The 72,089-nt window shown below is 43.6% G+C and overlaps 3 protein-coding genes across 3 annotated transcripts in view; 1 reads left to right on the top strand and 2 right to left on the bottom strand.

Annotated features, from left to right (window-relative positions):
- The window catches only part of MUS81 (MUS81 structure-specific endonuclease subunit), a 163,014-nt gene extending 153,780 nt beyond the window's left edge, over nt 1-9,234 (bottom strand). Inside the window, exon 1 of the mRNA XM_040328899.1 lies at nt 9,142-9,234. The gene's annotated coding sequence lies outside the window, so the exon portion shown is untranslated. The remainder of the gene's footprint in view (nt 1-9,141) is intronic.
- CFL1 (cofilin 1) lies at nt 8,731-22,635 on the top strand. Its single transcript, XM_040328901.1, has 4 exons — nt 8,731-8,900; nt 16,358-16,656; nt 21,492-21,568; nt 21,665-22,635. The coding sequence occupies exons 1-4, from the start codon at nt 8,898-8,900 to the stop codon at nt 21,781-21,783; spliced, it is 498 nt and encodes a 165-aa protein (XP_040184835.1). The 5' UTR covers nt 8,731-8,897; the 3' UTR covers nt 21,784-22,635.
- Nucleotides 22,636-31,730: 9,095 nt separating this feature from the next.
- Nucleotides 31,731-63,207, bottom strand: OVOL1 (ovo like transcriptional repressor 1). Its single transcript, XM_040328897.1, has 4 exons — nt 62,208-63,207; nt 49,538-49,710; nt 47,541-47,718; nt 31,731-33,000 (listed from the first exon to the last, which is right to left on the bottom strand). The coding sequence occupies exons 1-4, from the start codon at nt 62,305-62,307 to the stop codon at nt 32,705-32,707; spliced, it is 747 nt and encodes a 248-aa protein (XP_040184831.1). The 5' UTR covers nt 62,308-63,207; the 3' UTR covers nt 31,731-32,704.
- Nucleotides 63,208-72,089: the final 8,882 nt, after the last annotated feature.

Below are 72,089 nucleotides of genomic sequence, written 5' to 3'. Positions count from 1 at the left end.
CACAATACAATCCCATACACCCAACTCCATACCCACGCTGGTAAACTCGAGTTCAGAGGCATTTGGGCATTTTAATGTTATCCTATGTGTCCATGCACACATTCACGTTTTTTTTGCGTGTTAAAGCAGTTGGGTTTAGGCTCGTTTTTTCAGAAGCAAAATTTTGGGTTCAGACGCAAAAGTTTTTGCGTTTCAAAGCTTTGGGAGGGTCTACAATGTCTTTGTTGTAAAAGCTGATAGCCGCAAACGCGGTAAAACGCGGCAAAATTCGTGGCAAAAACTGGCATTTTAAACGCCGGTTTTTGCCTTTGAAAACTTGAGTTTACATGTGTTTGCATTTGCTTCTCGTGTGCATGGGGCCTTATACATGGCCCCAGTTATTAAAAAATCCCAGGATGGTGTGACTTTTTTCTTTGCAATAAATGTAGTAAAAAAGGGGGGAAAGTTGGGACTTTAAATGAGAAGGAGGCCTGTGGTAGTTCTATCATATGCCTCATACAAAGTCCCACCCCCATTTCCCCCCCTTTTTATGCAATAAATGTAGTATGCACTCTTATTATTATTTTTATACACGATTTATATAGCGCCAACAGTTTACGCAGCACTTTACAATGTATAGGGAGCACAGCACAATTACAGTACAGTTCAATACAGAAGGTGCAGGAGGGCCCGGCTCATAGAGCTTACATTCTAAAGGAAGGGGGTGGTGGTACAAAAGGTAATAGCTGCAGAGAATTATTTGATGGGGGTGGCTCGGAGACAGTTGTTAGGTGTGTGAGGGATAGGCTTCCCTGAATAAATTTGTTTTCAGGGATCTCCTAAAGGTAGAGAGGTTAGGGGCTAATCGGACATACCAGGTCAGGGGGTTCCAGAGGATGGGAGAGGCTCTGGAGAAGTCCTGAAGGCGAGCATGGGAGGAGGTAACAAGGGAGCTAGAGAGCAGGGGGTCCTGGGAGGAGTGGAGGGGACGATTTGGGCGATATCTGCACATGAGGTTGGTGATGTAGATGGGGGCGATGTTGTGGATGGCCTTGCATGTTATGTTAGCATTTTGAATTTTACACGGTGGGGTAGGGGAAGGCAGTGAAGGGATTGGCAGAGAAGAGCAGCAGTCACGGATCGGTTAGTGGGGTGTATTAGTCTAGCAGCAGAATTCATAATGGACTGAAGGGGGGATAGCCTGCTTAAGGGTAGGCCATTAAGGAGAGAGTTGCAATAGTCAAGACTGGAAATAATCTAGGAGTGAACAAGTTGCTTTGTGGTGTCATTAGTCTGGAAGGGTCAAATTCTTCATATTGTGGCTAATTTGTATTTCTGTAATATTAAAGTGGTAGTAAAGTTATTTTATTTACTTTTACCTACAGGTAAGCCTATAATAAGGCTTACCTGTAGGTAAAAAAAGATCTCCTAAACCTTTACGGTTTAGGAGATATTCCCCTCGCAATGAGCCACTGAATGCAGCGGCGCATGCACACAGGGGATCCTCGGCTTAAGGCCCGGCAGACGTCGGACCTTCCTGGAAAGAAATCTCCGGCGCACATGCGCGGGAGTGACGACATTGCGGCTCCAGCCACTCACAGCGCTGGAGCCGCGATACCGAGGAAGACACGTTGAGGCGAAATGTCAGCTGCCTCGGTGTGAACCGGGAGGGACACCGACGCCTCATTCTAAGGAAAGTATTTCATAATGAGCTAGTATGTGGTGCATACTATCTCATTATGCGTTTTCCCTTACAGGTGTAAAGAAAAAAAAAACGGGTTTACTACTGCTTTACGTATAAGACCCCTTTCACACAGACAGACCGTTTAGGTCCGCCTATCAGTTTTGACGTCGGACCTGAATGGCCGCTCCATGCATCTCTATGGAGCGTCGGATGTCAGCAGAGACATGTCCACTGACATCCGACCCGATCCGATCCGCTAAAAACAGACATATGGGAATACGTCCCCATCCGTCCATGCAGATCGGATCGGGTAAGATCTGATGAATACGGACATGCTGTCCGTTTTCATCAGATCGCTCCATAGGAGACAGCGGCGCCCGACAAGCCCCTCCCCACTCATTGAGCAGAGAGGAGCTTGTCATCCGTCGGCTCAGCGAAGATCTGCGGATAGATCTCCCGCTGAGCTGGCGGGAGCAGGCGGACTCCGTAGCGACAGAGTCCGCCTATTGTGAAAGGAGCCTTATACTTGTATAGCTTGTTTTAACGATTATGTGCCTTCAATAAATATTTTAGGTAGTGGAAATGCTTGTTGTAAAATAAGTGCACATTATTGCTTAGTATGTGCTTCTCCTTTTTAACTTTCATATATTTTAATTCAAATGCACAATTAAACTCTGATAGCAAACCTTTTCTAAGTTGCACTTTGGAGCGGTGCTTTGTCGGACCTCACACTCAATGAACGAAAAAGTGAACCAAGGTACAAAAATGGCCAAACCTCTGAGGAGAAAAGCTCCCTAACCCACATGTCGGTAACAGCCCATGCAATCCATACATACAAAGTATAGTAATGAGTAATAAAATGGAATGACACAGGGAAAAAGTATTGAACATGCTAACTGAAATGTATTTAATACTTCGTACAAAATCCTTTGTTGGTAATGACATCTTCAAAACGCCACCTGTATGGAGAAACTAGTCACATACAGACCAACAGTCTTCAAATCTTGAAGGTTCCGTGGGCCTCTTCTATGAACTCTGAACTCCATAGATTTTCTATAGATTCTCCAATTTTCTATTGGAGTTTGAATTCAAGTCAGGTGATTGGCTGGGCAATCCTAAGGCTGCATTCACACCTTAACGTAGTGTTTTGCGGCGTTTTTATTACCGGGATTTGCCGCGACAAAATGCTGTGTTTTTTACCGCGATTTTCCGCGACAAAACGCTGCGTTTTTTACCGCGATTTTTTACAGGTCTGGGGTCACCAATGTAAAACGCCCAAACGCCCAAATTCGAGCGACAAAAAAGGGTCCAGAACTTGTTTGGGCTTCAGGCGTTCGGCGTCAGGCGTTTTGTAGTGGAGAAGTGAACCATCTCCATAGAGAATAATGTCTTTTTTCCCCTCTAGCGTTTTGGGGCGTTGCGCTTCAGGCGACAAAACGCTCAGGTGTGAATGCAGCCTAACAGCTTTATTTTCTTTCTTTGAAACCAACTGAGAGTTTCCTTGGCCTTTTATCTAGAATTTTATCAAGTACATTTTTCCATTCATCCTTCCTTCAATGATATGAAGTTTGCCAGTACCATATGCTGAAAAACAGCCTCACGCCATCATGTTCCTACCTCCAAACTTTACTGTTGGTATGGGGGTGTTTTGGGGTGATGTGCAGTGCCATTTGACCTCCAAACTTGGTGTGCATTATGGCATCCAGAGAGTTACATTTTGGTCCCATCTGACCAGACTATATTCCCAGTATTTCACAGGCTTGTGTAAATGTTGTGCAGCAAACTTTAAACAAGTTTCAACATGCTTTTTTTCAGCAATGGAGTCTTGAGTGGTGAGCATACATACAGACCATAGTGGTTCAGTGCATTACTTATTGTTTTCTTTGAAACAAATGTACCTGCTAATTGCAGGTCTTTCTGAAGCTCTCCACAAGTGGTCATTGGCTCTTGGGCAACTCTTCTGATAATTCTTTTCACTCCTCTGTCAGAAATCTTACAAAGGAGCAACTGGTTGTGGCCGGTTTATGGTGAATATATGTTCTTTCCACTTCTGGATTATGGCCCCAACAGTGCTCACTGGAACATTAAGAAGTTTAGAAATCCTTTGGTATCCAATGCCATCAGTATGTTTTGCAACAATAAGGTCTTGAAAGAGCTCTTTGGTTTTACCCATCATGAGATGTTTCTTGTATGACACCTTGGTAATGAGACTCCTTTTTATAGACCATCAGTTGAGACTGAACAAGCTGATATTTATATGCACTGACAGGGGGCGGGATTGCTTTTCTAATTACTGATAGATTTCAGCTGGTGTCTTGGATTTCCATGCCTCTTTGCACCTCCCTTTCTTCATGTGTCATTCCATTTTATTACACCTAACTTAATTTCTGAATGTATTTGTTTTGGTTTCTTTGTATGTATGGATTACATGGGTTGTTATCGACATGTGGTGAAAATTTGGTGCCGTGTTCAATACTTATTTTACTGCTGTATGACAACTCTTTCAATCACACATCACAGCTCTTTCGCTGCATGCTACTTCTAGAAGTGATGTCCCGCACAGTAAAGCTTAGCCAGCATTGTACATACCTTTCTCATGATAGCAGTTGGCTACTAGAGATGGGCTTGGGCATGTTCGGGTTCCTAGTCTCAACCCATCAGCCTGAAACCTTGCCAGGAAGCCGACACTGCACACCGCTAACCACAGGCAGTGAGACATTTTCCAGTCTGCAGCGGCACAGTCCGGGAAATGTCTCACTGCCTGTGGTTAGCGGTGTGCAGTGTCGGCTTTCTGTCAGGATTGGGCAGGTGGGTTGGGAATAGGAACCCGAACACGCCTGAGGCCCATCTCTATTGGCTACATAGACTCAGCAGACTAAGATAATCAGACCAGGGAATGGCCATACTGAACACTAGTAATGTCACTTGTTAACAGTAACCAAATACCTCCAATTAATGCAATCGTCACATTTTTGCACTAGATAACTAAAATAAAAAGGGTTCACCTAACAGTGTGAACTAGTGTATCATTTTCACATTAGAGTGTCACATATTCAGCGAGTGATCTAGTAATAATAATCCATATCTTGCTGTTCTGCTAACAGAACTGAACAGTGTTCAGTGGCACATGCCGTCAAGTTGTAGAAAGCTGATTACTCTTTGATATTTGTATACAGGCTGCTTTGCTTTACTTCCTATATTGCAAACAGTTACGAAATAATGAAAGGTCAGATTAGAAGGAGAACTCTGCTCAGACCATATTAGGAAATACACAAAGAATTTCATGCATAAAGTGTAAGCGCATGAACAGCTTGAAAAAATATGCACAAGACTTGCAGGTATCCTTCCACTTCTAGAAGACTAACTATAGAGAAAAAAACCTGTTCTATTCTTACAACATGATCACAACGTAAGCAAAACTGAGCCATCAAGTTCCATATTGTTATATTGTCATAGTAAATGAATGAACAAGCAGAAAAGAGAACTGCTGTCTTCTTAAAGTGGACCTCTTACTAACTTTTACAATGGTGCACTCTTGGTGATAACGGTAAGCAGGACAAATAGAGGGAGTAAAATCTCCCCAACGGGGGCACAGATGGCAGGTGACAGGTGTCCTAATCCCTCTCCACTTTTTAGAGGGTTCCATCTCCCACTTCCTCCTGGGGGGAACGCGGCGCCAGAAGGAAGTTCACCTCTCCCCCCTCCCTCTCAGGAATCATCTGGGACCTATCACAGGTCCCAGATGATTGCCCAGCCAATCACGGTGTGCAGCTCGCGCATGCGCAGTGCGTGTGTATCCTGATACCTATAGGGGGGCTGTTTCTGCTAAAAAAAATCTTCCCTGCTGTACTACCTCAGAGCCACCAGATACTGTCTTAGCTGCTTGCCGACCGCCTCCTGCACATATACGACGGCAGAATGGCATGGCTGCGCAAAGCTGCTTTCAATTTGCAGGCGGCACACACAAGCCCCTGCCACAAGCTCTGTGCCCATAGACTTTCCCTGTTCTGCCTAGAGACAGGACATTGATCTACTGCTCCCTGTCATCGGGAGCAGTGATCAATGTTGTGTCACTGGTAGCCCAGCCCCCACGCAGTTAGAATCACTCCCTAGGACACACTAAAAGCCCGTTCACACTGGAAACGCCTATAGCGGAGCGTTAGAATAGCGGTAAAACACTGCTATTTTACCGCAATTTTACCACGTTTTTACAGCGTTTTCAATTCATTTCAATGGAGGGGCATTTTTGGAGCGTTTTATGAGCGTTTTAATAGCGATATTTTTACCGCAAAAACGCACCAGTGTGAAAGGGCTCTTATTCCCTTCCTCGTTCCCTAGTGGTTAACCCCTTCACTGCCAGTGTCATTTACACAGTAATCAGTGCATTTTTATAGCTGTATAAATGACAATGGTCCCAAAATAGCGTCAAAAGTGTCCAAAGTGTCCTCCATAATGTCCCAGTCATGATAAAAAAAATAAGAAAAAAAATATATAAAAATGCCATAAAACAATCCCCTATTTTGTAGACGCTATAACTTTTGCGCAAACCAATCAATATACACTTATTGCAATATTTTTACCAAAAATATGTAGAAGAATACATATTGGCCTAAACTGAGAAATAAATTTGTTTTTTTTATATATATATTTTTTGGGGGATATTTATTATAGCAAAAAGTAAAAAATATTGCTTTTAAAAAATAAAAACTACAGAGGTGATCAAATAGCACCAAAAGAAAGCTCCATTTGTGTGGAAAAAAAAGGACGTCAATTTTGTTTGTGAGCCACGTCACACGACTTGCGCAATTGTCAGTTAAAGCGATGCAGTGCTGAATCACAAAAAATGGCCCGGTCATTGGGCAGCCAAATCCTCTGGGGCTGAAGTGGTTAAGCAGCTGTCTTTCGGTGCTGTAAAAGTTGATAGCAGCTACTGCTACTGAGAAAAGTTGAGCCACTTGCCCGCCTCCTTCTATCCTCTCTGCCATTCACCGAATTCCTACAATTACTGTTCCACACTGCATTGTGTTCTGTCAATGGAAGTGGATAATTTGCATGACAGAATCCCCTCTGCCTATTCACACAATGTGATTTATAGCAGATCTCCAACTTTCTATTCCTGTAAGGTGTGCCAGGGAGGCTTTTTAGCAGAAGCAGCCCCCTGCAGGTAATAGAATACACACCATTACACATAACTAGTATGTATGGCCCTGGTGCCCAACCTCTGGCTGTTGGACACCTTTTGTGTGGCCCTTCAGACACTGATCTGTGTTTCCCTATTGCCCTGTTATAGCAGTGATTTCTGGTAGTGTCATTTAATTTGTCTCCAGTGTATGACCTTCTCCTGAGTCATGTCCACCACTCTCCAACACCTACTACAGCATGCTCACAGTCTCTGACCATCTCTTGTATCATGTCCTCAGTCTCTGACCATCTCTTGCATCATGTCCGCAGTCTCTGACCATCTCTTGTATCATGTCCGCCGTCTCTGACCATCTTTTGTATCATGTCCTCAGTCTCTGACCATGTCCGCAGTCTCTGACCATCTCTTGCATCATGTCCTCCGTCTCTGACCATCTCTTGCATCATGTCCTCCGTCTCTGACCATCTCTTGCATCATGTCCTCCGTCTCTGACCATCTCTTGCATCATGTCCTCCGTCTCTGACCATCTCTTAAATCATGTCCTCCGTCTCTGACCATCTCTTAAATCATGTCCTCAGTCTCTGACCATCTCTTAAATCATGTCCTCAGTCTCTGACCATCTCTTGTATCATGTCCGCAGTCTCTGACCATCTCTTGTATCCTGTCCTCAGTCTCTGACCATCTTTTGTATGTCCGCAGTCCCTGACTATCTTTTCTACTATCTCTGCAGTCTCTGACAATCTCCTGTATCATGTCTTCAGTCTCTGACCATCTCGTGTTTCATGTCTGCAGTCTTTGACGATCTTATCTACTATGTCTGCAGTGTCTGACCATCTTTTGTATCATGTATGCAGTCTCTGACCATCTCTTGTATCATGTAAGTAGTCTCTGATCATCTCTTGTATCATGTCCTGAGTCTCTGACCAGAGCCTGTATCATGTCTGCAGTCTTTGACCATCTTCTCTACTATGTCTGCAGTCTCTAACCATCTTTTGTATCAAGTCTGCAGTCTCTGACCATCTCTTGTATCATGTCTGCAGTATTTGACCATCTCCTGTATCATGTCTGCAGACTCTGACCATCTCTTGTATTATGTATGCAGCTGCTGACCATCTCTTGTAGGATGTCCTCAGTCTCTGACCATCTCCTGTATTACGTTTGCAGTCTCTGACCATCTCTTGTATCATGTCCTCGGTCTCTGACCATCTCCTGTATTATGTTTGCAGTCTCTGACCATCTCTTGTATCATGTCCTCGGTCTCTGACCATCTCCTGTATTATGTTTGCAGTCTCTGACCATCTCTTGTATCATGTCCTCGGTCTCTGACCATCTCTTGTATCATGTCTGCAGTTTCTGACCATATTCTGTATCATGTCTGCAGTCTCTAAACCATCTCCTGTATCTTGCCCATTGTCTTTTACTACATCCTGTTATGTGTTTGCTGAGTCTGATCATGAATAATCACTAATGTGGCCATGTGGTAATGTCAGGGTCTCTGGACTGAGGCCCCCATATTAGGAAAGTTGCCCACCACTGCTATAGGTTTCTGTATCCCTGAAAAGAATCTTTCTTCAGCTGTCATTATTGTAGGGTCCCCACAAGCCCTCCAGCACAGCACACTATATTGTTTTAGGTATGAGCTCACTCTGCACAAAGGCATTAGCACCTTCTGTCTCCCATCTGATTGGTTACTGTGGCCAACACAGTGAGAGCTCATCTAGCACCTATCAGCACAGACCTACACTCCCCTCCCACTACCTCTTGTACTCTGCCACCATACACGGAGCTGTCCGGGTGTCACGTCCGCTGACCACGCTCACAGCAGGGAATGACGTCAGGTATAGCCCCCGCCCCGAGCTCTCCCATCCAACTACAACTCCCGGCAGGCTGTGCGAGGGCAGACCGGAAGTAGGCCCCTCCCTTCTCATTGTGCGGCGCTTAAAGAAAGCGGAAAGAGGAGAGCAGGAGGCTTCATTTTGGTGTGCGTCTGTCAGGCAGCTGCACGGCCTTTCTCAGTGGGAACATCAGCTGTCTTTTCTTCTCATCTCCTATTCCCTCTACGCTTCATCCAGCCACCTCTACCCCGAGTGAAAGATGGTGAGTAGCCTGGACTAAGCCCGGGGCTGGCCGCTATAATGCGGCGGGTCTACGCCCTGCTCCCTCGTGCCGCCATTTTCTGCGCCCCCCACCGTCAGTGAGGGATTGGTGAGGCGCGAATACTGAACACCGGGCCTGTCCCGGCCCCTGTATGCTGTGTGTGGACTTTTGGGGAGAAGGCCGGCTGTAACCATGGAGCGGGTGTATTGGGGGGGGGGGGACATGGCGGAGGATTTCTTACCTCTGAGCCTATAACCGGCTTTCTGTCAGTACCGAATACGGGCTGGGCGCGCCTGGTCACGTGGTGCTGATTGCGGGGCGCCCGGGAGATGGAAGGGCGGGAACCGTACGCGCCGGCTACTGGGCGTGGCCTGGTTGCCACTAAAGCGCTGTCTATGGGGAGGGGCTTTGTGGTTTTTCTGAGGGCGCTGTCGCTATAATTGGCCTCATACTGATTTTCTAATGGTGCTTATTGATTTACATGGCTACCTTTATTTCTATAGAGACTTTGAATAAGAGCAGTGGGAGGGGCTCGGGTTATCCTGCGCGCGGTCGGGGATGTGTGCGCGTGACACTGCCTGGCCCGCTTTGGCGAGTCGTGCTTGTTGCCGCCCACTGGTGCGATGAGTTACTGCACAGTATCGGCCTGGGGTTCTTCCGTCAATCTGGACCACTCCTCTTGTGTTTTCTAAAGGTGTGCCATCCAGAGGCATGGCAGTGTACAGCAGGGCATAGCCAATAACCCACCAGACAGTGACAAGGTGTTTATAGCTAGATTGTGTGAGGACCTCATCATTTTTTAAGTATGACAGCTCTCTATTTCAGGGCAGTCAAATATCCTTTTCACCCAGGCAGAAACAAGCTGCTGCTACATATCTAAATGCAGCACTTTAGTACTGGGCTCATACACAGCTTAGGTCATATGAACATGTGTGCAACTGCAGGACGTTCATTTTGGTACATGAGTTCTTATGCATGATCTTCTAGGCCTGTCATACAGAACCTACCATGCAGAAAGTGTGTGCGCTCTTGGGCCTCCAATGGATATGCCAGGTGATCAATTCTTGGAAAAGCAAGTCCTCTCTTGTACTGCAAGGTTTAACTAGTGTGTCTGTTACAGGTAAAGCGGTTCCACTTGCCTGATCCTCTGCCTGCAGACTGGTCCCTACTTGTCCAGGCCCTGAGCAAGCATGAACCAGTCTGCAGGCAGAGGATCAGACAAGTGGAGCCGCTTTACCTGTAACACACACTAGTTAAAGCGGGAGTTCACCCATTTAAATGTTTTTTCAAACAATCCCCTTAGATTCATGCTCGTTTTGTCTAGGGGAATCGGCTAGTTTTAAAATATGATCCGTACTTACCGTTTTCGAGATGCATCTTCTCCGTCGCTTCCGGGTATGGGTCTTCGGGAGCGGGCGTTCCTTCTTGATTGACAGTCTTCAGAGAGGCTTCCGACGGTCGCATCCATCGCGTCACTAGTAGCCGAAAGTCGGTGCGGCTCTATACTGCGCACCGACGTTCGGCTTCTTTCGGAAAATCGTGACGCGATGGATGCAACCGTCGGAAGACTGTCAATCAAAATAGGAACGCCCAGTCCCGCAGCCCATACCCGGAAGCGGTGAAGATGCATCTCGTAAACGGTAAGTACGGATCATATTTTAAAACAACTAGCCGATTCCCCTAGACAAAACGAGCAGGAATCTAAGGGGAACATTTTATGTGCGGGTGAACCCCCGCTTTAAACCTTGCAGTAAGGGGAGGACTTTTCCGAGAATTGGTCTTTAACAGGCCAGTGGAACCTTGCATATCCAATGGAGGCCGAAAAGCGCATGCATGCATTTTCTGCATGACAGATTCTTTATTGCAGAACTAGATCATGCATAACTCATGTACCAAAAAAGTGTGCCCCTGACAACATGGCCCTGCATTGGTTGTGGGGATGCCAATGGACAGTGAAGGATCCTGTACCTAAAACTGCTTTTACCATCCCCTAAATAGAAAGATGCAGTTAACACTTGCAGTACTGGTACAGCTCAATTTTCAAGGGAGTACCTATACTTTTTGCTGGAGTTAGGCTTTAAAGAAACTTCCCTAGTTTGTGGTAGAAGCGGCCATGGCATTACAAAAGCTGTAAAAGTTAAACATTTTGAAGAGAAGATGGGGGTACAAGGCATGTTTCTGTTTAACAATCTCACCTAGGTGAGGATGTTGTCACTGGGTTCTGGGGAGAGAAAATATTGCAAGAATGCAGCTCTTGGATGAGACCCTGAGCTTTTCCCAGAGTGGGGCCTGCCGACCTCACCAGCACTGCACAAAGTGGAGATGTGAGGTTGGCATGTTGTGACATTGTGTCATCGCTTTCAGTGTGAAGTTTTTGGGAGGGGTGGACTACATGATGGGCAGCCCTTACGTTTCATGTTTACACTCAAGGCTTCAAAGTACAGGTTGGTAAGCTGCTTATTGACTTGGGTTACTTGGATACCTCTTCTGCTGAGACAATCATCCCCCTCACCTTTATTACAAACATTTTCAGTGTAGCTTTCATTCTAGGATGGCTTGGAATGCAGTAGTGTTGGTGACTGTCTCCCTTTGTTAGGTGGGGGTGACCCCCCCCCCCCCCCCCTCTAGGTGATTAAAACACGAGTCCGAATTGAATAAATCTTTCAGTTTTAGCAGCTTTTCTGTTATGAGGAAATGGCTGTTTAACCTTATCCTCCCCTATTTCTACATGAGGACCTGTCTTCATTTGTAACCTTCAGGGAAAATCTATGGTCTGTTTTGTAAAGCTACATTGTCTGAATCCATTGAGGGTCCATTTATTTGAAGATTACTGGTGTATTTGGTAGGGCATTTAAATAGGCTGCCTTAAAGCCTAACTCTAGGAATTTCTCTTGCATTGGGGGTCCATTGCCCTTTGCCTATAGGGTATGAGGAATGGAGTGTAATGCGTGCCTTATTTCTCAATCCAACACACTTCCTCCCTAGCCTCTTTTCTAAGACTGGACTGCTTGTGGTTGCACAGTAGGATCAGCAGCTCTTGTATTTGGAGATGGCAAACTACCACACGCTACCCAGAGCTGGGGAGAGCACCGGAATAAAGTGTTCAGGCGTATGGCTCACCCCCCCCCCCCCCCCAGAATTAAGAATTTAACCCTTGGAGCACAGGAGGGACACTGCTGGATTTGGGCTTTGCAATGGGCCCTTGGACAGCTGTGTTGTGCATCTTGCCAAAAACAAACTTATTGCAGGGAATAGCTAAAACTTACTTTTATAGCCCAAGCATCTGAGCAGCAGCTTGTCAATTGCACAAGTAGAACATGAGATTTCTGGTTGTGATTTGTAAACCCAATGCTGTGAGGAATGCTCATAGGTTGCCATATTGCAAGATGGAGACATTTGAGTTTGATGGTTTTGGGGCCCATTCATGTGGTGTAATGGTGTTAAAGCTGTGCTCTGTAATGAAGTATCCTATGACTAGAATGCAATTATGTACAACTTTCCTGGCATATATTGCATCTGGTGCCGAGTTGGTTATGGTTGGAATAGTCACCTCGGGGGTTGCTAGCACTCAATTCCTTTGGCAAACCTCTCATTTCAATGATTGCATGGTGCACTGTGATTGCAAGAGGGAAGATTGAGTCTGCTCCTGCAATCAGGAGTGCCTTGCATTCATCTAGCGCTGATTGCACTGTTGACTGGATGCATGGGACACCTAGTGTGGATTTATTTTTACAGTGCACATGTAACCTATTTTGGCTAGAGATCAGCTGTAAGGAAGCCCAGTGAAGTTATTGGGAATTGTACAACATTTGATGTTTACCCTACACCACTTTTTCACAAGATCTTCCTGTGCGGGATTTCATGTCCTGCACAAGGGCAGGATCAGAGTACTGTCATGGGCCCTCAGGGGCTTCCCCTAGTGATGAGGGGAGCCTGCTAGGGTTACGGCCTGAGGGAGAACAGGAGTCTGTGGCTTCATAGAGTAGGTGAAGTCAATGCCTGCTCTTAAGCTGGCCATACATGATACAGTTTTATTGCTCAATTTCCTTTAGATTTAACCTTCAACTATGTAGTGCAATGGCCTACCTGATTGCATACACATTGAAAGTTTAGGTTTGACCTCCATTATATGGTTTTGGTAAAAAATTCTCATAAATTGTATCATGTATGGCCTTGTGCACAAGTTCCCGCAGGTGACTGGCAGTCCTAGTCTTTTCCTTCATGCGGGAGTTAAAAGGTAACTCCGCCTTCATCAAAGGAAAATTTAGTGCATATAATAGAATGTTAATGTTCTCTTCATTCTGCAGTCAATGTAATTCTGAGTATACATTACAAAATGGAGTGTACTGACCACGCCCCAGAAACATAATTTCCTGCATGTGATTGGCTCACCAATTTTCCCAGAAGTCTGCCTAAGATAAGTCAGATTTTAGGCATTCCCTGCACACTAGATCTCCTCCTAAGAGAATGCATTAAGGTGAAAAAACAGCAGGGTTTACAACCCCTTTAGTGTTTGGTCCCTCTCCATCCTCAAGCTTAGTAGGGAGGCTAAACCCTACAGTGCCAGTGTACATCTAGAGAATTCCTCATTTTCCATGACCAGTGCTACACAAAGCACTTCATTAATTTACTTCACTTTTTCTTTTCTTTTTTCTCTGCCTTCAAGTGATTGTTTTGCTTTGGGGGCTTCACTTGCCTGCCTTTTGGCATGGGCTGGATAAGGGGAAATGTCAAAGGAGGCAGGAAGTTGCTCTGGGGATTTGGGTTCTGGGGGCAATCCAATGCCTCTATGGGTAGTAATCTTAGTCATGTGTAACGGCAATTGGTGGTTTGCAAGACAGGTTGGGAGCTGGCTCAAGATGACCTATGCTGCTTGACATGCAAAGCGGATGCATAGGGAGTAACAGTCATTACAGTGGAACCTTGGATTACGAGCATAATCCGTTCCAGGAGAATGCTTGTAATCCAAAGCACTCGCCTATCAATAGCAAGTTTTCCCATATTTCAATGTAAATGAAAATATTCTTTCTGCATTGACTTCAATGGCATGCAATACTGCATGCGACCAGAGGTGGTGGGTGGTGGAGAGCATTGGAAAGTCCTGAGGAAAGCTCGGCTGACCTCAAAGGCTCAATCACCCGGGAACAGTATTTCCGATCGGCTCAGTGCCTTGCACCTCAGGTCAATGCGATACTACACACCCCATTGGCTTGAGTTCTGCTAGTTTTGCAAGACACTTGCAACCAGACTTGGAATTTTAAAAAAGTTGCTCATCTTTCAAAATGCTTGTTAGCCGCGTTGCTCATAATGCAAGGTTCCGCTGTACTCTGCACATTGTAAATGTCTGCAATGCTTTCATCCTTGTACTTCTACATTTAGGAAGAGTGTTTTGACATGCCTCCCAGCTTGATGCCCTTCTGACACTGTTTGCACTTCTGCTATGGCAGGGATATCCCAACACAATCATAAACTACTTTATTTTTTTATTTTTTTGGCACTTTGTAACGTGTTTATGCTTTGCAAACACATGTGGCTGAAGCAAAATTATACTAAGTTTTATCTGCCCAAAGAAAAATATCCCACTCTTCACAATCGATCCTTATTTAAGTCCTCTGTTATTGGCAGCACCTATTTAAATAACTATTCAAGGATGAAGCGTATGAAGAGGAAAATTGGAACAAATATCTGAATACATTCGGAATTCATTCAGAATTGCCACTACATTCATTGAATTGTATATTAAAGCATTTATTTATCAATTGTGTCAAATATCACACTAGCCTACATCTAGAATACAAAATGTGTTTTGTTACTCGGGCATCAAGCCGATCGATGTAATGAGCAGACTTTTTGCTCGTCGGCTATTAGTGTCTTGTGTGGGGCTCAAGACCATTCCTCTTCCAATGTGGACCAGGAAGGTGTGCAGCACCATGATGGGCCAACATGGCAGCTTCCTTGCCTGATAATAGGTGGGTTTTGCTCTGTTTAACCACTTAAGGACCCCTTCACCCCGATTTACGTCGGCAAAATGGCACGGCTGGGCACATCAATGTACCTGTACGTTGCCCTTTAAGCCCATCCATGGGGTCCAGCGGGTGCGTGCACACGACCCAGTCCGAAGCTCCGTGACCACGGACCTGATCACCACTGGAGTCCTGCGATCGGTCCCCGGAGCTGAAGAACAGGGAGAGCTGTGTAAACGGTTTCCCCAATCTTCACTGTGGCGCCGTGATCGATCATGTTCCCTTATATAGGGAATCACAATCGATGATGTCACACCTACAGTTGGAAACACACATGAGGTCACACATAACCCCATCAGCGCCACCTTGTGGCTAACTCCCAAACTGCAATTGTCATTTTCACAGTAAACAATGCATTTTAAATGCATTGTTTCCTGTGAAAATGACAATGGTCCCAAAAATGTGTCATGGCATACTAGCTCATTATAATTTGCTTACCTGAGCTTTAAGTTCTGTTCTGCAAATATTTTCTAAACCGTGTAGGTTTAGGAGACTTTTCTTGCACCTACACGTAAGCCTTAATCTAGGCTTACCTGTATGAAAGTGGTTGTAAACCCTTACAGACCACTTACCGACTCCAATAAATCCTCAAATGTACTGAAGATGTCAAAGCAAACAAAATGCAGTACTTTTACTTTGCTATGTTACTCCATGTAAGGTTCCTTCAAATGCTACAGGATCTTGGGCCATTCTGACACTGAAAGCTCCCAGCACATCCTGCTGAAGCTGGTCTGTCCTTGGCCTGCCTTCTGTACATTCCTAATGGTTTGGTTTTCTCAGACAGGTTTGGGTTTTGGTGGATATTGGAAGCTGTGGCGAGTACAAGTAGAAAACTCCAGGTGCCTGCACCTATACAGCAGCAGTGTTTGGATGGTAATGAGTTGGATGCAGATTTCCCTGCAGGATTTTTTTTTTTTTTTTCCCTGAACAGGAAATTGTAATGGTCGGAGTTTAAGGTGATAAAGTTGGGAGTGGTTTTGCACAGAACAGCCCAGAGCCTCTTCTCTGGTCCTTCTGCAATCATGGTCCCTCTTTTGCTGAGTGCCCCCACAGCAAGCAGCTTGCTATGGGAGCAGCCAAGCCACAGCTCCATGTGGCCATTCAGACATGGAGCTGCAGCTAGGTCCAGCCCCTCTCCTCATTCAGTTTGACAGTGGGAGCCAATGGTGCCTCGCTGCTTTCTCAACCAATCTAGAGGGTGTCTCATGCAACATCACTGGATCAAGATGGGGCTTGGGTAAGTACTGGATGAGCTGCTGCACACAGGTTTTTATTTTGATGCATTAAGATAAAGTCTGCTTTTACAAACACTTTAAGTACAATTGGGATGTTCTAAAAGTTAAAACCTCAACATTGCATAAAGTGTGGTCTTGGGTGTATTGCATATACTTTTATGTAAACATATATTTTTTTTTTTTTTATTTTTTTTTTCAGGCCTCAGGTGTGACGGTATCCGACCTTGTCATTACAATATTCAATGCTATGAAGCTGCACAAATGTTTAGAAGATAAAAGTAAGCGTATCAAGGCAGTCCTATTTTGCTTAAGTGATGACAAGAAAACAATCATCCCAGAAAACGGCAAGGAGATCTTGGTTGGAGATGTTTCTGAGACTGCTGACCCTTACAAGTGCTTTGTAGAAATGCTACCACCAGATGACTGCCGATACGCCCTCTATGACTGCTGCTATGAGACAAAGGAAAGCAAGAAAGAGGAGCTAATCTTTATATTCTGGTGAGTTCATGTAGCAAAGTTTGTTCTCATAAAACGGGTTTAGTCACATTTCATAACTTTTTGTACTTTGTAAAAGAGGGAGATTTGCTAAGGCTAACAATCTGCTTCTAGCTTTCATTTTTGAAGCATTAAAAATTAGATTTGGATGAGCTGATCAGAACATAGGATAGTTTTGGTTTTTCTCTACAAAGCAGAATATTGTAAAGCCATTATGTGGGCTTTGTCTAGCATTGGTTATACAATGCCATTTAGAACATTGACACATGTGAGTACCACAATATGACTATAGATGCTGTATTCTTATGGTTCTGTACTTTTCGTACTGCACTTGTACAGGCATACAAGTTTCTGTTGCTTCTAATATAGTTGTGCTGGTCGCATGTTTCCTGGAAGTATAGTTCCTCTGGGCAGGTCCCCGGTGTAGTAGGCAGAGTAGGCCCAAGAAGACAACAGATGACCTGCTTCCCAGTGAGCATGATTTGCACTTCCACCTGCCCACTTAAAGCGGTTGTAAACCGCATATATAATTTTTTTTTTTTTTTTTTACCTGCAAGGCAAAATGCATAATCAGCTAGTATGCACCGCATAATAGCCGATTATGAAATACTTGCCTCAAAACGAGGTGAACAACACTAACCTGGTTCACGCCGAGCGAGATGTCATCTTGCTCCGGCGTGTCTTCCGGGTATCGCCGCTCCAGCGCTGCGATTGGCTGGAGCGGCGATGACGTCACTCCCGCGCGTGCGCGCGGGAGATTTAAAATCGGCAAGGTCCCGCGCCTGCCGGATCTTTCGCCGTGGATCCCCCCTGCGCATGCGCCGCCCGCATTGCGAGGGGAATATCTCCTAAACCGTACAGGTTTAGGAGATATTCTTTTTACCTACAGGTAAGCCTTGTTATAGGCTTACCTGTAGGTAAAAGTGAAAAATTAAGGTTTACAACCGCTTTAATTTCTTTTGCATAGAGTAAGGATTGGGAAGGTGCAGATACAATCGTTCCCATTGGTGACATTTCCCTTTCCTACTTCATAGCAGAAAATGGGTCGGGGGGGGGGGGGGGAATCCTGATCAAGCACATTAGTGATAAGATGTAGTGTTTATATATTCCCTCTGTTCTTGCCTGCTCTGTGCAGTAGTTTTGCAAGGCCGCGGCCTCAATTTACGGCCGGCACGATCGCGGCATGCCTGCGCCTGCCGGTAATTGAGGCCGCGGCTTTGCGGCCTTCACAGAAGGAAGCTAAGCCGACAGAAGGCCGCATCAATTACTGTCTGGTAATTGAGGTCGTGGCTTTGCGGCCTTCACAGAAGGAAGCTGAGGCCTGCAGAAAATCTAGGAGTGGCCATTGGCATTACAGGTTACAATACAAGTAGAATAAAACGGCAGTTCTAATGTTTTTTTTTTTTTTTTTTTTACTGCCATCTCCTTCCCTCTAATTAGAACACCCAAACATTATATATTTTTTTTTTATTCTAACACCCTAGATAATAAAATAGCAGTTGTTGCAATACTTTCTGTTACACCGTATGGGGGAAAAAAATTCACTTTTTTTTTTTTTTAATAAAAAAAATAAACATCAGTAAAGTTGGCCCTATTTTTTTATATTGTGAAAGATGTTACGCCGAGTAAATTGATACCCAACATGTCACGCTTCAAAATTGCGTCCGCTCGTAGAATGGCGACAAACTTTTACCCTTTAAAATCTCCATAGGCGACGTTAAAAAATTCTAAAGGTTGCATGTTTTGAGTTGGAGGTCTAGGGCTAGAATTATTGCTCTTGCGCTACCAATCATGGCAATGCCTCACATGTGTGGTTTGAATACCGTTTACATATGCGGGCGCTGCTCACGTATGCATTTGCTTCTGCACACAAGCTTGGCAGGGCGGGGTGTTTTTTGGCTCCTAACTTTTTTAGCTGGCTCCTAGATTCCAAGCAAATTTGTTAAACCCTGATATATGCAATTTGCACAGTTACTATCTTTAAAACAAGATCACAAGCCTTTAACGCTCCAATCACCTAAACTGCCAACGATCAGATTTTCCCTTTCTTCTGCTATCGAATGACCAGATTCTCAGCAAAACGCGTGATTACTATTGACCTCTCAAGTCTTGTAGAACACGAAGGGGGCACACAATATAGAAATGGGTTTTCCCCCAAAGTCATGTATAGTGGGTTTTTGACATTAGTATTTTATACTGTGCTCATTTACCACATTAAGCATTACTTCAGTTATGCAATTGGTGAAACCAAGGAATTGCCTTAGGGTTCCTGTGCTGTTAAAGGTTCACTTTTCATAAAATTGTACACCCCAAATATGGGTTTGACATGTTATGAATGCATCTGCACCTTCCCAATCCCTAGTAGCTGGCAGATTTAGATCCCCCCCCCCCCCCCCCCCCCCCCCCCCCCAACTGGCTGTGCGTGACTCCAGCCGCATCACTCATTCACAGTGCTCTGAATGGTAAACTACAATATCTGGCAGCTGTTGGCTTGTAGTTTTTCAATGAGCTACCACAGTGCTGTAGTTCATTCATCCTGTTGGTGTAAAAGGAAGCTGATACAGGCCTGCAGGAGACCTGCATGGCATCACCTATCTGCTGGTGTAATGGTTTATAGGCTCCTGCAACAAATGCACTTTTTACCTGCAAAATTAATTTTGTTCTAAAAGTGAACTCCTTTAAGCCCTTATCTAGATTGTCAGTTCTAAAACTGGGACCTCTGATTCCTCCTGTTTTGTAACTGTGCTGTCTGCCCTTGTGTTAAGCACTGTGCAAACTGTTGGCACCAGTGGCGGCTGGTGCTCAAAACTTTTGGGGGGGTGCAAACGAAAAAAGAGAACGCAGTTCCTGTGCCATGCCAGAGAACGCAGTCACTGTGCCATGCCAGAGAACGCACTTGCCTTACTCCCACGTCCCTCAATGTCTTCTCCCGCCTTGGTGACGCTTCAGTCAATCAGGTTACCGATAACCAGAATCGGTAAACCTGATTGGCTGAGACGGCTGTCAGCCTTATCCAAGGGACGCACCCCCCGTGCGTTCCGAGGCTAAGACATCCAGGAGCCGAGGGCTGTACTCGGAAAGCCTATCAGAGCAGCTGGCTCTGATAGGCACTTCTGCACAGCCAACCAGCTGCCGTTAAGGTGGCCGGCGCTCAATTTCTGGCCATCTCTGAATAGACCAGTGGCAGCTGGCAACTATAGCATACATTAATGCAATGCATGAATGTATGTTATTAGACTCCGTGGCGGGCGAGATCCAGAGGGGGCGGCGCTCCAGCACCCTCTAAGGACTAACCGCCACTGGTTGGCACTATATAAATCCTGTATAATAAAGTGCAGCACCTGTTGGTGCTGTATAATCGGGGGGGTGGCGGTCGGTTATCCTTTCTCTTGCCTTTTCAAGCATATAAGGATCTGCCTTTCCTTGTAGCTTGGTATAGTCTGTGCATACAGTGGAACCTTGGATTTGTGAGTAATGTTACCAAGCAATATGGCCACTAATTAAAAAAATCCTGACTGAGTCTCGCAGGATTCAAGCCAAAGCGGGTTGCGCCAGAGCTGTTCGCAAATACTCTGTTCCTGAGCCTTTCCCGGTTCAGCAGAGCTGTCTGGTGTTTCCGAGGCTCTCTGGCACCCCCACCTCTGGCCACAAATGGTATTGCATGTCAATGCGGAACAAATTATTTTCATTTGCATTGACTTCTATGGTGAAACTTGCTTTGAATTGCAAGCATTCTCACATTCCGTATTATGCTCGTAATCTGAGGTTCCACTGTACATTGTTTAATGGCAGTAGGTCCCCATGTTGTAGGCTTAACATTTGTCAGCCTGCCTCTTGAGTTCTAATTTGTAAATGTCCCATGGGTCTCCTTCCTTTTTCTAAGTTTAAGTGATGTCCTGCCATTATTTTACTTACAGGTGGCTCTATAAACCCACAAGTCGCAATCTCATTATTGCTTTACACATGCCACATCCAGTCCTCAAAATGTAACAAATTGAGGGTTAACTAGGCTATTTAAGCTTTCATGATTCCAGAGCTTAGTGGGCACAAGTACTATTAATCCCACACATGCTATGGGCCGACTGCACTTGGCTTGTACACATATTGGTGGCGTGCTGCAGGTCTAAAAGCTGATCTTGAGGGCAAAATTTCAAATGGAACTAGAATTCTTAACTCCTAGGGTAAATTTATTTTTTGGTTAGAATAAGGGAGGCTTAAAAGCACTCAAGCTTTGCATCACTTCTCATAGAAAAAAAGTGAAGGAATCTGCAGATTGCGATTATACCTTGGCAAGCCCCAGAACTGTCCGAGTTCCTTTTCTGGGGGCAACCCAAAATTTGGGATTTTATTTTTCTTGCATTCAGTAATGGTAAATGTGACAAATGGTTTCTAACAGATGGATTAGGGTTTTACTGCTGTCTGTGCACCAGTTAATGGGTCCCCCCCCCATCTCTCAAGCTGCATTTTGTAGCATGAAGCTCAAATGCTGGAGGGGAGAAAAATCAATGATTCTCTATGGAGATGGTTGACAGCTCCCCTCAAACACCAGGAGTTTAAAGTGTCTAAAGTGTCCTGCTTTTTACGTTGCCTTTTGACCTGTGCAAAATGCAGCAATCGTGACTTTCAGCCTGAAAACCATATGCTTGGGTGTAAATGCAGCCTCAGGTTTTGTGTTCAGTTAATGTGGCATTAGAATTTTGCCACTCTACATATGTTGCAAGTTGTTGGGCATGGGAAGCGTATATCAGACTCTGAATGGAGTTGAGTCAAAGATTAATGTGTGCATTTTTCAAGTGACAAGTTTTTGTTTAGTCAAACTGTTGGTCCTATTTTTACAGGGCACCTGACTCTGCTCCATTGAAAAGCAAAATGATATATGCCAGTTCTAAAGATGCAATCAAGAAGAAATTAACAGGTAAGAACTATATATATACTATTGGATATGGTGACTGTGCATAACTACTTGGCAACACCATGTATCAAGTTTAATAATCTGACTTTTTGTTCCTAGGCATTAAACATGAATATCAGGTAAACTGCCTTGCTGAAATAAAGGATCGTAGTTGCCTTGCTGAAAGACTTGGCGGTAGCAACATCTCTGTAATCTCTGTGGAAGGATTGCCCTTGTGAAGACCTCATTGCCTCCTCTCCCAGTGTCTGTGCCACTTCATAAAGGGGCTTCCATGTAACCATAATCCCCCGACAGTGTCTCCTGTTCCCAGTCCCTGAAAGCCTTCTTGAAGAGGAGAAAACGTTCATTCTACAGGCAGCCTTCTAGAAGCCATTTACCTGCATACATGAATCCAGTATATTTTTTGAAAGTTATTTAATTTTGATTTACAGAGGTAGCTTTCTTTCTAGACACACTTTCTGTCCCTATTTTCTGTGCTTGTCGAGTTATTTTGCCAAATGCAGCCTGGCGTTTATTCCACATTCCTGTATCTACAAGACAATTTGGCTTTGACCTAGATGACCAAAAAGATTTGGATCAAACTGCTGCCCGTTTGTGGCTGATCATTATAGTTTTACCTTCATGTAGAGATGGCTTCATTGTGCTGTCGTGTAAATTGAGTGCACCTGAATATTCCACTTTTTCAACATTCCTTATTTTATCTGGCATCTGCAAGGTAAATTAGTATTTTTTTTTCTGAATAATGTAACTTAAGACTATAAATTTTTTATTAACTTGTAATCATAGCACACCTGTTTGCCCCTGACCCAGCATTCCATAATTCATTTCTAAAATGGATGGCCACATTTAGTATATTTTGCCAATTTCCCTTAATGATGCTGTGACCCTTATCTGTTTTTGGGGTCTTATGGACGAGTTGTAGACATTCAGGTGGCTGAAGCCTTTCTCTTCACCTCTACAGTCCTTCCCATCAAAATTTCATGTTCATTGCAGTCTCAACTTCCTTTTGTTTTGCGTTACTAATATGGAAGTCATATTGGCAGATAAGCATTAATAAAATAACAAAAGTATGTGTGCTGTTTGGTTGCTTCTTTCTGTTTTTCATAATCTGTCACTTCGAAATAAGGTGTTAAAGTGGTTCTAAAGGAAATGTTAAACTTGCCAATGGTTTTGCACAGAGCAGCCTCAATCCTCCTTGGTACGGGCACTGCTTCCTATAGGGGCATTTGTGCAGGCTTGACGCACAGGGCAGAAGTCAATGTCTCCTGCTGCTGTTTCTAAGCCTGACAGCAGGAAGAGCCAGTGCTCTCATGCTGTGCTAGATTGAGAAAGGGAGTCACTGCTCAGGGTAGGTGTAACTGATTAACCTCTTCACTGAATCCAAAGCCACAGGTGCTGGCAATGCATGTGGTGAAGCAAAAATGAAGGGGAAAGGTCTGGACAGCCGCACTCCAAAGAATGTTCCTTTTATTGTAAATAAAATTCACAGCATACATGCCACTTAATCAGCTATGATTAAGCACTAAGTTTTAGTGTGAAACGCATCAGCTTGTACATGGTTTGCTGTGATATTTTTACAATAAAAGGAACATTCTTTGGAGTGCGGCTGTCCAGACTTTTACCTTTTTTGCATCGGTGCTAGATTGAGATGGGGCTCAGGCAAGTATCTGGGGGGGGGGGGTGTCTAGGAGGGAGGAGCTTCCTGCAGAAGACTTTTTTTATTTGCATATCAAGATTTAAAAAAACATAGAACTACTTCAATGCTGGGCACTTTTACCCCTTTCCTACCCAGGGAAATTTTCAGCTATTAAGTGATTGTAAAAGTTTGTTTATCATGTTGTACTTGCCGCCTGTGCAGTTTTGCACAGATCGGCCCAGATCCTCCCTTTCATGGGTCCCTCTTTTGAGCTCATGCCTCCTAAGCCCACAACTTGCTACAGGGAGCACCAGAGTCAGAGCTCCATGTATCCATTCAGACACAGCAATGCCCCACTTTCTCCTGATTGGCTGACTGATTTTGATTGACTGCTGTGGGAGTTAATGGCACTGCTGTCTCAGCCAATCGGGAGTGTCTGGGATAGCTAAGGCACTTGTGGAAAGCAGAGAAGGGTTTCAGGTAAGCAATTAGTCGGCTGCTGCTACACAGGCATTTTTATCTTGATGCATAGAATGCATTAAAAAGCATTCTGCCTTTACAGCTCCCTTCAGTGCCATTGCACATTAAATGACAACTGCAGTTGTGCAACACTATGCCCAAACTAAATCCTTTTCACACGACTAGAGCTTTCTTTTAATGGGATTTATTCACCACTGGGTTTTTAACTTTTGCTAAAGACCATTTTGAACAAACAGCATTTTTCTAAGCATTTTGAAGCTGCATTTTTCATAAATTTAGCCCAAAATGTATTCGGTTTATACATTTTCAAATATCAGTCTCCTTTCTTGAGGTCCAAAAAATGGCCCCCCGTGACTTTAAAAAAAAAACACCTTGCTGTCTACTTTTCAAAAAAAAAAAAAATTTTTCTTCAAGATTTAGAAAAAAAAATTGGGTCACCCATGCAGTACAGGATCACTGGTCTGGTTATCGGGGACACTGAGCACAAAATATACTTTGTTCAATTTGACACTCTGACCAGAGCAATATAATACCATAGTAATATATGTACCACTCTGGGGTAGTGAGTAGGATTCACACTTTTGCTTATAGTGGTATTCAGAGGGCTCTGCATTCTCTTGGCACATACAATGCTGTTGACCATGTTTGCAGAAGACCGCAAACGGATGCTGCCACATTCATGCACAAACAGTGACAATTACCTTGACCTATAACAACTGTGTGCAATCCTCTCACATAAAATTAATCAAAATGCCATGCCAGCACTTTATGAAGTGCTACTTACTAAGTAACAAACGGTACAGGATATTTTGTGTAAAAACAATTCCATAAAATTCATGTGTGACTCTTCAATTCTGTTCAGTAAGTGTAAATGCCTTCATACTAAAGCATTGTTTCCTAAGCAGGGGGCTCTGTCCCAATCTATCATTCACAAGCAGGTGAATGGTACTTGCATCCCCACATAGCGGCAGAGGAAAAAATTACTAACCTGCACTGATCCCTGCTGACCCACTGCCTTCATTCCAGGTGCCTGTATGTGACATTACTCAGGAGGGACAAAAGGAAGGCAAGGCGGCTGTGTAGAGGGTACAATCCAGCATCTTCTCTGCATGAGTAAAACTGTTACAGATATCTCAGTATTGTGCTCTCCAGGGTCCCCCGTACACTGCTTCTTAAGTTTGCCCCAGGATTTAGCATCTACCAAAAAAGAAAGCACAAGTTTCACATTAAAGCAGAGCTTCTGACCAAAAGTTAAACCTTTGCTTTACTGACTCCTCCCTATTTTAGGAGGGAGGTGGAACAGGTACCCGTCCCCACTTATGGGAGACTGTGCTGTCCCTCGAAGTTCAGCCTCTGGGCCATTTAGAAAAATGTAGCATGCTTTGTGCATGCACAGTAAGGAACCAGCCGTGAACCTGAAATGCTTTTACTACTGGTTCCCTTACTATAAAAAAAAATGGGGGTGTCTCCAAGTAGTGATTTTATTAAAGAAAACATGCAATTAAAATGCACCCCCCCCCCCTAGATCAGTGATTGCTACAGTGTAGTTGAGCATCATGGGGAAATGTAGCTGCAAAACATCTGGGGTGCCAAGGTTTGCCATCATTGCCCTAGATGTTAGCTCAAGGCTTATCATAGACCATATCAATGTGAGGCTGCGGAGCTCAGCAGGCATGTTGCTGGTTAAAGCAGGCTTCTTGAAGAAAGTGCAGTTGTCAGGCTTCAGCCATCAAACAGTTACCCAATACCACTTCCATGCAAGAGTGACATGTCATTTATGGTCTGCCTTCTAGGAGATGCACACATGTCCCAGAAGACAGCGGGACCATTAAACTGTAGTGCAACTCACACATGCGTAGTAGGAAACGGGCTGTGAAGCCGCAAGACTTTCCTTCCTGTTTTCCTTGGTAAGGATGCCGGCACCTGAAGCTGGTGGGTGTGTCTGCTTCAGGTGCCAACATCGTGGACTCCCTGGACAGGTAAGTGTCCTTTTATTAAAAGTCAATAAGGAAACGTCAACCCCTTTGGGAACAGGACTTTAACGGTGACATGAATGCCAATAAGTTTAAAGGTATAGATTTTATTGCAGAAAAAAAATGTAAACATGTCTGCATATACAGATGTCAATATGAATCTGTGTATGATATATAGATGCTTGGTGAGCCTGATATACTCAAGGCATATCTGGCTTTAAATGCCTTTCTCCAGGGGCAATTGCAAGGAGAGCTGTATTTGTACAGTAATTCACATAGCATTTTGTATGTTCTTGCACTTGAATAATAAAAATAGCAGCGGGTCAGTGGTCACATGGCAAGATGAAAAGATAGTTGTCCCCAGAATGTCAGATACCCCCTTCAGAAGGCCACAGATATGAGACAATCCAGATGATCTAACCTGGAATACTGTTTGATCCTAGGCTTGATGAAGTTTTATCCTTGGCCTGAATAAATCAACTTTTGATCTCTGAAAAAACAAACAAAAAACTTTTAAAGGGCTTTTCCCTGTTATCCACAATCTACCAATGGGTAAGATGTCACGGATCTTGTATGAAGTCAGCAGCTACAGTATTTAGCTGCTGACTTTTTTTTTTAACTACAGGCTGGAACTTCTCTTTAAGGGCTGCGGCACGATGATATGCGGCATGGCTGGGCATAAGCGCGTACAGGTATCTTGCCTTTAAGAGACACGTACGCGACACGGTCCTGAGCTCGGTGACTGTGGACCCGATCGACGCTGGTGTCCCACGATCGGGTCACAGAGCTGAAGAACAGGGAGTGCGCGCACACCTGCCAGCCATCATTTAACCACTTAACGACCGCCGCATGTACATATACGTCCACAGAATGGCAAGTACAGGCAGCTGGGCGTACCCGTACATCCCTGCCTGGTCGAGGGTCCGATCGGGACCCCCCACCCCGGTACATGCGGCCGTCGGAAATCGTCTGGGAGCGATCCGTGATGAGGGGGCGGCTATTCGTTCCTAGCCACCCTCTTGCGATCGCTCCCCGGAGCTGAAGAACGGGGAGAGCCGTATGTAAACACGGCTTCCCCGTGCTTCACTGTGGCGGCTGCATCGAATGTGTCATCCCTTTTATAAGGAGACACAATCGATGACGTCAGACCTACAGCCACACCCCCTACAGTTGTAAACACACACTAGGTTTAACATAACTCCTTCAGCGCCCCCTGTGGTTAACTCCCAAACTACAACTGTCATTTTCACAATAAACAATGCAATTTAAATGCATTTTTTGCTGTGAAAATGACTGGTCCCAAAAATGTGTCAGAAGTGTCCGCCATAATGTCACAGTCACGAAAAAAACCGCTGATTGCCGCCATTGGTAGTAAAAAAAAAAAAAAATTTAATAAAAATGCAATAAAACTATCTCCTATTTTGTAAACACTATAAATTTTGCGCAAACCAACCGATAAACGCTTATTTCGTTTTTTTTTTTTACCAAAAATATGTAGAAGAATACGTATTAGCCTAAACTGAGGGAAAAATGTTTTTTTATATATTTTTGGGGGATATTTATTATAGAAAAAAAGTCAAAAATATTGCATTTTTTTTCAAAACTGTGGCTCTATTTTTGTTTATAGCGCAACAAAATAAAAACGGCAGGTGATCAAATACCACCAAAAGAAAGCTCTATTTGGGGGGAAAAAAGGACGTCAACTTTGTTTGGGAGCCACGTCGCACGACCGCGCAATTGTCTGTTAAAGTGCCGAATCGCAAAACCTGGCCTGGTCTTTTAGCTGCATTTTGGTCCGGGGGTTAAGTGCTTAAAATGTCTGATTAACCCCCAAATAAAGATCAGCTGTTCTAGTAAGTCCTTCCTGACATTTTCTTAGTCACATCCTACAGCAAAAGCCATGGTCTGCAGAGAGCGTCCATAGCATGAGGCTGGGTTCACACTGGTGCGACAAATGTTTTGACATTGGAAGCGCATGATGTGTGAAAATCAATGTTTCCCTATGGAAGCCATCATAACTGGTCCGACTTTGAAAATGCTAGCTGCACTACTTTGATCCTACTTCAGCCCATTGAATATCACTGAAGTCGGATCACCGTCTTCCATGATCCAACTTTGGCATACGACTTGTGCCCTGATGATATTGAGGGGGAACTCCATGCCAAATATAAAAAAAAAAATGGCATGGGTTCCCCCTCGAAGAGCATACCAGGCCCTTCAGTCTAGTATGGATATTAAGGGGAACTCCCTACGGCGTGGGGATCCCCGCAAAATCCATACCAGACCCTTATCCGAGCACGCACGCAGGCCGGTCAGGAAAGGGGATGGGGACGAGCGAGCACCCCCTACCTTCTGAACCGTACCAGGCCGCATTCCCTTAACATGGGAGGGGTGGGTGCTTTGGGGGCACCTTGTCCCCATGTTGATTAGGACAAGGGCCCCTTCCCGACAACCCTTGCTGTTGGTTGTCTGCGGGCGGGGGGTTTATCGGAATCTGGGGGCCCCCCCACCCTATGTGAATGAGTATGGGGTACGTTGTACCCATTCACCTGAAAAAAAAAGTGCCAAAAATAAAACACTACAGTTTTTAAAGTAATTTATTAGGCAGCTCCGGGGATCTCTTCTGACTACGGGGGTCTCTCCGGCCTCTTCAGTTCTTCTCCCACTGTCTTCTGCTCTTTTGCTAGCTCTTGCCCGGTCTTCTCCGTTGTCCTCTTCTTCCGATGTTGACTCGACGCTCTCTCCCACTGTAATGCCGTGTGTGCGGTGCGCAGCGACCTATATTGGCACGGTACGGGGTCACCAAATGATGTCATTTGGAGATCCCCACCCTTTATGACATCACCGCCCGGGGGGATGATAGGACAGTGACGTCATAAAGTCAGAAGAGACCGCTGAAGCTGCCTAATAAATTACTTTAAAAACCTGTGTAGTGTGTTTTATCTTTGACACTTTTTTTTGTCAGGTGAATGGGTAGGGGTACGATGTACCCCATACTTATTCACATAGGGTGGCGGGCCCCTTATTAAAGAGGGCTCCCAGATTTCGATAAGCCCCCCGCCCGCAGACTCCAACAGCCAGGGTTGTGGGGAAAAGGCACCTGTCCTCATCAACATGGGGACAAGGTGCTTTGGGGTGGGGCCCCAAAGCACCCAACCCCATGTTAAGGGCATGCAGCCTGGTACGGTTCAGGAGGTCGCTCGCTCGCTCGTTCCCACCCCTTTTCCTGACCGGCTGGGCTGCGTGCTCGGATAAGGGTCTGGTATGGATTTCGGCGGTGGGGTTCCCCTTAAAATACATACCAGTCCGAAGGGCCTGGTATGCTCTTGGCGTGGAGTTCCCCCTTAAGATTCATACCAAACACAGTGTCTGGTATTGTCAAGGATCGAAGTCGGATACCTGTTCATTCAAGTCGCAGGGCAAAGTTGGATCCAAAGTAGTACGACTGCCGTGTGGTACTAGTGTGAACCCAGCCTCAGAGGGATTTCATTGGTAAAAGGTATTCAAGCCTCGTACACACGATCGGTTTACTCGGCAAGAACCAGCAAGAAAACTGCTGGCAGAGCTTTCTTGCCGAGTATACCGTGCATGTGTATGAAGCTTTCAGGTTTCTCATCAAGAAAACTGCCTAAATTCTAGACGAGAAAAATAGAGAACATGTTCTCTATTTTCTCGCCGTTATTCTCGGCAGTGTTTTCCTGCCAAGAAACCCGAGAGTTTGTATACTTACCCATCGCCGTGGAAACCTGCACATGCTTGAAATGACTTCAACGCATTCGCGGTAGCTTCCTAGGCATAGGTAGGGTGCAGTCGGATGGCGGCGACGACATTGAATGTGACCAGCGCATGCTAGTCGTACGCGATAACGTCACCGCGTTCTTGGCTTTCAAAAGAACTGTGGTTCTATTGAAAGGAGTGTCTGTACATTCGGGCGGCAAGAGATTCTTGCCAAGAATCTCGTCAGGAAAAAGTTTTTTTTCTGACGAGATTCTGGCCCGTGTGTACAGGGCTTCAGTCAGGAGAAGGGTACAAAAGAACTTCCAAGGCATTAGATATACTATGGAACACAGTGAAGACAGTCATCAAGTGGAGAAAATATGGCACAACAGTAACATTACCAAGAACTGTCTGTCCCTCCAAAATTGATGTAAAGACAAGAATAAAAACTGGTCAGGGAGGCTGCCAAGTGGCCTACAGCAAAAATAAAGGAGCTGCAGGAATATATGACAAGTACTGAAACCAAGGTTGAACATTTTGGCCATAATTCCAAGATATGTTTGGTGCAAAAACAACACTGCACATCACCAAAAGAAGACACAGATGGGACAAGCACAATTTTCGTTTAGTCAGTACAGTTGTCGTTCAAAAATACAATACACTACAATTACTTCACTTCCGAATTTTTATTCTGTCGTACGAGAATTTTCGTAACTTTAGTAAACTCTTCATTCTCATATGAGACGAGCATGCAAAAAAACACAGATGATCATTTGTCTGAAAATCTCTTGTGTGTATGTATAAGGCATTAGTGTAGTTTTTTTATGTCAGGCAGTGGTTTTTGTAGGATTAAATACAAAAATAATAAGTGTGCATCCAAACAAATCCCAAATAGTACATAAATGTGTAAAAAATTGTCCGGTAAATCAATATAGAAAAAAATCAGAAATAACACGTCATGAAACAGTAAGTCCATCAAACGAATAACTGTAATAAAGATTCCAGTCTCCCACCGAAGTGAACATTTCTTGAAAAAAATAGATGTGAACACCCTATGCCCTCCACCACAAATATACAAGAGATATAACAGAGATCAATGACGCTTGTTGTTAAGAAATGATTTCAGGTATTCAGCGATAGTCCACATCTGACCAACAACCATTGTAGCTAAAGATGGCTACTACAGAGCAGTAGGTAAATGATGTGGCGCTTACTCAATAAAGATCAATATATAGTGAATTAACTTCCAAAGTGCTAATGCAATAATATGCAATCCAATGCTAAATAAGTGCAAATAACATTCAATAGATGATGTAAATTCAAAAAGAAATAAAAAAGACACAAAAACATTCATAAACGTTCATAAAGTGCTTGTGCGGAAAAACTCAGTGCAAAAAAATAGTTCATAAAGTGATGTAATTTCACCATCCGTAGTGTGAAAAAAATCAGTTCTGTAAAGTGATAAACTTTCACCATGTGTGACAGTGGTGTGCCCCAGCCTCTCACCTCAAGTAAAGACCTCTACAGGTCTAGTCGCGCTTCTATTATAGATGTCTTAGATATCCAAAGTAGCAAACTCTTTTTGCTTGGAGCGTCCAACCAGATCAGACAAATCTCAATGTGGGAAAGAAAACTCCACTAGACGCGTTATTCTCCTCAATATCCTCCACTCCTCTGCTGCCACTTCCATCAATGTCTCTTCTCTACTTCCTACAGAGGAGTGGAGAATATTGAGGAGAATAACACGTCCAGTGGAGTTTTCTTTCCCACATTGAGATTTGTACAATCTTGTTGAACGCTCCAAGGAAAAGGAGTTTGCTCATTTGGATATCTAAGGCCGCGGTCGGTCAAAACCGATGGAAACGGACTGAAGGACCGTTTCATCGGTCCAAACCGATGGTGTGTGGGCCCCATCGGTCAGTTATGCTTCGGTCAAAAATTTTAGAACTTGCTTTAAAATTGAACCGATGGACGCCTAACCGATAGGTCAAAACCGACAGTTAGTATGCAAAAGCATCGGTTAAAAACCCGCGCATGCTCAGAATCAAGTCGACGCATGCTTGGAAGCATTGAACTTAATTTTTCTCAGCACGTCGTCATGTTTTACGTCACCGTGTTGGACTCGATCGTTTTTTTAACTGATGGTGTGTAGGCACATCAGACCATCAGTCAGCTTCATCGGTTAACCGATGAGAACGGTCCGAAGGACTGTTCCCATCGGATGGACTGATCGTGTGTATGCGGCCTCAGACATCTATAATAGAAGCGCAACTAGACCTGTAGGGGTCTTTACTTGAGGTAAGAGGCTGTAAGAGGCTGTCACAGATGGTGAAAGTTCATCACTTTAAAGAACTGATTTTTTTGTACTAAGGATGACGAAATTACATTGCTTTACTAACTTTTTTCCTGCACAAGCACTTTATGAACGTTTTTGTGATTTTTTTATTTTTTGTTTCTTTTTGGATTTACATCATCTATTGAATATTATTTACACTTAACATTGGATTGCATATTATTGCATTAGCACTTTGGAAGTTGATTCACTATATATTGAGTAAGCGCCCCATCATTTACTTACCTATATAATGTCACAATGTAGGAACACTTATTCATGTTGGCAGCCACTCATTGAACCTTACTCATTTGGTTTGCGCATTAGTATACCCTCACTTTATACTACAGAGTAGTATCTTAGTCAGTGGTCATGAAGTTATGGCTGTTTAGGTGTTTAATTCACGCTCATCTATGATACTTGCAGGAGTTCTCATTTATGGAATATGAGGACAGGCAGGCCCCCCCACACAAATGTATTTCATTTGTTTTGTTATTATGTATTCAGATGAGTGGTCAGTGCAACTCTACACATACTTTTTACACTAAGAGCAATTTATTTATTTTATTTGTAGGATTATCAAATGAAAATGTGTGTGTGTGGGGCTCTGAGTTTTTGGGTTTAAATAAGCTTTAATTTGATTAAAAAAAAAAACAGATGCAAAAACAAGCATTTAATGTGAAAGTCCCATCAAAGTGACTTTAGGGTAAATACTGCAGTGATAATAAAAAAATAAGTGCTCAATAGTAATACACTTTCCCTGTAACATAGTTATGCTTTTTTTTAATAACTTCAGGGCTTTCTTGTCTAATCTCATGTCATTAAAAGAGAATTGGTTGCTTCTTTTCTTATTCAGACAGGATAGGCAACTGGTAATCTACCATAGACATGTAATTTTCGCTCTTGTAAAGTTTTTGGTTATTATAATGTCCATGACCTACCAGTTTAATTGAAATGATACCAAAGCTCGGTTATGTCTATGCAGAGCAAAATTGCTGCTTTCAAATAAAATGACTACTGTGTAGCAAGGGGCTAACATCGTCCTGTAGTGTGCCAGACATTTTTTTGGAGGTACGCTGGATTAGGGTACTGTTGGGATGCTCATTTTGGATATGATGGAGGTGCGATTCCTGGCTGTCTGCTGTATATCCACAGTCCTCACAAACATAGAGTTTGTTCCTACGTTCCTTATAGGCATAATTCTGTTGCACGCCATGTATTTTTTTCAAGTGTGACTCCAGTGAGCATCGCTGAGTGAAAGCTTTGTCGCACAAGTGGCATTTGTATGGCCGAACACCTACAGAAAAGAAAATTGGTATTAAGGATTTTAGTCTGTATAAACAGAGGAAAGAAAATCGCATCATCTATGACCGGCTTAAGGGACAGTCCACTGTTTGGAATAAAAGCAAACCAAAGTCTTTATAAAACAACGTTTGCGACAATAAAGGGCTGTACACACAACTGGTTTCCCAGCAGGAAAACTGCCAGGAGAGCATTTGGCCGGGAATCCCAGCCGTGTGTATGCTCCCTAGCAGTTTTTCCGCCAGAAAAACAGCCGGGAATCCCGACGAGAAAATAGAGAACCTGCTCTCTGTTTTCCCGTCGGGTTTCCCGGCAGAGTATTTCCTGACGAGAAAACCGGTAGTCTGTATGCTTACCTGCAGGATAGAAAAACTGTGCATGCTCGATAACACTTCGACACATGCACGGTAGCATACAACGATGGTGTGGAGTGTAGCAAGATGATGGTGACGGAATCCAATGTGACGAGACACCGGCTCGTCGTAGTCGATGACGTCACGGCGTTCTTTGTGTGGCCGTGTGTATACATGGCTTTTCAGGGCAGGCCTGCCAGGAATCTCGTTGGGAAAACCAAAGTTTTTTTCCCGACGGGATTCCCGGTCGTCTATACAGGGCTTTATTGTATTTAATTTAATACGAAGTATAAATCAATTAATAAAACATTGAGGGAGAATTGTGACATCTTGAAAAATTATCCCAAGATTAAAAAAATGTATTACCCTAAAGATCAGCTATTATTTATAGAAAATCTAGATTAATATATTAGCTCCCAGTCATTTGCAGGAAGGGAAAAAAATACTAAATGGTATACACAGCTTAAATGTTTTATTTTTTTTGCACATAAATATATTTTTCACACAAGAGAAATGTCTGATCTGTAGGTTCATAACTCAAACTAGGCTTTTTGATTCAACAGGAAGAGAACATACCATAAAGAAATGTAATACTTGCTCCACCCCTTTGTGATTTATGAGTAGTGATGAGCGAACCAAATAAATACGGTTTGCTCGATGTTCACTGAACACTTTAACAAATTCGCAAACTACAAATATAACGATTGAAACCCATTGAATTCTTTGAAACCTGAATCTTGTAGTTTTTTTCTCACCTTTTTCAAGACAAGTTTGCAAGCTTTTGCTAAAAAAAAGGATATACCTTTCTGGGCACTGCCATAGGGACAGGTTTTTTTATTTAGGCATAAAGGGCAACAACAAATTTACAAAATTATTTTAAATAACCATGATCGGGGGAGGCCTTACCTACACATGAAGTGACACACCTATAGGATGGCCACTAAATAAGAGTTCTGTTTGTCCAGGATCCCAGATCACAAGTGGCATCATTGACCCAACATGTGACAAGAGTCTGGTGGCAGAGAATTGGTCATCGTCTGTGTGTGTGTCTGTGGGTCAACAGGGCATCATTCATCGTGATTCACGGTGGATTTACATCGCTGGCGACATGATTGATGTTAGATTAACATTGTGGGACTTTTTTTTTGTTCTACAGTGTGTTTATATGCTTTGAATTTTTTTTGGTGAAATAACAAGGAGTACCTCTTATGCCCCGTACACACAATTGGAAATTCCGCCAGCAAAAGTCCGATGTGAGCTTTTGAACGGAAATTCCGACGTGTGTATACTCCATCAGACTTTTGCTTTCGGAATTTCCACCAACAAAAGATTGAGAGCTGGTTCTCCAATTTTTTCAAAAATCCGATCGTCTGTAGCAATTCCGACACGCAAAATTTTGACGCATGTTTGGAAACAATTTGACGCATGCTCGGAAGCATTGAACTTCATTTTCTTGGCTCGTCGTAGTGTTGTACGTCACTGCGCTCTTGACGATCGAAAGTTCAGAGAACTTTTGTGTGACCGTGTGTATGCAAGCCAAGCTTGAGCCGAATTCCGTCGGAAAAACCATCCATGTTTTTTCCGACGGAAAATCCGATTGTGTGTATGCGGCATTACTCATTCTTATAGAGGAGGGAGAGCAGATATCTGGGGAGCCCCTTATCTTAAAGAGGATTCCAGATTCAGATAAGTTTTCCTGATCCCTTCCCATAGATGCCCATATCCATAGGCAGGGATGTGGGGATGAAGCCCCTGTCCTCATAAACATGGAGATAAGGTTTTTTTGCCAGGGAGGGAAACTTATTTTTTGGGATTTTTTTGTGTGATGTGCCTCCTAAAAATCCATACCAGACACCTACCTAGTATAAGGATCTGTTTATGACCCCACGTCATTTCATTTTTCCTCTGCAAGACCATAGCGCTTATTATGGTTCAGGAGGGCTGGGGGATGGATGCTCGATGACTCCTCCTTTTCTGGCCACCCAGTCTGGATCCCCTTAAAAATCTAAACCAAAGCCACTATCTAAGATAAGAGACTAGTATGAATTTGGTATACAAGCCCATAAGAGCTCCATGTGTATGACATATATGGAAATAGATATAACATTTTAACATTTTGATAATATACTCCTCCTGAGTTACTACATTCTATTTACCCTACTAATGATAACTCATGTTGGCGATGCAATGCCACGGTGGGGTCTCTGTTTCACATCCTGTGGACCTGCCCAGTCATCAAGTCTTTTTGGATGAAAGTTAATTCTTTGCTTTACAGACTAGCTGAAGCTACACATTCTTTGGTACCTCTGACACATCTTTTTGGCCTTCCTATGTGAGCTGTGGACAAAAAACTAAAAAAAATTGATGACTCATATCCTTATGGCAGCTAGATGCCTGATCACTGTCAGGTGGAAACAGACGTCCCCAGGCACTACTTAGGTTTTATTGCATCGCATTAAAGAGGTGAGACATATGGAGCATCTTACGACTAGACTTCGAAGTACACTGCCCAAGTTTTATGCTCTATGGAATATTTGGGATACTGTATATTACGAAATGATTAATGTTGGCATCCGGGATAGGAACACACTGAGTTGAGTGGCTTCTTTCTCTTCTTTTTCCTCCTTTTCGTCTGCATTCTCTGTTTTATTCATTCATTTTTATTACTATATGTTTTTCTATTTTGTTCTACCAATTATGATGTTGCTGTTTAACCCTTTTATCTCCATGTGTCACTTTCTAAGGACATTGCATAATTCAACAGTTTACTGTCTGATTACATTAAAGCGGGAGTTCACCCGAAAAACAATTTTTAACATTAGATTGAGGCTCATTTTGTCAAGGGGAATCGGGTGGTTTTTTTTAAATCGAAGCAGTACTTACCGTTTTAGAGATCGATCTTCTCCGCCGCTTCCGGGTATGGTCTTCGGGACTGGGTGTTCCTATTTGATTGACAGGCTTCCGACGGTCGCATACATCGCGTCACGAGTAGTCGAACGACATTCGGCTACTTTCGTAAAATCTGAAAATCGTGACGCGCTGTATGCGACCGTCGGAAGCCTGTCGGAAGCCTGTCAATCAAATAGGAACGCCCAGTCCCGCAGCCCATAACCGGAAACGGCGGAGAAGATCGCTCTCTAAAACGGTAAGTACTGCTTCGATTTAAAAAAAAAAACACCCGATTCCCCTTGACAAAATGAGCATCAATCTAATGTTACAAATTTAGTTTTTGGGTGACCCTCCACTTTAATATCTTTTTGCTCTGCTGTCCTATGGCTTGTGTTTTCTAATCTCTTTTATATGGATTTTGGGATTCTTAAAATGCTCACAGGACACTGTACGCATATTTGTTGTGCCATTGGTTAATTCTGTACTGTAGCTGTCCTTTCGTTATATCTCTCATTTTTTGTAACTTTGTATACTGAAAAAAACAAGGGCCCGGATTCACATACATTGGCGCATATTTATGCCGGCGTAGCGTATCGAATATACGCTACGCCGACACAGCGCACAGAGGCAAGCAGAGTATTCACAAAGCACTCGCCCCCAAATCTACGCTGGGTTTCCTCGGCGTAAGCCAGTGTAGGTGGAAGTGGGTGTGAGCAATGCTAATGAGGCATGACCCCATGTAAATGATGGACTTAGCGTCATAAAGATACCAATAACGTACAGCGCATGAGCCGTCCTGTGGACGCATCCCAGTGCGCATGCTCAGAATCACGTCGAAACAACTGCCTAAGATACGTCGAATCACTGCCTACGACGTGAACGTAACCTACGCCTAGCCCTATTAACGTAAACAACGTAAAATACGACGGCTGTGTTCCCTGGTCCATACCTTTAAGATGGACACCATAGCCCTACTTACTGTAGCAATCAGAGTGCCCGGTTTCAAGTAAAGATTAATCCTATTATGCATGCCAATGGCCACAAGCAGCAAAGGTGATTACCAACATCACCCATTTGAGGTACAACAATTTATTTTTTAACTTCTTAACCACTTAAAGGGTCACTAAAGGAATTTTTTTTTTTAGCTGAAATGACTGTTTACAGGGCATAGAGACATAATAGTTAACTGATTCCTTTTAAAAATGATTAAAAAATAGATAAAAAAACAATCATATAATGTGCCTGCAGTGTAGTTTCGTTTTTGTTGTTGTTTCCTGGTTCTCTGATGTACAGAGAGCCACTAGAGGGCAGTCAGCCAATAGAGAGCAGTGATACTTTGTCTAAAACTCCTCAGCACCAATCCAGTTTCGTTTTACACACAATAATCACATTAGTGACCACCGTGAGAAATCTCCCAGCACTGTGGTTATCAGGAACAGGCAACCAGGAAGTGTCCAGAACAGAGAGGATTTACAGCAACATGAAAGCAAAAACGAGCAATGAGGACATGAAACCAGGACTGCAGTAAGGTAAAGGAAGCTATTTAGCTAAAAAAAAAAATTCCTTTAGTGACCCTTTAAGCCTCGGACCATTTTGCTGGTCAATGACCGGGCCTTTTTTTTGCGATTAGGCACTGCACCGCTTTATCTGACAATTGCGCGGTCGTGCGACGTGGATCCCAAACAAAATTTACGTCCTTTTTTCCTCACAAATGGAGCTTTATTTTGGTGGTTTTTGATCAACTCTGCGGTTTTTATTTTTTGCGCTATAAACAAAAATAGAGCGACAATTTTGAATAAAATGCAATATTTTTTACTTTTTGCTATAATAAATATCCCCAAAAAATAAATAAGAAAACATTTTTTTTCCTCGGTTTAGGCCGATACGTATTCTTCTACATATTTGTGGTTAAAAAAATTGCAATAAGCGTTTATTAAACGGTTTGCGCAAAAGTTATAGCGTCTACAAATAAGGGGATAGTTTTATGGGATTTTTATTAATAATTTTATTTTTTTACTAGTAATGGCGGCAATCAGCGATTTTTATCGGAACTGCGGCATTATGGCAGACACATCCTACACTTTTGACACATTTTTGGGACCATTGTAATTTTTACAGCGATCAGTGCTATACTCACTGATTACTGTGAAAATTACACTGGCAGTGGAGGGGTTAACCACTAGGTGGTGCTGAAGAGGTTAAGTGTGCCTAGGGACGTGTTCTAACTGTAGGGGGGATGGGCTTACTGTGACACGACAGTGATCACAGCTTCTGATTACAGGAAGCTGTGTACACTGTCCTGTCACAAGGAAGACTGGGGAAATTCTTGTTTACATAAGCATTTCCCCCTTCTTCCTCACCGTGACACGATCGTGGGTATGTCTATGGACATTGAGTCTGCGGGACCCATGGTCGGAGTCACGGAGCTCCCGGCGGGCATGCGCGCACGCCCACAATGCCGGCTTCTTAAAGGGGACGTATATATATACGTCCTTCTGCCTGTCCGTGCCATGCTGTTGACGTATATAGTCGTGCGCAAGCAGTTAACAGCAGTTATAATCAGCAAGCAGTTAACATTACGTAAGCTCTGCACTCTGCAATGTCAGTGCATTTTTTTTTTCCTTTTAGTTGAACACTCTACCCATCCTTGGTAACACCATACTTTACATATTGCCACTGTTATTCCATTATTTAAAGGAGATCCATGTACACTTTCATTTTATAACATCAGAATTGTAATAGCAATACAACTATAGTTATTTTTGACAATCCAATTTAAGATTGCTTAAAAAACTATTTTCGTGATGTGAGCACTGCCTGTTTGCTGGGCATCTATTTCCTGGATTCCTTGCATATTTGCAACTTCTCCTCTGCTGTTTCTAAGGACTACATATCCCATGATACAGTGCGGCCTGCAAACAGTGAAACGCCTGCTCTCAGCATCTCTATAGTTCATCTCCCCCTCCGGCCACCGGTAACGGCATGGAGACTGCAGAAACGGCACATAGGTGCTTCAGTTTTCCCCAGTGCGCATGTGCCGATGACATCGGCACATGCAGGGGACGGGATATTTCCTAAACCGTGCAGGTTTAGGAGATATCCTCATTAACTACAGGCATGAGCTTCCGCTCATAGGGTTAAGGGAGGGCGAGTGACCCCCCCTGGAATCAGCAAGGGTCTGCCATGCTCGCATCTGTAGCTGTGCTGACTCTCTCTGTGTTTGTGCAGTCGGCTCCACAGCTGTTGCAAGATCAGTGTCACGGAGCTTACAGAGCTCTTTACTGCCACCTCTGGCCGCTTCCTGTATGTGCGTCCTCGTGTTTGCTTTGCTGCCTGTAATGTATTTTCAAAGGGACACGTGGAAACAGGACTTGGGAGAATGAAGACCACGTGACCTTACAAGTGGGGGCTGTGAGTACAAGTGGAGGAGGCTGTTTGTGTACAGGGGGGCTGACATATATAAAGATGAGGGGGGCAGCTGAGTGCATACAGGTATGATCAGTGAAGGGGGGGGTGCCAGATATAGGAAAGATCATATCATCTGTCCTGTATACAGCTATATACACCCATCTTCCTTCCTGTATTCCTCCATCATCACTGACTGCAGATATACATCATCTGTCCTGTATATAGAGCTGTATATACCCACCTTCCTTCTTCTATATACCAATACCATCCACCCCTTCTATATACACATACTGTACACCCTCTGTATTGTACATTAGATCAGCACAGTGAGGCTGCATATCATGGGCATTGCCTGCGCTTTATGGGATAATGACTAAGCCCCTCCCCTTCATGACATTGTCAAAGAAGCGGAGCATAGGTGACCGTAAAATGATGCCCCCCCTGGAAAAAGTTCTGCGGACGCCCATGACTACAGGTAAGCCTTAATATAGGCTTACTTGTAGCATAAGGTTGTAAACAGGGTTTACAACCACTTTAAATGTAGGTTAGCTGTGCTTTCCCATATAGATCTATTATATCCTGTGATTTTGAACACATCTAACCCTCACCAAACCCGCAGGTACGTTGCGCAAAACCGCACAGCTTCAGTGTGAAAGCAACCTAAAACACCAATTATTTTTGTTTGTTTGTATTTTTGAAATCTACCCTCAGCCCCTCCACCACTTTTGCCTATGCAAGAATGATATGTGCTTGTCCAGCAGCCTCCTGGGATATCCCTGTCACATATCTCATGATGAGGCAGTAGGTTCAGGAAATACAAAGTGTTTGGAAGGTGGATCTGATCATCTCATCGGTGGCCAGCTGCAGGAACCCAGCAGAGATAGCCAGGCTCTTAATGATATCAGAGAAGAAGATGGCGGCACGGAACTCAGCATGTGGCAGCAATGCAGCAGATTGCAGCAGGACAATGCTGGATTCGCTAGGAAGATGGGTATGTGAATCGAGGACAATGCTGCATAACAGGTAAGGTTTTTAAAGCGTTTTAGAAGTGTATTACAAGCGTTTTACAGCTTTAGGCATTTTTGTTTAGCCAATAGAAAGCACTAGGGGGCGAAGCGGGAGAGGAAATTAGAGGTGGAGAGCTGCTATTTGAGCGTTTTACAAGCGTTTTTCTGCTCAAGTCAGGCATTTCTATTGAAGTCTATGGGGACAAAAACACATGCAATCTGCCAAAAAAGAAGCTCTTTTTGAGATTCAGGCGTTTTGCTTCAGGCGATAAAACGCTCATATGTGAACATGGGCCATTGAAATGAATGGGCTTTAGCTTGTTCGGCATTTTGGGGCTTCAGAGCTGAGCGTTTTACAAGCTGAAAAACGCTCAGGTGTGAACAGGGCTTTAGTTATAAAATAGTTTAATACTTTAAATTATTCCAGGAAAATCAAGTAACATTTTTTGCTGATCTTTGAAGACTTTCTGACTTTTTTTCAAAAAAATCTTAAGCACCCAAAACCTGCTGAACTGTATCATTTTCAATTAAATATATAAAAAAAATATTCACATTTGCTGCTTTTCTCAGGTTCACTTCAACATTGCACCTTCCCACATCAAATTTCATAAAAACGGGCAGGTTTTTATTTTTTTTTACCTGAAAACCTGGCAAAATGAAGCAACACAGAGAGCAACACAGAGAACAATTATTACATTTATGAGGTAAATGTAACTATTGAACTGTTATATTTTTCATAGCCAATATTGGTTTTGGTGCAGTCTATGAACTCATTTACAAGCACTCAATTTTAGATTTCTTTAAGTACATTCACATAGCCAATAGATGTCACTCTTGTATTTAAAAAAAAAACACGTTACAGCGAATGAGTCACAATTGTGCTTCTTTAAAGCAGACCTTCAGTCATTTTTTTCAACTTTCCATCTATTAAATCTTCTGCCCTTGTTGTTTTAACATTGGATAGTAAAATATATTTTTCTGCCAGTAAATACCTTATAAAGCCCACTTCCTGTTTCTTGCCTGGTAATTTGCCTACCATAATGACATCATGCACAGCTCTCTCTCTCACTCTTGTGAGAGTTTGCCAGGAAGAGAGGGGGGATTAGTCATAGGAGGCCCAATGAGAGCTGTAGAGCTGGAGGCAGCCATTGGCTTGCGCTGCTGTCAATCAACTCCAATGACACGAGGACCGGGGCCGAGTCCTGTAGTCGGCGGCTATGGACAGGACTCGGGAGCGCGCTTGCAAGGTCTCCCTTTGGAGAGCACTTCCCAGGGGGGTTACCAGAAGCGGGGAGGAGCCTGAGACAGCCACCGAGGTACCCCAGAAGACATGGATCGGGGCCACTCTGTGCAAAACGAGCTGCACAGTGGAGGTAAGTATAACATGTTTGTTATTAAAAAAAAAAAAAAACCTTAACGGGCTTCAGGTGGTTGATGCCATAATGTGCTAGTATTCACCACATATTAGCACAATATGACAGACTTACCTGTGAATCTAAGCCCTCTAGTGCCACCTTGCCCCCAATCTTTGTTTATCACCCTGATCTCTTTGTGTCCAGACAAGGTGTCTTAGATATGTGATTGCTTCTTTCCCAGAAAAAGGGTTGACCTTTCTGTATTTCTATTGTGTATATCACTCATTTTTGCTTTCTAGAAAATTCCAGTCAGGTGAAAGTCAAGGTTTATGCACTTAGCTGGCCTCCTGTCACACAGTTCTAGCTTGGTTAGGCCTTGGACACAGTACCTGCGCAGTAAGGTTGGATGGCAATACCAAGGCCCAAATGAAAACTAAAGCAACATTTTGGAGTCTGTTTATAAACATTTGCTTTACTAATGTCTCAGCATTCATGCAATATTAAAAAATAATACCCGTATTGTATGTAATATGTGTGAAATGTCACTTTCTATTGGTTGCCCTTTTGCAGGGCGAATGTAACATTCTCCACCATTTGATCATAAAGAAAAATAGTCTTAAAGACCTTTGGCCAGAAGAGATAAAGAACATTTGGTCAGCAAATCAAATAGCTTAAAGTGCAAGTTCACCTTTACAGAAAATCTGTAAGGTGAACTTACACTGGACCCTGTCCCCATCGCACCCGGTCCCGCTAACCTGGAGAGCGACAATAGTCCATTTTGACACATCGCCGCTTTACCAGTCAGGGGATTTGAAATTCCCATGGCTTACTCCCCTCTTCGCCTGCAGTGACAGGGTGGGCTATGCAGGTTCTGATTGGTCGAGGCCGCTCATGCGACAGCGCCGACCAATTAAAATGCTCCTAAATGTACCTCCTGACGGGGTACGTTTTGGAGATTAAGCCAAGGGGATTTCCAAGCCCTGGACCATTGAGGCGGCTATACAATGTGTCCGAACAGGTGATCGCCGTGCTCCGGGTGAGGAAAGGGTCCTTTGTTTTTTTTTGTTTTTTATTAATTTTCCATGTAAAACTATTTTTAGAATTTTAAAGTTTACATTTGCCACTCAGCCACACATAGACAAGCTACCACATTACATAATATATACCAACCCCCCTCCTCCCAACCCTATCCCCTGACCTCTCACTCCTAAAGTCTCTCCATCTTCCTTTCTCCCGCCTAGTCTTTTTTTTACTTTTCTCATCTTCTGCCTCTTTAGTTCGGGTTTGTTTACTGTTCTAATTTTGATGTATTGTATTATGCTCCCATCACTTCTGCTTATCTTATTGAGTGCTTATATTCTGTCCGTTCTTTACATTTCTCCTCAAACTCCTCTGTTGCCTCCTCATCACTGAACCTTAAGGGCCCTTTCACACCAGCGGACGAACGGTCCGCTTTTCATAAGTCTGTTTACGGACTTACAATGGTTCCCTATGGGATCACGGCCGTTAGTGGATGGAGCATCCGCTAACGTCCGTAATCACCCGCCTCCGTCAGGATCCGGTTTTTCAGACGGAAGAAAACCCTATTTTTCTTCCGTCTGACGGATCGGATCGGATGAATACGGACAGACGGTCTGTATTCATCCGATTCCCCATAGGGGAGAGCAGAGGAGAGACAGGGCGGTCTCTGCACTGTGTGCGGGGAGGAATTAACGGAGGAATTCCCGCTGAGCCAAACGGGCTAACGGAGCGGATCAATACGGATCCGCTCCGTGTGAAAGAGCCCTAAGTATTCTAGGTTTTGGATTTCATTCATTTTATTGCACCAATCCTTCAAAGTGGGCCAGTGTGTAGGTATTTGGCTCTTAGCGGCATTTAAGAGCTGTGGAAGCAATGTTCTCAAGTATTGTTTGTTGGCATTCTAATTCCGTGGAGTAAACACCCCCACGGGTCGTCTGGGAATTCGATGTTGGTTATTTCTCTAATTATTTGCCTAATCTCCCCCCAGTATTTTTTTATTTTGGGACATGTCCACCATATGTGAGCCATAGTCCCAATTTCTTTGCACCCCCTCCAGCATAACTGTGATGTTTGCCTTAGACATTTATGTGCCTTGTGGGGGGTTAAATACCAGCGAACCAGGCATTTATAATTTAGTTCTATCATATTACTATTTTCTGACGTAGAGTGCACCCTCTTCATTAATTGCCTAATCTCAAAGTCGTTTACCTGTGTTCCCAATCCCTCCTCCCATTTCTTGATGTATGGCGGAATCTCCAGCTTTTTTGTATTGTTTAGTATCTTATAGATACTAGAAATTGCCCCTTTCCTTCCCTTTTCCACAGTTTCTTTAGGGGCCGTAGGTTTTCTACCGATCTAATAGGCTGGGGTAATGTCTCGAAGAAGTGTTTTAAGTGGGTATATCACCATTCATCAATTTACCATCAGTTCCCTTTTATTTTTTTAGTTCCTAATACATGTACAGTTTATTTTGCTTCATTACATCTTTCAGTTGTGCATTCTCTTCTGTAATCCATTTTCCGAAAAAAAATTCCATCCCCGGCGTGAAATACTGTGTGTCAGTTAGTGGTGTTAGAGGGGAATTATATCCCCATTTTTCCTTTTAATGTATCTTATCCCATATTTTTAGCGAATTCCACGTGATACTGTGTGTGTCCATGCTGATTTCTCTGTATTGTGCAGGAATCCATATTACCTTCCCCATTGAGGCTTTGCTAATTGTATATTCCATATTTTCCCTATTCTTTTTCAGCCCATTCTATTAATCATGACAGAATAACCGCATTATAATAATTTATCAAGTCAGGTGCCCCTAATCCCCCTTGCATCTTTTCCTTTGTCAACAGTGTCAAACTAATACGTGTTTTTTTCACTCGCCAGATACATTTTAGGAAAATTGATTGTAACATTTTAAAATATGCCTGTGGTAGTGGAATTGGGAGCATTTGCATTTTGTATATTATTTTAGGTAAAATTACCATTTTAAAAATATTTATTCTTCCGCTCCAAGATAACTGCCCCAATGCTATTCTATTAAGTTCTGCCTTGATATCATTTAATAATGGGAGGAAATTTGTTTTAAATAATTTCTCAATGCTTGTTGTTATCTTTACTCCTAGGTACTTCAGTTCTTTTTTTCCCCAGACAAATGGGAAGTCATTTTGATAGGTGTTCCTATCTGTTTTAGATGTATTAATACTTAATATTTCGGACTTGACCGGATTCATTTTAAAGTTGGATATTTCTCTGTATTCTTTTAGGGATTTCATTAAGTTAGGGAGGGTCGTTCTAGGGTTAGTTTAAAAAAAAAATGTCATCCGCATAAGCCGATAGTTTATGATCTTTCTCCCCTACTTTTATACCCCTAATGTCCGCGCTCCACCTTATCCCCCTTAACAGGGGTTCCAGCGCTAGGACGAACAGTAGGGGTGACAGGGGGCACCCCTGTCTAGTACCATTATTCATCTCAAATGTTCCCGAAACAGTCCCATTTCCTTTTACTCACGCCGTATAGTGATTTTATCCAGTTGGTCATTCTAGGTCCTAAACCTATTGCCTCAAGTGCACTCTGCATGAAGCCCCAGTCTACCCTGTCAAACGCTTTTTCAGCGTCTATTGACAGGAGTAGACCTGGAGCCCCACTTTCTTTGATTTTCTGTATAGCTAAAAGTGTTCTAATTCCGTTATCCCTCCCCTCCCTTCCTGGGATAAATCCTACTTGGTCTGCATGGACCACATCATTCATTATTATTTTCATCCTCCCGGCGAGTACCTTTGCGAATAACTTAGTATCAGTGTTTAAGAGTGAGGTCGGTCTATAACTGGAACATAGTGTGTTGTCTTTACCTTCTTTCGGAATTATAGTGATAGTGGCCTCTGGTGCCCCTTTCCGCATCTCCCATTTCACACCAATCCCGTTCATATAGGAGCACAATTTTGGGGTTAGAATGGCCTTACATTTTTTATAATAAAGTGTTGTCAGACCGTCGGGTCCGGGGCTTTTCCCACCCGGTAATTCTTGTATAATTTGTATTATCTCCTCCTCTGTTATGGGGGCCTCTAGGTAACTGATTTTATGTTGTAGGATTTTATCTAGATCTATCTCCTTTAAAAAAGCTTTTGTTTTATCCCCTTTTTGTTTTACCTCTTCCTTTATTAATTGAATAGAGCCTCCCATCGAATTCTTGGAAGGTTTTAGCTATTTCTACTGTTTTGTATCTTAGTTCCCCTGTACTTGTTTGTATTTTCTCTATGTAATTAGCTGTTTTTTTCTTTTTGTAAGCTCCCCTTTCAGATTTTTCTGTAAAGGTGAACTTACCATTTAACATTATAGGTTAAAACATTTGGTCAGAATATGAAATAATATGATAGAGACCCCTGCACTGAGTACTAATGGGGATTCCTGTGCTCACTACTAACAGTGTAATTAATCCGCTGTTGCAGAGAGTGAACTGCTATACAGAAATGTTACAATGTTGCAGAGAAGGAAATCAATTTACCGAATTAAAACCCTTCACAGATGAGCAACAGATCACCTATGGTAAACTACAGCATTCTGTTTCTGCATCATTGTATCGATTCTGTATAGCAGTTCACCATTTTCAGTAGCTGAATCATCACAATGTCCAGGGAGCACTGAAATCTCCATACATTTTGTACAAAGTGCACAGGTCTCATATTATTTCCTCATCTGGTCAAATTTTTGTTAGGCTACAGTGTTTAGGCTATTTTCTCTATTGCTCAAATGTTCTTTAACTCTTCTGTTCTTAAAAGAGAAGTGCTGGAATAAAATAAAATAAATAATAAACATACATACTCACCTATATGGCTGCTGCATCGATACTGTCCCCCGCCAGCTGTACACCGAGAACTGAGCGATCAAAGACAGCTGATTGCACAGTTCTCGGGTTTACTCTGAGTACAGACACCACTCTGTGCTCTGCCCCACAGTGCTCCACTGGAGTCCTGTACTGTGCAGGGGGGCAAGAGCAGCTGGTTCCGGCTCTCAGAGGTGCGCTGAGAGGCTGAGCCAGTTGCCAGTCAGGTATCTGGGTAGATCCTGGCATTGCTCTGTGATGTCAGCTGGCAGCAGGCTTTAGCCCACTGTCGGCTGATCCTGGGTGACAGGATTGCAGAGCTAAGTGCACTTCTGTGACCTACTTCTCCTTTATGACTTTTTTTCTTTAATGATCAAATTATAGAGCCTTTTTTCTAGGCTCATGTGTTGGTTGCCTGCCCATCAATCCAAGCATTAAAATAGGCTTTACTGATTTTACCTTCATACCATGCACCACTTACTGAGCATCAGGAAACATGATTATTCTTGAAAATTAGATACAGGGCTAGAAATATGTGATATAATTAAAAAAAGTGTAGGTGTCAAGACGATTAATAAATATATGTAAAACATAAAAAGTAATTATATATGATTTTGTAGTGCTATACTCATTTTCCCCTTTTCCCTTCTATCTTGTCATTGATGGTCATTGATGTTGTTCTCACCTGTATGGGTACGGACATGTCTTTTGAGGTCAAATGTATCATTGAAACCTTTCCCACAATGTTCACATCTATGCCTCTTCACTTCACTATGACACTTCATATGACGATTCAACATCCGCTGGTAGGAAAAGCTTTTGTCACAGAGAGTACAGCAGAACAGCATCCTCTGCTCCTCCTCCTGTGAGATGCAGGAAATATGCGTCACAAAACAACGTTCACTGTATGCTTTTGTCTACTTCAGTAAGAAGAACAATGGAACTCACAACAATCTCATTAAAAGTTTAATCTTAATGTTTAATATTTTTAAGAATAGCTATCAAGTAGATCTTGATTAAGTTAAAGTGGACCTGAACTCAAAAAGTGAAGTTTTACTATGTTATAGGGAGCATCTAGAAATGCTATTTGTAATTCGAGGTCCTCTGCATGTTGCTGCTCTTCTCAAAAGATATGGAGTGAGGTTTGGTGATGTCATTATGGTGCTGATCACAGTTCTCCATGTTGGAGAAGAAGATATACCTTAGGATCCACAGTGTAAGGATGCACCTATTTCTGCTTCATTCGTTTTGTGGTTCTGTGCTTTTTTTACCTGACCTGTCATTTGAGGGAAGCAGGCTCCGACATGAGGAACCAATGCTTTTCCTCTACCAAGATGACCACGTCTACACCAGAAAACAATACAAAACAACATAAGTCAGTAATGATGAAAGAAACAGCTGCAAGGAGCCTATTGGTCATTCTGATGACTAGTCTTTTTCTCTCTGGTTGCCTTTTTTTGCGCACAGCTTCCACAGTTTAGGTTCTTTTTTAAAGAGTCAGTTTACATAATCAGTGGACCGGATGCCAGGCAAAAAAGAGTGGTGAAGATCATGACAGCAGCAATGGATTGCAGAGTTATCAGTGCTGGAGAAGGGAAAACACGTAGGTTAACCCTCTTCCATGCTACAGGTTTGCTCTTAAGCAAGGGTCTCCAAACTTCCTAAGCAAAGGGTTAATTTACTATCCTTCAGGCTTTAAGGGGGGGGGGGGGGGTAGACTGTGCCCCGTGGAAGTAGAAAAATGCCCCAGCGTCAATGCCCCTTCATTGGTTTTAATGGGAAGTACAGTGCCCCAGTGTTGATATCAATGAGAAGAATAGTGCTCCACTGTTGATATCAATGGGAAGAATAGTGCCCCAGTGTTGATATCAATGAGAAGAAGAATAGTGCTCCACTGTTGATATCAATGGAAAAGAATAGTGCTCCACCATTGGGGTCTTTTGGAAAAAGTGCCCCAAGGGCCAGATAAAGACAAGTGAAGGGCCACATCTTGCCCCAGGCCGTAGTTTGGAGACCACTGCTCTAAAGGATATTTCTTTAGGTTGTAAATGTGAAGGACACCTCTGATTTAGGATAGCCATAGACATGAGATGATAGTCATCTGATCTGTCTGTTTTCTGCCTAGATGAGGTGATGATTTCCAGTTTGTTGGTTCTGCCTAATGACACCAGCAGGCATTGTTAGGGAAAACAATACATTGGCAATAATAGAAAACCACTATTGGTCTCCCCCAAGATAAGCAGAACAGCCTTTGGTTGCATCATCCATCTCCTACCCTTTTCCATTTACATCACATAAATACACTAACTTAGCAGAGCCGACCTTGCAAGTGTATTAAGCAGTGCCATCTTAACAGAATCATGGGCCCCTGGGCAAAGTAATACACTGGGGCCCCTACTAGGGAGACCATTGCAAAAAGCCTGTAGTGAAAAAGAGATTGAGCTGAGAAGAACAGAGAGAACTTATTTGCAGGTGAACTGTTTGCACATGGAGGATCTGCAAGAATTCAAGAAGGATAAAAAAAAAAGAATACACATTCACAATTCCATGATGTCACATTAATGCATTAGGACACTTCTAGAAGTGTACAGGTGAACAAATGTTTATACTACTGTGGAAGTTGGTCTGTTCCCACGCAACCTGCTTAGCCCCATTCTAAAATATAGGCATATTGATTCTTACCTGCGTTGAAAGCCTTTGGTCTTGTGTTTCAGGTAATTGAATGATGTTCCTCTCTGTCTCTCGATAAGGGGAAGGTTCTGCCAGGCAGCGAATGTGATGAACAGACAAATCCAGAGCCACCTCATTTTCATACTTTGGTTCAACTTCCTTTCGGGCAACATACTGAAAGGTCACTGCAGATGAAAAATAGATATGGAGACTGTTAACAGAAAGCGAGCAAGCTGTGTGTGAAGATGAACTGAAACAACATTTGCAGCAGATTCACCCCACTTATCCAATGGGAATCATCATTCTGGAAATATATGAGAACATTTACCTTTAAAGACACACACCCAGTACATAGGACACATGTAAAGTTACTGCTCAGTTTATTTTCTCCTATGCACGTGTGGCATGGAGCTTAGTGATTGGTCTGTATAAAGGTTTTACTTTTATTTTCTGTTTACAGACACAACTTTTATTATTAGACAACTGTAATGCCGCGTACACATGATCAGAAATTCCGACAAGAAAACCGTGTATTTTTTCAGACGGAAATTTGTCTCAAACTTGTGTTGTATACACAGTCAAACAAAATTCCGACCGTCAAGAAAGCGGTGACGTACAACACTACAACGAGCCGAGAAAAATTAAGATCAATGATTCCGAGCATGCGTCAAATTGATTCCGAGCATGCGTGCCTTTTTGCGCGTCGGAAATTCCATTCAGACGATTGGAATTTGCAACAAGAATTTTTCCTGTCGGAAAATTTGAGAACCAGTTCTCAAATTCTTGCTGTCGGAAATTCCGACAGAAAAAGTCCTATGGGGCCTACATACGGTCGGAATTTCCGACCAAAAGCTCACATCAAACTTTTCTTGATGGAAATTCCGATCGTGTGTACGCAGCATAAAACATTGCAGCCATGACAGCAGATTGTGGGTGTAATGCCACGGTCCTGCAGACTGTCTGGGTAGCTGTCTGCCCATACCTCTGATGTGGGTAGGCAGTTTCACACTGACAGAAATCTCAATGCACTATAAATAGCGATCAACAGCACCCTGGTAGTTCATTGAGAACTACAAACCGACAGCCATAAAGTGTGTAGGTACTTGTAGTTTTCCCATTAACAGAACACTGAATGAATGATGTGGCTGAGCAGGCACATGGCTACGTCTTTTTTAGATTGATCTCCCACAAAATGGAAAAATGTGGGATCGGGGGTGCAGGGCTGGTGCATTTGAAACATGTTACGTGGGTGTAACATGGAACATATTGCAAAAGGTGACAAACGCCTTTAAGGCCTTTGTAACCTGGATTTGGATATAAATATACAATTACGCTGTAGAGATGCTGGCAGAGTTGTTTTCCAACCCTAAAGCCGCGTACACACGACCATTTTTCATGTCATGGGAAAAAACGACGTTTTTCTCGACGTGATTCTTGTCAAGCCTACCTTGCATACACACGATCGTGAAAAAAAATGCTCTAGCAAAGCGCGGTGACGTACAACACGTATGACAGCACTATAAACGGGAAGTTCCATTCGAATGGCACCACCGTTTGGGTTGATTATGCAAATTTCCCTTCTCATAACTTGCTTCTGAGCATGCACGTTTTTTTTCCACGTCATTAAAGCGTACACACAACCGTTTTTCACCATGAGGAAAACGACGACGTGAAAAACGACGAGAAAAAATAGAGCATGTTCTAAATTTTTAATGGCCATTTTTCTCGTCGAGAAAAATGCTCTGGAGCCTACACACGATCGTTTTTAAAGTGGTTGTATACCCAATATGATGACTTTTCTTCCTGTGGACAATTGCAGGTTTTATAATTATTTGCGTTAGAAGAATGACTCCTTACCTGCTTGCCTTGCGAGTTATAGGTATATTTGTGGCCAATGACGTAGCCCACGCATATGTCGAGATTTTCCGGCAAGCAGAGACCCGGCCGGATTAATGCAGTGTATATGAAGGGGCTGCGTCATTTCCTCTTGTCGATGTCAGCCCCGACATCATGTAATGCTTCCAAGTAAGCCAGCAACAGGAGGCTCTGATTCGCTCGATGTTTGTTTCCGTAGTAACCGGAAACGAAGAAGAGGCTTGGATACGACTATTAGTGCGCATGCACGGAATTACAAAGCGGAAAATTCAATGCGGGCGGAAGTATATTAGAATACAGACACGGAAGACCACAGTTGATATGGCGACGGCTGTTACAGAGCAGCAGCGTTTCTAATATAAAGTGTTTTTACAGTAAGAATGATTTTTGGGCTTACTCTTAGTGCCCATTTTATTCAAAATAAATACTTGTAGCTGGATTCAGGAAGAAGTGCCTAGCGTTAGGCAGGCGTAGCGTATCTCATATACGCTACGCCGCTGTAAGTTAGAGAGGCAAGTGCTGTATTCACAAAGCACTTGCGTCCTAAGTTACGGCGGCGTAGCGTAAATGTGCCGGCGTAAGCATGCCTAATTCAAATTGTGAAGAGGTGGGCGTGTTTTATGTAAATAAAGCATGACCCCACGTAAATGAAGTTTTGAGCGAAGGGCGCATTCGCCGTCCATGGACGTATCCCAGTGCGCATGCTCCAAATTACGCCGCAAAGACTTATTGGTTTCGACGTGAACGTAAATTACGCCCAGCCCCATTCACAGACGACTTACGCAAATGACGGAAAAATTAAAAAATTTGACGCGGTTCCGACGTGCATACTTAACATTGGCTGCGCCATCTTTTTGGTGGAATATCTTTAGGCCAGAAAACGCCTTACGTAAACGGCGTATCTTTACTGCGACGGCAATCGTACGTTCGTGAATAGGCGTATCTCGCTGATTTTCGCATTCTAGGCGTAAATCAGCGTACACGCCCCTAGCGGCCGGCGTAAATAGACAGCTAAGATACGACGGCGCCGGCGGTCGTATCTTAGGTAGATTTAACTGTATCTCAATTTGAGAATACACTTAAATATACGACGGCGCAGATTCAGAGTTACGACGGCGTATCTACTGATACGCCGGCGTAACTCTACCTGAATCTGGCTATTAGATTGTTATATTGGTTAAATCGTTTTCCGTTTGGTGAGTTAACTACCGTTTTAATGACCAGTTTTAAAAATGGCATTTTTCTTGTCATGAAAAACAGTCGTGTGTACGCGGCGTACTTTGACTTTTAAAAAAAAAAGGTACACAGGGGTCGATTTACTGAAACTGGAGTATGCAAAATCTGGTGCAACTGTGCATGGTAGCCAATCAGCTTCTAACTTCAGCTTGTCCAATTAAGTTTTGAGAGAAAAAAAAATATGGACGCTGAATGGTTTCTATAAAGCACTGCACCAGATTTTGCACTCTCCTGTTTTATTAAACCAACCCCACGGTGGGTGTTTCTGAAAGTCAGATTACAAATCATAAGACCCCTAATGCTGCCACAAGTATTCCTGTTACTGGGTCCACCAAGGATCAGTAATAATGTGTCCAGCACAGGAGATTTAAAACATAAACTCAGGGTGCATTGTGCATATGATGTTTGTGTGAACTTAAATCTGAATTCCAGGTATGGATATTATTGCATACTTAGAAATGACCAGCTTGGACAATGTAATTAATGTATATCTCATACCTGGTAAGATCTAATGAAATCTGCAAATCACTGACGTAGACAGTGCTACTGCAGTCATCACTGCTAGCTTCTGGGTTCCAAGCAGCTGCCCTGCTGCTTAGTGATTACAGGAGGTTGCACGCTCGGTGCGGGACTGTGACATCACCACACCTTTTTGCCACCTCGCCCAATTACAGATTGCTTTGCATTAATTTAGAATGTTGTTGTTGCTTAATTAACTCATAACAGCAAGCTGTACCTACAGGGTTCTCTATTTCAACGTGACGTCCTCTGGCAGTCAAACAAATATTTGACTGTCAGAGGACGACATCTGCCGACTGAATGATCCCTAATGGCCCGTACACACGATCCGAATATCGTACGACTTTTTTCGCTTAATAGTCGCAAGTAAAATGAAATAGGTTATTAAAGTCACGAAAATTCTCGTACGAGCGAAAAAAATTATCGGAAGTGATGTCATGTGTTGTAATGTATTTGTATTGTATTTTCGGACATCAACTGTACTGACTAAACGAAAATCGTACGATCTGACATCGTACGAGGAAAATTTTCGTGCATGTCCGATCGAATAATATCGGATGAACTGTCGTGATCGGCTCTCGAAAGTAGTGTACACACGATCCGAAAATCGTACGATTCTTTATCGGACGATCGCTTTCGTCCGATATTCGGATTGTGTGTACGGGCCATTACAGGCTGAATATGCATCTACATTACTTTTCACATTCCTAATTAGCAGAATATAGGAACAATGGACAATGTTACAGTCCTATTCTTCTTGACAAATGCTTTGAGATAAACTCTCCATTCAATAAATCACACAACTATTATTTCAGTTTCCTAATTAAATGTTAAATTAACATTAACAGGTTTCTACAATAAGCACTTTTGCTGCTGTACAACGCACTGTTCCAGAGTAAAATAAGCACATAAAAATGATTGACCCCTTAAATCCTATTGAACTGTTATGCCTCTTTAAGTATTATTTAACTGTTCTACACTGCGTTTTAAAAAGACTGGATCTTTGGTGCACTTTTCAAAAGAGCACTAAAAACACAACTTCCATTGTAATTCAATGGGAATGCACCAAAGACGCTTAAAGAATGCACCCCTGGTGCGTTTTTGGTGCATTTTGTAAGTCCAAGTTTCACAGATGCGTGCTGGGAGTCCGGAATCCAGAAAACACACCAAAAGCGCATTAAAAATGCCTTAAAAATTTGATATACATTTTTCAAAATGCATACTGCGTTCTTAAGCACCCCGGTGTTTAAGGCCTCTAATGCTAGAAGCAATGAGCTAAATGCAGTTTCCCATTACAACCAATAGGAAGTCTACTCCCACTGAATTGACTTTAGGTTAAGATGAATTCCAGGAATGGATATTTTATAAATACTTACTTTGGCCCAGCTTGGACCAGAGTAACTATGCATTTACCATACCTGGCCAATGCCCCTGGAAGCTGGTAAATAACGGAAGTAAACACCACTACCCCTGTGATCTCTGATTGCTTCTGGGTCCTAGGCCAAGCAGCTGCTCTGCTGAATTCTGAACACAGGAGGCCAGCTGCTCAGCACAGGCTGAATAAATGCAAAGTGTTCTCTGACTGGATGAGGTGGAGAGCATGACAGCACCACCATGTCTCTCCTCCCCATCCAATCAGAGAAGGTTTTGCATTAATTCATGCAAAAAATGTAAAGCATTCTCAGAATGGCGTTTATGCTGAGCGGCCGACCTTCATGGAGGGATCACCAGGTATTTTAATGAAAGCTTCAGATTTTAATACGTTACAAATGACAAAAACACTGCTATCTGACACATCCGGGTGTGTCGCATAGTATGTGGTATGTAAACTCTTACACACCACTTTTACCTACAGGTACCTGTAGGCTCTGGAAATATCTCCTGAACCTGAACGGTTTAGGAGATATTTACCATATATACCCTTGTGCCGACATCATCGGCACATGCGCACTGAAGAAAGTGCCGTTTCTATAGGGCCTGTGCCGTGACCGTCAGCTCCCACGCATATGCGTGGGAGTGACTTCACGTGACTCTGGCCAGTCACAGAGCTGGAATCCATGGCCCGGAAGGAAAAGGGGTGAAGATGGAAGCAGCAGGGATATCACAGGCTTCGTTTGCAGGTAAGTGCAAGACAATGGGCTAGTATGCGATGCTTTTACTTTGCAGGGGAATAAAAAGGAAGTAAAACCCTTCAACCTCTACATCACTACAGAACAGAGCAGTGATCAGTGGGTGGGCCCTCAGTGCCCAGCATGTGAAGCTCCTAACTCAAACGAGTGAAGATTTAGGGTTCTGTGTATAAAAAATGTAGGGGCAGATCCACAAAGATCTGCCCCGGTGCAGCGTATCTGAGATACTCTACGCCGCCGTGACTTACTTGTCCTCGGTTCAAATCCTGAAAGAATTTGAAAGTACGCCGGCGTATCAGTAGATATGCCGTGTACTTCCTTTGTGGGTCTGCCCCGTACTGTGCAGATTTGGACAGGCACAATGAATAATCCTAGTGTTATGTAGATTAATAAATGTTAACGCTTCTGTGGGGCACAGCCCTCGCAAGTCACCATAATGCGATATTTTCCTGAAATACCTTAATAAAAAATAAAAAAAATACTGCATTATGACCACTAGATGGTGCTTACAATCAATGGAGATAGTCATATTACAAACAATTTGGTGATCGTTTGTTGTGCCTGTGCGAATTCTTCAGACAGCTAATTTTGTAAAGCTGAATTCCAAGTATGCATATTTTTGCATAGTTACATTCATCCAATTTGGACCATTTTAAGTATGAATGTAATAAATGTGGCCCATTCCTGTGGAAATTGGAAATCACTGTAGTCGAAACTGCTGCTATAGCAGATGCTGCTGGCTTCTGGGTCTTGTGTCCGCTGCCTGCCCTTTTGCTTAGACAGGAGGTCATTCACTAGACAAGGGCACCATACAGAGAACACTTTGCATGCTCTCAATGAATGCAAAGTGTTCTCTGGATGAGGTGGACAGGTGGGGTTGTGACGCCATGATCTTCACCTCATCCAATCAGTGGCGTCTCCAGCTTTCATATTTAGGGGGGGCACATGGGGGGACAGGGACAAAAGTAGGGGGGCCAACTATAAAATGCAATTATATATATATATCCTGGGGCCCTTTACTACGATCCCACTATGGGCCCTTTCACATGTTCTGCAGTGAGCTCCCTTCCTACTATACTGGGGTCCCCCAGGGTGGCAGAAAACAAGAGATATATGTCACCAGCACAACAAGAAAACATAAGGGTCCAAAGCAGTGGAAGAACTATCAGGGTTGCAAAGGTTGTCTTGCCACCGGGCCCTGGTGTTCTGCCACAGTGGGGATCCCCAGCTGTCCTGTCCCTGCTATTTACAGAGCTGGTCTGCCGTCTGTCTCCTTGGCAGGGGCGGCAGTCTATTAGGACCAAGTGCTGGTGACATTATGGGTGCATTCAGGGGAAGGCTGGCACTATTGGTTATAGAGAGCCGAGCCCCCAGCTGGTCACCTAGCAGCAGTAATGCTGTATAACCTTCTCTGTTGACATGCTGATCGGAATGTGATCCAGGTGATGCTCCCAGTCAGATCTAATAAACACAGTATTTATTAGCATCAAGAGTACAACCACATAAATATAATCAACCGTATAATCAGCAGCCAAGTGGGCTCTATGCCTGTAAAGTGTGGGCTTTGATCAATAAAATCACTGATATTTATGACTAGGATTTGTCTGGGAGCATCACCTGGATTGCATCCCGATCAGCATGTCAGAGAAGGGTCCACTGCTGCTAAGCAACCTGCAGGGAGCTCAACTGTCTACAACCAATAGAGATGGGCTCGGGTGTGTTTGAAATCCCACATGCCCAATCCCGCCAGGAAGCCGACACTCCACAGTGCTAATCAATGTATGGGCTGCCTAAGAGCTAAGACCAGCCATAGACAGTTTAAATCTCAACTGGTTCAGCAGAAACTGGCTGAGATTTGAACCAATAATGAGCAGATTCTCTTATAATTATCACTAGTGGTTGCTGTATAGCCACTGGTGATAATCACTGTTTGTCGGGAGAATATAATTGCTGGGCAGGAGGGATATTCCCCTGTCACCACTGTCTGTTGATGGGGGAATCATGCAAGTTTCTTTCCTGCAATCTGTGGATGCAGGAAAGAAATTTGCACCATATATTATCTGCCTAACTGAAAGTGAAAGTAAATTGTGAATGTTTTGAAAGAACAGGAGAGGGGGAGGGAGACAGATCGGGGGGGGGACAGAAGGGATGGAGATAATGTAGTTCAGTGATTACAGTGTACTGCAGTCTGCAGTGCACACACTTAAACACGGCCCAGGCTAGAATATCTGGTTGTGTGAGTGCTTGCATTATGCAGTGTCGGCGAGCACAGGGAGGGGGAGGAATCCCCCCGCAGAGCTGACTGGGGGCGCTCTCCCTCTCAGGGAGCAAAATACAAAAATTCAAAAAAAAAATATATATATTTTTTTTTTGGGGGGCACATGGTGGGGCACAGCATGATGTTGGGGGGGTCAGGGTCCCCTCTGCCCCCCCTAGGGACGCCTCTGCATCCAATCAGAGAATGCTTTGCATTTATTGAGAAAAGGTAAAGTATTCTCTGAATGGCACTTGTGTCAAGTGAGCGACCTCCTGTGTTTACTAGGTTGAAGGGCAGCTGCTCAGCATGAGACCCATAAGCTTGTGGAAGTTGCTGTATTAGCAATACCTACTACGTTAATATTCAGCTTCCCCATGGATCAGTAAGGAATGACCCATGCATAGCTGGACGAATGTAAACATGCAAATCAATGCATATTTGGAATTTAGCTTTAGGCTGGGTTCATACATATGCAAATTGGATGCGGGTTTCTCCGCATTCAATTCGCATGACAGGCAAGTGTGACAAGTTCTCAATGGAGCCGGTTTACACTTGTTCGGATTGAAAAAGGGTCTGGTGCATGTTTGGTTCCAGTTCAGGTGCGAATTCAGGCAAAAACTTGGACCTAAACCGGTGCACCAGACCCCAAGCACGAACCCATGGCCCCACATATTTGAACCCAGCCTTAAACTTAGAGCCTTTAGTGATTTCCACAAATCCACATTTGAAAGGAGAAAGCATCCTTTAATTAAGTAGGGCAAAGCGCAATGAGAACATACAAAGTGCAGTAACTCATAACTTTTAATCCGCTTTCAGTCTGGGTTCACACTGTAGCGATATCAGACATGTGATTCGCATCCGCACTGCACTGGCCAATCACATGCGATGTCTGTGCAGTTGTATGGCTGAACTCGCATTGGATTTGCCTAAAAAAAGGTTCAGGGACTTTTTTTTTTCCCGCACTGGAATCGGATCAATTGCATGGGTGTTCTCACCCATGCGATCCGATTAATGTCCAAATCCACAGTTCGCACTGCAATCTGTGAACCGATCTGGGGGTGTCATTAACATTGTATTGACACCCGCAGCGGTTCGCAGAAGGCAGTGTGAACTGCCTGCGGGAGAGATATGATGTGGGAAAAGGCGCTGGAATCGCGTTGGTTCTCACATCGCTACAATATGAAGCCAGGCTCAATGTATAGTCATCAGAACAGGCAGAATATTATTAAGAATTACCATGAAGTAATTTTTTCATCATCTTTTTTATTTACATTATTAATTTTCATTTGCATGCAAGCCAAGCTGTTTAGAAAAAGTAACAGTAACAGGGGTTGGATCAAAGTATAAGGCAGGCTTTACTACATCATGTATGTATGTATCCTTAGTTTTCACGTGTTTTACCCCTGGTTTTAGCAGTGTTCCTATAGACTTTTTATTAGGTTGTGCATTTTGGTGCTTTTTCTGAAAGCGCATCAAAGATGCAGTATGCAGTACTTTTGGTGTGCTTTTTGAAAATGAGCCAAAAATGTGGAACCAAATAGAAAGTCTGTGGGGCTGCGGTTAAAACCATGGATAAAACATGTGAAAACTGCGGATACACCCGTGCTGCGTCCAAACCACAACACAGCAGTGTGAAGCTGGCCTAAAACTGTCAAACTGGGTTACAGTAGTCACCTTTCCAGGGTAAGAACACACACACAGTTGCTACAAGTGCACTGCAGCCGGCAGTGGTATACTTTGTTCCAAACCATATTACTGTCACTTTTTTCTCAAAAATAACATTTCTGTCTATGTGGCAGATGAGGTTTAATGTAGATAAACGTAAAGTTATGCATTTGGAGCCTAAGAATATGCATGCATCATACATACTAGGGGAGTACAACTGGGGGGATCCATAGTGAAGAAGGATCTGGGGGTTTTGGTAGATCATAAGCTCAATAATGGCATTCAATGTCAAGCTGCAGTTTCCAAAGCGATCAAAGTCCTTTCTTGTATTAAGAGAGGTATGCACTCCAGAGACAGAGATATCATTTTGCCCCTGTATAAATCATTAGTAAGACCTCATCTGGAATATGCAGTTCAGTTTTGCGCACCAGTTCTCAAAAAGGATATCTGGAAACTGGAGAAAGTGCAGAGAAGGGCAACCAAACTGATAAGAGGCATGGAGGAGCGCAGCTATGAGGAAAGATTAGAGGAACTGAATTTATTCACTCTTGAGAAGAGGAGATTAAGAGGGGATATGAGCAACATGTACAAATATATAAGGGGTCCATACAGTGGACTTGGTGTTGAGTTATTCACTTTACGGCCAACACAGAGGACAAGGGGGCACTCTTTACGTCTAGAGGAAAAGAGATTTCCTCTCTAAATACGGAAAGGTTTTTTCACAGTAAGAGCTGTGAAAATGTGGAACAGACTCCCTCCAGAGGTGGTTCTGGCCAGCTCAGTAGATTGCTTTAAGAATGGCCTGGATACTTTCCAAAATGTACGTAATATACCTGGGTACTGATATTTATAGGTAAAGTTGATCCAGGGAAAATCCGATAAGCACCTCTAGGGTATAAGGAAAAAAAACTTCCTCTGTTGTAGCAAATTGGATCTCATGCTCTGCTGGGGTTTTTGCCTTCCTCTGGATCAACTGTGGGTATAGAATTGGGTATATGGGATTGTATGATATTTTTTATGGTTAAACTAGATGGACTTGTGTCCTCTTTCAACCCGATTAACTATGTAACTATGTAGCTTGGGCTGCATATGCTGGTAAATGTCACAAAAACAAAGATATAAAACAAATGCTGAATGCTTTAACTGATGCATTAACTCACTAAGTGATTTCACATAGAAATTATGTCTACTTAAAGTCACACTAAACAATATCCTGATCCAATTATCCAAAGATAATAATCCATACACATTCACTACTTAATATTCCTGTAATCCATTCTTATGCCGCGTACACATGATCGAAAATTCCGACAAGAAAACCGTGGATTTTTTTCAGACGGAATTTTGGCTCAAACTTGTCTTGCATACACACGGTCACACCAAATTCCGACTGTCAAGAACGCAGTGACATATAACACCGAGCATGCGTCGACTAGATTCCGAGCATGCGTAGGATTTTTCACTGTCGGAATTGCATACAGACGATCGGAATTTCCGACAAGAACTTTTCCTGTCGGAAAATTTGAGAACCAGCTCTCAAATTTTTCTTGGCAGAAATTCAGACAGAAGAATTCCATTGGAGCCTACACACGGTCGGAATTTCCAACCAAAAGCTCACACCAGACTTTTCTTTTCGGAATTTCCGATCGTGTGTACGCGGCATTACTGTATTGTCTGCCCCTTGTAACATTCTCTGTGAGCTCCTGAACCTTTCCTTTTCTATGTCTCTCAAATTTGTTTGGAACAAGCAGTGCACATTAGTTGCAGTGATATGCACTGCTTTATGCACACTATTAGCTGGATTCAGGTATGTGGTCGTAACTTTGAGGCGGCATAGCGTATCGCATATACGCTACGCCGCCGTAAGTCAGAGAGGCAAGTGCTGTATTCACAAAGCACTTGCCTCCTAAGTTAGGGCGGCGTATCGTAAATGGGCTGGCCTAAGCGCGCCTAATTCAAATGTGGAACAGGGGGGCGTGTTTTATGATAATGACCTGACGTGATTGACGTTTTTAAGGAACGGCGCATGCGCCGTCCGTGGACATATCCCAGTGTGCATTGCTCCTAAGTACGCCGCAAGGACGTATTGGTTTTGACGTGAACGTAAATTACGTCCAGCCCCATTCACGGACGACTTACGCAAACTACATAAAATTTTCAAATTTCGACGCGGAAACAACGGCCATACTTAATATTGACTAGGCCAGCTATTTGTTCGACTAACTTTACGCCGGAAAAAGCCGTACGTAAACAGCGTAAAAAAATGCCCCGGGCGCACGTACGTTTCTGAATCGGTGTATTTAGTCATTTACATATTCTACGCCGAACTCAACGGAAGCGCCACCTAGCGGCCAGCGTAAATATGCACCCTAAGATACGACGGCGTAGGAGACTTAGCCTAATTTAAGCATATCTGGTTTCCAGAATACACTTAAATTTAGGACGGTGTAGATTCAGAGTTACGACGGCGTATCTACTGATACGCCGGCGTAAAGCTATCTGAATCTAGTTATATAAATGCAATAGTCCCTAGTCCATCTCAGGAGTTTGCATGAGAGGGTGTCTAACTACAACGTGACCACAGAGAACAAACATAGCCACTCTCTAAGAGGGATCTGATCACAGATGCAAAAAGAACTTGGAGGAGGCAGAGAGCAATAGAAGATACTTTTTTCGAGTTATGAATACATACTTGAACATATTAAAAAAAACTAAAATAAATAGGGTTTAGTGTCGCTTTAAGTTTAACAATCATGTGATAGCGAAACAGTGTGAATATCCGGCTGTTTGTTTGTACATAGTGTAACTGTCAAACAATTATTGCAGTTGCTAGCTTTAGTGATTAATATACCATTGCTAAGACGTAAGTGTCTTAACAAGCCACCAACAAAAGCTTTTACCAGTGATCTGTACCATTAAAGGTAACTGGAACTAATTAGAAAATGATGTACTTCCAAGCTATGGGATCCTAATGTTCAATGAAAGGGAATGGATGATTCACCTGGAATATACAGTTCTCCTCTGTCCTCATCAGGCACTTCTCCCCAGTTTCGCTTTCCTAATTTCAGGCTGGACTTCTTCACCAGAAATGCCCTGGGCATTTTGTCCACCTGGAGCTCTCCGGATGTATCTGGTAATCTGACTCGCTGACAGTTGTAGCGTCTTTACTGTACCTTGCTAGTAGATAGAGGCTTGAAATTTTCACACCTGATACCTGTTTTCGAGTCAGATAATCCAAATGTTTTCAAATCTATACACGGAAATTTCTAGTTTAAATTGTTTTCACATTTGTCCCAACGCAATCCGTCTATTCCATTATCCTCCAAAATCTATGCATAAAAAGTGGCCAGGTTATCTTTATAAAAATTGTAAAGATGTATTAATATAATCCAATACTGTGAATTTGCTTGTGATTGAAAGTATAAAATCAAATTATAGAAAAGTCTCGAAATTATTTTTGTATGAATATTTCCCAGGTAGTCTTCTAGATAACAGTTTCAGAACTTAAATCCCGTCTGTGTATCTTGACTGGACATTTTGAATAACCATGCTTCTCAGTCATAAATAAAATGCAAAGAAAAGTTACCAGGCGAAATCCAATTCCATATATTTTAGCAGGTTCAAAGATGCTTGGTCCAAACTTTCTGTACAAACCGGTGTACGTATTCTCAAGGTCAACATGGAACTGATATAAAATCCAATTAATTTGAAGCTTCGATGGTGGGAGGTATATTGCCCAAATCTTGATGAATTGTTCTCCTCTTTGACTTCTTACGGAGATCAAACGTGCATAGATGAGGTATGAGTGTCTGCAGAAAAGGCACCAGTTGTGAAATAACGGTGGGGGGAGGATCCACCTCTGTATTATTATTTTTTGTCATCTTCTTCTTTCGACCTGTTCAACCGGTTTGTAGACTGCTTGGAGTGAGGTGGAAACGCTTCAGGGAGGAGATGAAGATTGGTAAGGTGGGGACATGGCTTCTGGGTGGGAGAAAAAAGGACCCACACCCTGACCTGCATACACATTGCCACATGAGAATCAGGTAGCTCTGGTAGGGAGTATGTGCATGAGCCTGTTAGAAGGGTGTGTGAGTTTGTGGTGTGAAAACAGTGACACACACTTGCATAGTATTTGTATCTGGCACATAGCACTCTCATCTCATAATATATTTCAGTAATGTCTCCTGCAAACAGAAGGGATATATGGCTATTAGGGATGAGATTCGAGTTCGAGTCGATCTTGAGTTCTACTCGAACATCGGCTGTTCGCGCGGTTGACGAATTTCGAACATTATGGGCTGTTCACACCAAATTCGAGCGGAGCGTCACGGCCCAGTCGCAGTGCATTGCTGGCTGATGATTGGCCAAGCATGCACTATGACCCGCATGCTTTGGCCAATCACAGCACTGTCAGCACAGAGAGCCATAATTGGCCAAAGGCAGGGTACCTTTGGCCAATCATGGCTCAAGGGATTAAGTACCCTCCCCACACTATATAATGCTGCCTGCACATCGGCCTTCTGTTGTGTGTTACGGCAGAGAGAGAGTGTCACAGAGAGAGTGTAATTTAATTTAATTTAGATAGATTGAGCAGGCAGGCGATTCAATTAGCTAGATTGCACAGGCCGTTGATTCAGTTAGCTCCAGTATATTTAGTATATATATACATTCCAGGCTTTGTATATATATATATATATATATATATATATATATATATATATATATATATATATATATATACTGTATACAGTTTATCTAGATCTCACTACAAAGCGTTCCTGTTATTCGCTTTCTAATATACTATAGGCAGGCAGTTGGTTCAGTTAGCAGCAGTATATTCAGTACTGTATCCTGTGCACAGTGTGAAGCTAGATCTCACTGCAGAGCGCTCCTGTTGTTCTCTTCCTAATATACTACAGGCAGGCAGTTGATTCAGTTAGCAGCAGTATATTCAGTACTGTATCCTCTGCACAGTGTGCAGCTACATCTCACTGCAGAGCGTTCCTGTTATTCTCTTCCTAATATAGTACAGGCAGGCAGTTAATTCAATTAGCAGCAGTATATTCAGTACTGTATCCTGTGCACAGTGGTGCAGCTAGATCTCACTTCAGAGCATTCCTGTTGTTCTCTTCCTAATATACTACAGGAAGGCAGTTGATTCATTTAGCTGCACTATATTCAGTACTGTATCCTGTGCACAGTGTGCAGCTAGATCTCACTGCAGACCGATCCTGTCGTTCTCTTCCTAATATACTACAGGCAGGCAGTTGATTCAGTTAGCTGCAGTATATTCAGTACTGTATCCTGTGCACAGTGTGCAGCTAGACACTGCAGACCATTCCTGTTGTTCTCTTCCTAATATACTACAGGCAGGCAGTTAATTCAGTTAGCTGCAGTATATTCAGTATATATATATACATCCCAGCTTTGTGCAGCTACATCTCACTGCAGGCCATTCCTGCTGTACCTATACAGTACAATACAAATACATCAAATACAGTATGTCTGGAAGGCCAAAAAGGACAGGCAGACACTCACAGGCCACTAAAAGAGGGCAAGCAGGCTCTGTGTCTAGAGCCAACAGTGCTGGTCATGGACATGGTGCATCCTCAGCACATGGCCATGGGGCCCGCTTGCCCTTTTTTACGGCAGCTGGCGTGTTGAGCCACAACATGCAGAAGAGTTGGTATAGTGGATGATCAAACCGTCCTCATCCTACTCATCCTCTGTCACCCAGGCTAAGAATACCTTTGCTGCCAATGCAGGTGCCAGAGCGGCCTATTCCATCGGCTCTACGTCATCAGTTACTCCTTCTCTAGCCCCACCATCATGCACGGAGGAGTCCCCCGAACTGTTCGACCACAGTGTCGGGTACATGCTGCAGGAGGATGCAAGGTTTGCTCCAGTGACGAGGAGGGAGGGGATGATGAGGTCTCTGACTCGGATATGATTTATTCCGTAGACATGTTGTGTAGGATTTGATATAGTTCCTGCAATCTTGTACCAAGTCTGGCCACCAGAAAGAGCGAAGGACCAGATCTGAAGTTGTATGAGCTCCGAAATGTCCTGCCAAGGGATGGTCATGGCACATGTAAAGAACTGCTGTCTGTAAATGCTCAGGAACAAGGATCTGCTCCCAGTGAAAATAGAGACCCCTCTTTCAATTGAAGGTGGAGTTCCTGAGATAGCCGGTCATCTTGAACTGCTGACTTGATTTGGGAGATGAGATCAGTCTGTAACAAAATATTTTTTTTAGCGGGTAAAATGGTATCAGGTTCAGGAGGAACCTCAATGTCTTGGAACATACGGGAAAAAGCATCAGGCTTCCCGTTCTTAGATCCAGGCCGATAAGGAATGTGCTGCCCCTTCAAGAAGATAGCGCCATTCTTCCAAAGCAGACTTGATAGCAAGCAACTCATGATCACCTATGTCATAGTTATTTTCTGGGGCACTTAGTTTTCTGGAAAAGAAGGCGACAGGCCGAAGAAGGGATTTTGTCCCCTGTCTTTGAGACAGTATGGCTCCCATGGCAATTTCAGAGGCGTCAACTTCGAGAACATAGGGCAAGGTAGGGTCTGGATGTTTCAGAATGGGTGCAGATGTAAAAAGCCCCTTCAATCTTTCAAATGCAGCTTGAGCTTCAGAAGTCCATGTGAAGGTTGTACGTAATCTTGTTAATTGCATGATAGGGGATATGATACCTAAAAAGTTCTTAATGGATTTCCTGTAAAAGTTGGAGAACACCACAAACTGCTGCACAGATTTTTTATCAGTAGGGGCCGGCCAATCGAGTACTGTGGCAACCTTCTGTGGGTCCATGGCAATCCCATCTGCAGAGATAATGAGACCCAAGAACTGGATGGTAATTTTTCAAATTCACACTTTTCCGCTTTGGCATAGAGATGGTGTTTCCTTAGTCTGTCTAAGACCCTCTTTACATGGACCCGATGTGACTCTAGGGAGGTGGAAAAAATCAGTATGTCGCCTAAATAGACTATGGTAAATACATCAAAAAAGTCCCGAAACACATCGTTCACAAAATGCTGGAAGGTGGCTGGTGCATTACAGAGTCCAAAGGGCATCACCAAATACTCAAAGGGCCAGATTCACATAGAATTACGTTACTCCACGGCGGCGTAACGTATGCCATTTACGCTACACCGCCGCAGGTTTACAGCTTAAGTGCCTGATTCTCAAAACTCTTACCTGTAAACTTGCGGCGGTGTAACGTAAATGCGCTCGGCGCAAGCCTGCCCAATTCAAATGGGGCGGGCACCATTTAAATTAGGCGCGTTCCCGCGCCGAACGTACTGCGCATGCTCCGTCGGGTAAATTACCCGACATGCATTGCGCTAAATGACGTCGCACGAACGTCATTTGTTTAGACGTTAACGTAAATGGCGTCCAGCGCCATTCACGGACGACTTACGCAAACGATGTGGTTTTTTAAATTTCGACGCGGGAACGACGGCCATACTTAACATGGCTTAGAACAACTAGGGCCCAGCCCTAATTTTACGAGGCGTAACTCGACGGAAACGACGTAAAGTTAGATCGACGGGCAGAGCGAATGTTCGGGAATCGCCGTAACTAGTCATTTGCATATTCTACGCCGACCGCAATGGCCTCGCCACCTAGCGGCCGGCCTAGAATTGCATCCTTAAGATCCGACAGTGTAATTCAATTACACCTGTCGGATCTTAGGGCTAGCTATGCATAACTGATTCTATGAATCAGTCGCATAGTTAGGACGGCCGTAACACAGAGATACAACGGCGTATCAGGAGATACGCCGTCATATCTCTTTTGTGAATCTGGCCCAAAGTGCCCAAAATGAGACCTAAAGGCCGTCTTCCACTCATCCCCTTCTGTAATTCTGATCAGATTATATGCTCCTTTTAAATCCAATTTGGAAAAAACACATGCTTCTCGCAGTCTCTGGAACAGCTCAGGGATGAGAGGTAAGGGGTACCGATTCTTAATGGTTACTTTATTTATAGTCAATACAAGGCCGGAGTGTGTGATCTTTTTTCTCAACAAAAAATATCCCCGCTCTGGCAGGGGAAGAAGAAGGCCGGATAAATCCCTTGTCAAGGTTCTCATCAATGTAATTCCGTAACTCATCAAGTTCAAGTTCAGAGAGGGGGTAGATTCTGCCAAACGGGATTTCAGCAATAGGTAAAAGTTCAATAGGACAATCGTACGGTCTGTGAGCGGGAAGAGTGTCAGCATTTTTTATTGAAAACATCTATTTATTCATGGTAGGCGATAGGCACAAGTTTAGCAGTCTCAGGGTCCACACTGATGCAGAGGAATGGTTCTCTAGGGCTGGGTGTAGGAAGAAGACAATGGCCCGGATTCAGAAAGACTTACGCCGACGTATCTACTGATACGCCGCGTAAGTGCACGGATGCGCGGTCGTATCTCTGCGCCTGATTCTGCAAGTAAGATACACCTGAAATTTGGCTTCCTTCGACCGACGTAAGTTTCCTACGCCGTCGTATCTTGGGCGCATATTTATGCTGGCCGCAAGGGGCGCTTCAATTGATTTACGCGTCGAATATGTAAATGATCTAGATACGCCGATTCACAAACGTACTTGCGCCCGTCACATGAGTATAGGCCGTTTACGTAAGGCGTACGTCCGGCGTAAAGTTATTCCACCTATAAGGGGGCGCATCCCATGCAAAGGTATAGGCGTCGGAACAGCAGTCGTATTTTACGTCGTTTACGTAAGTCGTACGTGAATGGGGCTGGGCGTAGGTTACGTTCACGTCGTAGGCATTGAGCCGTCGTATCTTAGGGAGTCAATTTGACATGATTCTGAGCATGAGCGCGCATGCGCCGTTCGTTCGGCCCATCATTTGCATGGGGTCAAGCTTCATTTAAATGGATCACGCCCACTACCTTCCTACTTTGAACTAGGTCTGTGGGTGTCAGATGATTGACATATTATCTATGTCGCAGTCAGGTCTCTGACACAACTACCCTTCTGCCTTTGTGTATCCAGCGTATATATGTGAAATGCGTCAGGTCACTATGGTCCTGTGGGCCCAACCTCCATCTTTTTTTTTTTTTCAACAGCAGAAGTGAAAGCGGAGGAAGAAAGGGAAAGCAAAACTGTGGGAAATGCCCAAGGTCAGCAGGGGTGAAAAAAAGGGGGGGGGGAGTTCGCAGGCATGGACGTCCGCATCTTTCAAGTGGTGCCTACGGTCTACTGGTTCCGCAGGGCATTCCGGTCTCCCTCAGAGGGTGGCCTCCACTGGGAGACTCTAAAGAGTTCCCCTGAGGGCCTGCCCCTCCTCCGAGTATGTGAAAATGTCCCAGAGTTGCCAGGTCTGGGAGTATGATTCACGTCTGTCTTGATTTGTCAGGATTAGGTCTTCCATTTTGTTAATATCGTCCACTTTCCGCAGCCACATGGCGACTGTCGGTGGGTGCGGAGATTTCCAACAAAGTGGAATGCATGCCTTGGCTGCGTCCAGGAGGTGATGAATGACTGATTTTTTTATAGATGCGTGCGGGGGTGTCATTTGCATGTAAAAGAAAATACGCATAATCGCTGTATGCGACTGTCGGAAGGCTGTCAATCAAATAGGAACGCCCAGTCCCGCAGCCCATACCCGGAAGCCGCGGAGAACATCTATCTGTAAAACGGTAAGTACTGCATTGCTTTAAAAAAAACCACCCGATTCTGCTTCGCACAATTAGCCTCAATCTAATGTTAAAAATAGATTTTTTGGGTGAACCTCCACTTTAAGGAACCGGAAAAGAGCAGGAAGATCCGCCAGTGTTTGCAGGGTGAAGGCCGATCCGTCTTTCCGGAAAGTTGCTGAGAGCGGGTAGCCCCATCTGTAGGTAACCCCTTCTCCCTCGCCAGATCCAGAATGGGTCTCAGCATGGCTCTGCGACGTAGTGTTGCTCTGGAAATATCCGGGAGCATTTTGATCTGCGCGCCTTTCAGGATTATTTTACCCTGCTCCCACAATCTCCGTAGTATTCTTTCTGTGCGTACCTCAGGAGCCTGCACACTACATCTCGAGGTCTGTCTGGGTCCGCCGATCTGGGGCCTAGGGCCCTATGCGCCCTGTCAATCTCCACCACTCCCGTTGGCTCCTCCGGCACCGCGCGGAACAGGTCCTGCACTCTCTCCCCCAGAGTCTCCGCCTCCACCAACTCAGTTATGCCCCGGAGCCGCAGGTTGTTCCGGCAGCTCCGGTCCTCGACATCTTCCAGGTGTAGTTCGAGGGCGACCGCCGTGTCACTGTGTTGATCCCTGGCCCTCTCCAGTCCCACGACCCGGAGCTCCAGTGCGGTAAGTGAATTCTCACCCATGGTTACCCTGTCAGTTAGGGTGGATACCTCTGCCCTCACCACCTGGAAGTCACGGCGGTGGGTCTCTTCCAGCCTGAGGATGAGCGTCTCAATGTCCGATCTGGTGGGGAGGGCCTGAAGGAGCGCTCAGATATCCTGGTCCGCGGGGCGCCCCCAGGAGATTGCGATGGTGTCGCCATGTCTGGGTGGGATGTCTCCAGTATCGCCGATGATCGGCTAGTTGGTGCCAGGTCATCCGGGGAGGAATCCCACTCGTAGTGGTCTCGGGTGGAGAAAAGCATAATATTAATGGTGGTTTTTTTTTCTCTTTTTCTGTCTATTTTTTTTAATAACTTTGCTTGTATCTGGCTGGGAGGATAACCAGTGTTATCCCTGGTTAAGGAAAATGTAATTACAATAACAGTAGGAAACTTTACAGAGTTGTATTAGAATTATGAGAAAACACGAGTAAATGAGGAGTTTAGGTTTGCTAAGATAATACAACTGTGTGAATATGTGGTAGTAATTGGTAATGTTAAAGAAAATATTAGTTGTAATGTAAAGTGGAAGTGCCAATGTATGTATGTATATTGTTATTGCTGTAGAAAATAAAGAATTTATAAAAAAATAAAAAAAAAGACAGAGATTATTATGGTAATGATGAGATCATTCATGTCGGGTCAGAGGAGGTCTCAGGAAACTGGCATGTGAAACCTTTTTGGTGTTTTCAGGCATAGCTGTAGAGGAGGCGGGTATAGGGATCTCAGACTGAACGGACAACAGATGGAGATTCCTAACTTTTTCGGACTGTCTTTCCCGCAGGCGGCAATTAATCTGTATACAGAGATGAATTAGGTCTTTTAGGGAGGTGGCAAGTTCATCCTTGATATCCTTGACAAGCCGAGATGAAAATGGAAACGTAAGGCTGAGTTATCCCATTTGGAATCAGCACTCCACAAGCGAAAGTCCGATACATAATCCTCAACGGGCCTGGAGCCCTGTTGTAGGTGGCTCAGAGTAGTTTCAGCCGTCTGGTGACGGAGGGGGCAGCATACAGTTGATCCATGGAGACAAAAAAGGAATTTGCAGAAGCCAAGACAGGATCACGTTGCTTATGAGTGCACACCGGACAAGAGCCAAAGGTTTTCTTATAGGTAAATACCAAAAATACCAAAATAACCCCCGAAAAAAAGGAGGAAAACAGAAAAAAATTTAAATAAAACCCCATCATACCCTCCCTTTTGTCACACCTCACTCCTCCACTTCAATCTCCCCGCAAAGTAGGCCCTGTCTTGTCCATCATGTCTTTCTATCCCTTTGATGGGCACTTGTGACCATTGATCGGGCGCTGTAGGGGGTTTCCAAAATGATTCCTTCTCCAATCCACAAATTCAGTTGGGGGTAAATCTAGTATTTCTACAAACAACTGCAAATCATCTTTAGTGCGGAGGATTGCTGTCTTGCCATTTTGAGAGGCCGTCAGACTGAATGGGAACCCCCAAAGGTATTTAACCTCCACAGCACGAAGGGCTTCCAACACTGGTCGGACAGTCCGTCGCTGCATTAAAGTCCAGTATGACAAGTCCAGGTACAGAGATATATATGTTCCATCAAAAACTGGATTTACTGCAAGCTATTTTCATAATGGACTCTTTCATTGTAAATTTATGTAATTTGCATATAATGTCTGTCTGTATTTTGAATGACATATGTTGGGATACAATGGACCCTGTCAACCTCAATATTCTCTGGTGCAGAGTCCCCCATTATCTGAACAAATAACTGCTGAACTGTTAGAAGCAACTCAGACGTCTGAATCACTTCTGGTAGTCCTTTTATGCAAATATTTTGCCTGCGGTCCCTGTTTTCGTAATCATCCAATTGATCCCTATATGAATTTAGGACCTCCTTGTGATATTTCTTGAATATCTGCTACTGCTTGTATCACCGCCTCAAGACCATTTTCAAGTGTTTCTACCCTGTGCCCCAATACACTTGTATCCTCTCTGAGACCCTCCACTGCTTGTTGGCATGATTGCTCCACAGCAGATATTAATTTCTGAATATCTGTCTTTGTGGGAAGGGCTTTAGGAAGTTCTCTAATGTCCATCTCTAGACCCTCAGTGTTCCCCTCTAGCCTTGGAGACAAATTGCCCCCATTCTGTACCGATTTGGGACATTGCATTACCACTGCCTGTGATATTTGTCCTTCCCCAGGGGAACCTGACTCTGCTAAAGTCCATCCCATTTCTGCCTCCACACTCTCCTCCGTGTGCACAGGAGGGCTTCCATTTATTTTAAATACATCATCACTTGGAGCCAGTACAGCCCCCACTGTGGCCGTTTGGGGGGGGGGGGGGGGTCAGGACATCATAGCCAATTACCTGAGGGTCTTTGTACTCCTATAACCACTTAAAGGGTTAGTAAAGGAATTATTTTTTTCCTTTAAAATAACAAACATGTCATACTTACCTCCACTGTGCAGTTCGTTTTGCACAGAGTGGCCCCGATCCACATGTTCTGGGGTCCCTCGGTGGCTGTCTCTGGTCTTCCCCGCAAGTACTGACCA

This window comes from Rana temporaria, chromosome 11 (assembly GCF_905171775.1).
Source record: "Rana temporaria chromosome 11, aRanTem1.1, whole genome shotgun sequence".
NCBI classification, from domain to species: domain Eukaryota; kingdom Metazoa; phylum Chordata; class Amphibia; order Anura; family Ranidae; genus Rana; species Rana temporaria.
The sequence above is the reverse complement of the archived record's forward strand: the minus strand, read 5'-3'. Positions and strand labels throughout refer to the sequence as shown.

Excerpts from the sequence above, each read along its gene's own strand:
- CFL1 (XM_040328901.1), top strand. Across the intron at positions 16,657-21,491 it reads GAGCTAATCTTTATATTCTG|GGCACCTGACTCTGCTCCAT; the intron begins GTGAGTTCATGT and ends CTATTTTTACAG. Across the intron at positions 21,569-21,664 it reads AATCAAGAAGAAATTAACAG|GCATTAAACATGAATATCAG; the intron begins GTAAGAACTATA and ends TTTTGTTCCTAG.
- OVOL1 (XM_040328897.1), bottom strand. The coding sequence starts at position 62,307 with ATGCCCAGGGCATTTCTGGTGAAGAAGTCCAGCCTGAAATTAGGAAAG. Across the intron at positions 49,711-62,207 it reads AGGAGAACTGTATATTCCAG|TGACCTTTCAGTATGTTGCC; the intron begins GTGAATCATCCA and ends TTTCATCTGCAG. Across the intron at positions 47,719-49,537 it reads ACCAAAGGCTTTCAACGCAG|GAGGAGGAGCAGAGGATGCT; the intron begins GTAAGAATCAAT and ends TGCATCTCACAG.